General features: G+C 37.1%; 7 protein-coding genes across 7 annotated transcripts in view; 5 read left to right on the forward strand and 2 right to left on the reverse strand.

Moving 5' to 3' along the window:
- Positions 1 to 22,592: 22,592 nt before the first annotated feature.
- On the forward strand, positions 22,593 to 32,661 carry LOC143554764 (protein GIGANTEA-like). The gene is made up of 15 exons (XM_077044452.1): positions 22,593 to 22,762; positions 23,931 to 24,229; positions 24,356 to 24,427; positions 24,991 to 25,045; positions 25,133 to 25,275; positions 25,343 to 25,602; positions 26,259 to 26,314; positions 26,561 to 26,807; positions 26,892 to 27,042; positions 29,849 to 30,037; positions 30,119 to 31,564; positions 31,634 to 31,702; positions 31,790 to 32,008; positions 32,092 to 32,184; positions 32,282 to 32,661. Exons 2-15 carry the CDS (start codon positions 24,143 to 24,145, stop codon positions 32,516 to 32,518), a joined length of 3,324 nt encoding a protein of 1,107 aa, XP_076900567.1. The 5' UTR covers positions 22,593 to 22,762; positions 23,931 to 24,142; the 3' UTR covers positions 32,519 to 32,661.
- A 576-nt stretch (positions 32,662 to 33,237) lies between these two features.
- On the reverse strand, positions 33,238 to 35,091 carry LOC143554739 (UDP-rhamnose/UDP-galactose transporter 6-like). Its single transcript, XM_077044436.1, has 4 exons — positions 34,900 to 35,091; positions 34,539 to 34,723; positions 34,258 to 34,458; positions 33,238 to 33,879 (listed from the first exon to the last, which is right to left on the reverse strand). The coding sequence occupies exons 1-4, from the start codon at positions 35,027 to 35,029 to the stop codon at positions 33,409 to 33,411; spliced, it is 987 nt and encodes a 328-aa protein (XP_076900551.1). The 5' UTR covers positions 35,030 to 35,091; the 3' UTR covers positions 33,238 to 33,408.
- Positions 35,092 to 37,549: 2,458 nt separating this feature from the next.
- LOC143554740 (uncharacterized) lies at positions 37,550 to 40,201 on the forward strand. Its single transcript, XM_077044437.1, has 3 exons — positions 37,550 to 37,961; positions 39,473 to 39,553; positions 39,675 to 40,201. Exons 1-3 carry the CDS (start codon positions 37,803 to 37,805, stop codon positions 39,939 to 39,941), a joined length of 507 nt encoding a protein of 168 aa, XP_076900552.1. The 5' UTR covers positions 37,550 to 37,802; the 3' UTR covers positions 39,942 to 40,201.
- An 856-nt stretch (positions 40,202 to 41,057) lies between these two features.
- On the forward strand, positions 41,058 to 45,653 carry LOC143554741 (light-harvesting complex-like protein OHP2, chloroplastic). Its single transcript, XM_077044438.1, has 2 exons — positions 41,058 to 41,581; positions 45,254 to 45,653. The coding sequence occupies exons 1-2, from the start codon at positions 41,202 to 41,204 to the stop codon at positions 45,366 to 45,368; spliced, it is 495 nt and encodes a 164-aa protein (XP_076900553.1). The 5' UTR covers positions 41,058 to 41,201; the 3' UTR covers positions 45,369 to 45,653.
- Positions 45,654 to 46,210: 557 nt separating this feature from the next.
- LOC143554742 (amino acid permease 4-like) lies at positions 46,211 to 48,153 on the forward strand. The gene is made up of 5 exons (XM_077044439.1): positions 46,211 to 46,427; positions 46,510 to 46,737; positions 46,807 to 46,900; positions 47,006 to 47,220; positions 47,304 to 48,153. The coding sequence occupies exons 1-5, from the start codon at positions 46,310 to 46,312 to the stop codon at positions 48,098 to 48,100; spliced, it is 1,452 nt and encodes a 483-aa protein (XP_076900554.1). The 5' UTR covers positions 46,211 to 46,309; the 3' UTR covers positions 48,101 to 48,153.
- An 89-nt stretch (positions 48,154 to 48,242) lies between these two features.
- LOC143554781 (putative glucan 1,3-beta-glucosidase A) lies at positions 48,243 to 48,944 on the reverse strand (the record flags this gene model as incomplete). The annotated part of the gene is made up of 1 exon (XM_077044468.1): positions 48,243 to 48,944. A coding segment is annotated over one exon (702 nt), but the record flags the coding sequence as incomplete, so codon positions are not given.
- A 21,948-nt stretch (positions 48,945 to 70,892) lies between these two features.
- LOC143554732 (uncharacterized) overlaps positions 70,893 to 71,769 on the forward strand; it is a 1,252-nt gene continuing 375 nt past the window's right edge. Inside the window, exons 1-3 of the mRNA XM_077044432.1 lie at positions 70,893 to 71,039; positions 71,085 to 71,280; positions 71,627 to 71,769. The exon at positions 71,627 to 71,769 is cut by the window's right edge and continues 105 nt beyond it. Coding sequence (XP_076900547.1) covers positions 70,893 to 71,039; positions 71,085 to 71,280; positions 71,627 to 71,769 — 486 coding nt within the window. The remainder of the gene's footprint in view (positions 71,040 to 71,084; positions 71,281 to 71,626) is intronic.

Here is a 71,769-nt window from a genome sequence, read left to right on the forward strand (position 1 = left end):
AACCCATTGGAGGGCAGCTTGAGCTTCGTTTCGGGCGCGTTCGGCTTCGCTCTTGTTGAGGTTGGCAAGTAGCACTTCCTTTGCGGCAGCCTCTTCGACGCCCTTAAGCTTCCGCTCGGTCTGGTCAAGCACCCCCCTCTGGTCCAGGATTTCCTGGAGTTTCTTGGCATCTTCCATTGCCAAGGCATCATGAGCGCGTTGGAGAGCCTCGAATTTGCCTTTCAGCTCCTCATTCTCCAAACGCAGAGGCTCAGCAACAGCTTCAGCCTGGGCAGCCCTCTCGGTTGCGTTTCGCGCAGTTTCCCTAGCCAGCCGAAGCTGTTCATTCACAGCTTGGGCAGCCTTGGAACGGGCCTCGAGCCGCGCCTGAACTTCAACCTCGAGGGCCTTGAAGGCCTTCTCCTTGGTGGCGGCAGCTGCCGCCAGCTGTTGGTTCTCCTCCCGGAGAGCACGCGCTTCAGATACGTCTTTGGCGTGAGCTGCTTTCAACTTGTCGTTTTCACGACAAAGCAGCTCGACGCGCGGCTGCATCCGGGCCTGGAGAACCCGAAGCTCATTGGTTAGCCTACCCTCCTGGTAGCTAGCCATGGCTTCCCCCAACGCACCATGAGGAGCAGCGTGGCGAGCCCAGTCCACGCACTCCACAGGGGTACGAAGGGTTGTTCCTCGGCGTATGTTCCATCGTGGAACATACACTTCATTGGAATCTGACACTGCAAAAGAAACAAAGACAGTAAGGAAAACATGATAAAAAACAAGGGAAAAACAAAGGAACCCTACGCACCTGTAGGGTCAATGACAGGCCGATATCCGCCAAACCCATCACCTGAACCTAAAGGAAATCCATCCAACAGGTCAGGCAGATGGGAAGGTGGCAAAGATCGGCGGGAAGCCCTGCGCGTACCTGATGGTCCGGCTGTCGGTGCCGGTGGCGCGGGCATGGTGGCAGCCGCCGTGGTCGCCGTTGTGGTCTCCGCCGCGGTCGCCGCCTCCTTAAAAGCAGCAGTAACCGCCGGTTCCGTGAAGGATGCTGTAAAAATCGCACTCACGGCCGGCGGTGACGTCATCTCGACCGGAACAGTTGGCTCGAAGGAACGAGCAACTGGACCAGCGGATGCAGGCGCAGGCAGCTGGGTCGATGCCTCAGGAAGGCCGACCGAGCCTACCGTCATTGGCGGGGAGGTACTCCCCTGCGTCTCACCCCGGAATGCGTCAACATCCGCGCCTGCACAAAGAAGAAATTGTTAAGAAAATTATGAAGTGAAATCTACAAAGGTATTATGATTGTACTTACGGGTTTTCTTGACCCTGAACGTACGGACGGGCGGGGAGGAACCCGATGGAGCCGGCCTCTTGGTACCGGTCACCGTCGTCTTCGTTGGTTCTCCGGAGGTAACAGTCGTAGCCTCCGGAGCAGTGGTCTTCTCACCACCGGGCTTCCCCGCCACCTCTTCACTATCTGACTCTGAGTCAGATAGAACCACCGGATCAGCCGTTGAGGCCTTCCCTTCCCCTTCACACCGGCAACAGCTTTCTTCTTCCGTACAAGGGGAGGACCATCTGCGGATTCCTCAGAAGAAGACAGGATGTAAGGATTTCCAACAGCAGGTACAGCATTGAGGGGTTCAGGATAGAATATCTCCTTACCTGGCCGCCGGTGGCTCAGGATCTCTTGGCCCGGCGGATAGACCTCCACAAACCTATCCGCCGTTTGCTCCAGGATGGGCAGCTCATTGTCGTCCAGAGCACGAGTGCCCACCCGCACGGGACTGTCAGCTTCCCGCGGGAACAGGAGCGACTCCAAATTATTCCCCTCTGAGAAAAGAAACAGTTAGAAAATAAACTAATATCAGCAAGAAAGACAAGACGTACCATAAGTAATAGAGTTCAAACCGTATTCGAGAAGGATAGGAAACCGAGACGCATCCTTCCATACCCGGCTCATCCCCAGCAGCACCATCCCGGACTCCGCAAACCGGTAAACCGGAGATTGGACCCGGGATATCTTAGCGAACCATTCCGCCTCCTGGTAACTGGAAGCATGAAGGCTCGGAAGCGCTTGACCCTTCTTGAACTTCATAGCAATGGGGATGGCGCGGGCAGAGATGTAGAAGAACTCCCGCTTCCACGATCGGAGACTGCGCTCGGTCACGCAGATCTTTAAACCCTTGATACGGGTTGTCAGGGTGTACCACCCCTGGACGCACCTCCAAGTATAGAAGGTCATCAGGCGGTCCACGTAGGGCTCAATACCCAGAATCCGGCACACCCACTCGAAGTGCCGGACCTTGGCAATCGCCATCGGATGCACCTCGGTCAGGTGCACCCCGTGCCTCTCCAGGACACGGTACATAAACTTTGTCAATGGGAACCTAAGGTTCCCATAAACAAAGAATGCAGCATATACCCCGATCTTGCCACTGGGGGCATCGTACACAGTCTGGTGGGATTCAGGAAACTCAGGCTCGAGAGACTCGAGCATGAACTTCCTGACGATGTACTGGTACTGATCGACAGGTAGAGCACACTGGCACTCGCCAGCAGTACTCCTATCGTCGGCTACAGCTTCAGCATCATGAGAAGACATTTTTGCAGAAAGAAGAGTGATTTCGGGAAAATGCTTGCCTGAAAAAGGGGAGTATTTGCCGGAAATCACTAAGAAGAAGAAGAGAGGTGAAAGTGTGAATTGCAAATAACCCTCTTCCCCTTTATATATAGTAATCGCAATTAATGCGGTGAATTTAATGCGGAGGAGAGAGAAATCGACAGTGCAATGAAACTATGACACGTGGCAAAAAGCAAGCTGGCAACAGCTGTTGAAAGGACGTGCCAGTAACTTCGCGGCCACGCGCCCGAAAAAACACGCCCACGCGCCTGAAAAAGCGACTGGAATGACCATGTTCTGTCACGTCACCATAACTTCCTGCACGTCCTGACACAGTCAGAAGAAACTGTCGCACGACGTTTCAGATGTTTGGATTGTTCTTATCCTTACCAACCTTTTGAATTTCAAAATTCAAAAAGATTCAAAAGTAAGCGGGAAAACACCCCTTACCTTGGCAACCAAGTAACCATAAGACGGACGCGGGTACAGTGTTAAGGCAAAACCCTTCACATACCTTGCACCCGCAGGGAATTGAAGCCAAGAATACCCCGGCAACAAAGTAACTATAAGACGGGTGCGGGTACAGTGTTAAGGCAAAACCCTTCACATACCTAGCACCCGCAGGGAATTGATGCTAGGGGCACCTTGAAAGTAAAGTAACCGTAAGACGAGCGCGGGTACAGTGTTCAGGCAAAACCCTTCACGTACCTAGCACTCCGCAGGGAATTGAAACCAAGAAGGATCTTCTGGGCAATGCTTGCGGAAACGGAAATAACATCCCCGCATAGCGGGAACGTCGAGAACTACATTGTTTGAGGCTCCAGGATGGAATTGGTGGTTTAAACATGATTGATCACTATGTTCAAAACCTCTAAAACCTCAAGGAGAATCCACACAAGTGAGACTCAACGCTCCTGACTTGCGAGAAGGTTACATACCTACCCGCATCATACCCAAAGATCAAGCAAAAAAATCGGGAATTTTTGCAAGTGACATTAGGAAACCCGCGGGAAGAATCCCCACGGAGAACCTTAAAACTAAAACCCCTTTTCAAAACCCCTTGCTTAAAGTCCAAAAGTTCACCTCACTTTATTAAACATTCATGAGAAGAACATTGGACTGGGGGGACTTGAAGAGGTAGGTCCCAGCAGAGACCAGTTGGTCCCGCAAGACTCACCTTGAACAGGGGCGTCTGCGCAAAGGCCATCTGCTCCCGCAGGACCCACCATGCTCATAGGATCTTACGCGCAGTACACAAGCTGTACACGCAGGGAAAACCTCCCAATGGTGTAGTACCCCGCCTGTCCCCGCAGTTGCGGATACAAGCCATCAGGGAAGGCTACCCGCAGACAGCAGGGTTACACGCACAAGACGCTAGCTACTTCAGTAGTCACATGAAGGAATGAGCAAGGCGGGAACAATCCCGCCTAAATGAGCCAGTCTGATTCTGAAAGATCTTTTGTACCATACCTTCCAAGGTATGGATAGGACAGACGATCTGAACAGAACAGCCCATGAGCCAATCACAGGGTGACAGCTCATCGACAACAGGGCGAGGAGGAGCACCCTCTAGTACTGTTTGTCACTATTAGCCGCTGCCTACTCACCAACCCTTACTGAGGAGCATGCGCGGCCTACAGTTGGTGAAATAGTGTCACTGTTGGCCGTAACCTATTCACCAACCAGCATGGCCTGCGTCCAATCCACAGTAAGTAGGACGTGCATAATCTATAGTTGGTGGAATAGTGCAGCCGACTTTGTTACTGTTGGCCGTAACCTGCCCACCAACCAGTATGGCCTGTGCATAGTCCACTGTTGGTTGAACAGGAATACTATTCAGCCGGCTGTGCCTTCTAGGAAACCTACCTTCGGCTATAAATACTTCAATATCTTGGAATGGTAAGATCATCTGCTATCCAGTTATCTAGCAATCTCTTAATATACACTTATATTCAGAGCAACCTAGTCTGATTCTCACGCCGGAGGGTGGTCACAAGGAGGAACCCCCCCCCCCCCTTCTCAGTGACGAGCTTACGGTGTTTGTTTTGCAGGTCTCCTGAAGAACAGCCTTCTCAGCTAGATCTCATTCGTGGGAAACATTACTTAACCCCCAGATTACCTATAATCTGTACCGGGTCACTTAGTGTTTCTTCAGAATTGAAAACTATAAGTCCGTACATAGCACAACAAAGTTAAGTATTACAGTGATTTCATCGATGAAACTTGAAAATAATACATAGTTGTCGATTTGTCATGTATCACATAGAAGCCGGGAACACTGAACTAGCCGAAGGCCATTGGACTTCATCTCATATGAACCTGCTAAAGTCCCACCGACCTAAATTGTGGCATCAAGACACGTGAATCTAGAAACATAGAGATGCCTGCAAAAAAAACTACGGAAACTGAAGAAATGTTTGAATATTAATTTAATATATTAGTGGGCTATTCCAGTATTCTGCTTGTGAGTGTTACTATGTGTCTGATAAGCAGTATTTATCATATCAAATATTGAAGTAACCAAAACTCTATAATTAAGTGATAAGCGTATAGCACCGATGCACTTTCCAAGCGAAAAACTAAAACACGATTCGAGATCATTCAATAAATATTTAACACATTTAACTGATAAACAATGTAGAATGTCAAACGCTTATTGGTCGAACAAAGCGCACAACGAATTAAAACAAATATTAAAAAATAATTTCTAAATGCAAACAGAAAATTTTGGAAAAAAAATAACCCTATGTTAATCAACTTGGACCTGTTTACCGGGTTAATTAGCTTGGATCAATCCATTATCACTCAACATACATCTTGTGACGGTCCTAAGTAGGACTAAACGAGTTTGAAGTAGGGTTGTTCACGAGCAGAGCCGAACTGAGCGAAGGCTTGCTCGTTGGCCGTTGCTTGGCTCGTTTACAACCGAACCGAACCGAACGGCTGAAATTCGAACCGAGCGAAAACCGAAACGAGCCAAATTCGAATCGAGCATTTTTCGATCGAACATCGAGCGATTTCGAGCATTATTTATTTTATTTTCACTTTAAATTTTTCAATAATAAACAAATTTGAAGGTTGTAAATATTATATTTTATAAATAAGTTAATAGTTTTTAGACAAACGTGTAATAGATTGTAAATTTTTATTAAAAATAAGTTTGAAGTAAGATATAATGACATGTAAACAAACTTCTAGTATTATAAAAACTTGAAGGGAACAAATAAAACTATAAAATTGACGAAATATGAAAATTTTAAAGAGATAAAAATATTTGTAAGCTTATATTTATGTGTTTTGTCTATATGTTTATATATAAAATAAATTAAAAATATTCAAGCCCAACCGAACCGAGCAGACCTTTGCTCGTTGCTTGGCTCGTTTACAAACCGAACCGAGCAGAGCGGCTCGTTTTCAATCGAGCGAAAAAACGAGTGGGCATTTTCTGAGCAAATTCCGAGCTAACGGAGAGCGAGTTCGAGCGACGAGCGATTTAGACGGCCCTAGATTGAAGTATAAATGGATCAAACTGCTTTAGCTTTCTCTAGCTTATAATTTTATTTATTTATTTTTGTTAGTGTTATTAGTTACTAATCTGTTTAATAGATACGTTGAGTTATAGTTCAATAACAGTGTTAGCATTTGTTTATATGTTCATGTTGGTTGGTTGGTTGGTTGTTGATGTAATGCTTGTCTTTTAAATAAAATAAAATATATTTTAAAGTAAAGTTAATTTTAATGTTTTACAATTCGGGGGTAGTGCGATCATGAGAAGCACATGATTCCACTGTATTAGAAATATAATATTCAAATATCTGTCTTCACTAATTTATTGTCATAATTTCTTTAAAGACTTAAGATTATATACCAGATGTAAGATACGGTTCAACTAGTCTTGTTAAAAAGTATGTATTATATTGGTGGGTTTTGTAAGTTTTCCATATGTTACTACCAAAAGAAATTACTTATACATTAACATAAAAGCTTGGTTTGTAAAGTTGTTTTAGTTGTCCGTTAAAATATTTTTTATTAGACAGCAAATCTATAAATTTGATAAAATATTGTTCATATTTTTCATTTTTCATTAATAATAATTCAAAATACACTATTTTATCTTTACTTTTCTAGTAACTTTAACATTCTAAATTTATACGTTTTTTAATCTTAAATTCCATATGTTTCATGAACAATATTTTTGTCGAATTATTAGATTTACCATTTCATTAAAAACAAATCATTTTCCTTTTCATCGGATTTATTCTATAGTTTTTCAAAATTCGTTATCAACATGTAAACATCGTATATATGGAGCTAGCTGAATAAGTACTAAAAGAACAAAAGTGAGGAACCAACCAAGGTTTATAAATAAGGACGTGATTCCAATAATTTGGTAAAAACACGTCAAATTTTGGTAATACTTCATTAAAGTTATTAGTTTCATCTACCATATCAAAAATTTTCTACAACAACAATTGTGATTCCAACCAAAACTTTATATTTTCTCATAAGTTTACGGTCATCAATAAATAAACATTTACATTATTTTAGAAAATTTGGCTTTGCTATTTTTTTTTTCATTAAAATATACACAAACTTTTACGTTGAAATAAGAATCTTGTGGCTCTTGTCCAGCAGGGCTACATTCATTAAAGGATTAACTGGTATTGTTTACATTGAAAGGGAAGAATGGACAAGTTGCGTTGTTATCCTTTTTTAATAACAAAAATAAGTCGTTTAAAAATTAAAATCAAGAATCTTTTGGTATTTATAGCACATTGGACACGACTATACAACTCCACAAGCTCAGGCACAATGAAACCAAAGTATCAAATGTGAAAGGTAAAACACGCGTTGGTTGTCAATATATGTAGTCTCGTTTTTGGTTGTCGTGTATGATTTTTTTATAACTTAAATAACGTTGTACATTTGGATACAGAAACGAACATATGATGCCTGAAAATCCATTTTTTTTTTGCCTAAAATTATACTCGTAACAAATTCATTTATTATTTTAGTTCTAAATATTAAATTATTATAGTTTTTAATTGAAAAATAGTATCTGGAAATTTCAACCTTAAAACCGTCCAAACCTTGTAAACTACGTTCTGATTGGTTTGGGTTCCTTTAAGCAAACATTCGGACCCATACAAGAATTGACCACACCACGTGTACGATTCACAAAAGGCCACGCAGTCTTCACTTAAGATATTAAATTATTACGTAGTTATTGAAACATGTTATTCTAAATCTCTTTTTTTTTTTTGGGATCGGCCATAACGCCGGTACCCCGTACGCGGCTCTCATTGGCTAAAGGTAGCCTGAGCCGGCCACTAGTCCGGACGGACGGAGCCCCTAACGGTCCACCTGTTGAGGGATTCACCGGATAAAACACGACCCCCACGCCCGCCAAACGGCACGACAGCGAGGAGCCGGTAAAACCGGGTGAGATCAGGACTCGAACCCTGACAAATCAATGTCATCCCTCATATCTTCCATATAAGTTGGTGGTAGTGAGATTTGATTCCTCTACCTCTCACTTGTAAAGTGAGTGTTTTACCATTGACCCACAACCAAATTGTTATTCTAAATTTCTAATCACAATTATTAGCTTTAACTTTAATAAATATAGTTTAATATTTGAATTTGGCAGTTGGTACTGACTTTTTTCTCCACCAACAAGGGTGCCTAACCGACTCATGTGTCATGGAGAAAGTAAAGTTAACTTTTTTTTAAGGCAAAATACAATAAAATATGAAAACCTTATATTAAAGGAGTTGGTATTGTGCTTCAATGGTATTAAGATGATGCTTAAGAGTTAAGAATTGAGATTTTAAGGTTTATTTACAGTGGTGAATTTCTTATTTGATGGTGTTTTTAGATGAGTCAGACTGGACATTAAAATTAGTATTTACGGTTGTTATCTCGTCACAAAAAGGCTCGCCAAGAATTTGGGATGATTCCAAAAGTTGTTAAAAAAATCATTAAGAAATTATGAATTTAAGGGTGTATTTGAGCGGCGTGTTTTGTTCACTACAGGCTTAAAATCGTGATTTTATTTTTAAATGTGTTAAAATGTAGAATTTTTAAAACTAAAATCTAGATTTTGTTCTTCATTAGTTTTTTTGTTGGACAAATTAATAGAAATTAGTTACGAAAAAAATAATCATTGCTCATCAAGTATAACAGATGATGAACGGGTAAGATACAACATCACTTTAATATGGTGTATAAGATGGTAATTATACGAAATAGAAGGTTAATGGTTCCATTTTTATAGAGGGTAGAAATTTAGTAGTACAGATTTTTTTTTTGAAAAATTTCTAAAATAAACCATTTATAGAATGTGATTCCAAATTTATCCCTCCTAATTCAAGTTTCCAACTTTGTCTCTTTTGGTATCTCGTCGCCGACGACATGTTAGGAAACACCAACGACGTGTTACTGAGTGGAAGTTGAAAGGTTAAATAACAGAAGATGAGCTTAACGCATCGTCCACACTGTGTTAGCATCGGAAACGCATCGTCTACCCTACGTTAGCATCAGAAACGCATCGTCAACCCTATGTTATGTCAACAAGTCGCCGGCCATGAGATCCGGGAATTCGCCGCCGCGATGTGAACATGGATGTCAGGTATGGCATCCCGGCGTTGACATCATGAACAAGAACTTGTATAACATATCGTCTGCGATGAAATGGGCCGGAGAACACATTGTGGACGACTTATTCCGGCCAAATTACGCCCACGTGTTGTTATCCGGTTTGTTCAATAACATGTCGTCGGTGTTCCCTAACTAAAATATCGCCGGCGAACGAGATACCAAAAAAACAAAGTTAGAAACTTGAATCGGGGGCAAATTTGTAATCGCATGCACTCTATAAATGAGTCATCAATTTTTTTTTTCTTAATGACTAGGCCATGCTTGATGCTAGTTGGGTGCAAGTGGGAAGAGATCAACTTACACTTACACTTGTATTTGACTAGGCTAGCCTATGTGTCAGAACTTAGCCATACACACATTTGCATGTATGTACCTAAAGCTTCACTTTTATCTATACTATATATAGAATGAGTAAATAACTTTTTAAATTTTAAGAGGTACAATCACTTTTGTATAAAATACAATCACTAATGCATACAATTTTTAAAATTTGAGGGCAATATTATATTTTCTTCATTGTGTTACGGTTAAAAATGTCTACTTTAGAAAATAATTACAAAAACAATTCTTCAACTTCAATACAACTTTGTAAAATTTTAAAGTAGTTACACATAAGCCCTCTATCTTTACCCATTTAATTGACAAATTCATTAAAAAAAATTATTTCTTCGCTATCTTTTAATATATTGTGTTTTAAACAAAAACAAACTTATCATTTCAATATGCTTATTTTTGTTGACGTTTCAATGTAAATTTTGTTTTATTTTGAGGTGTTGATTATAATGTACAAGTCAATTAAGCATAAGAGTACAACTCAAATATGCAATTATGAACCTAAAATATAATTACAAATTTAACCCTTCAACTATGTTCAACTGTTATAAATTTAATTAATAACTTCTCTTCCATCCCCTTAAGTTTACCCATATAATCATATATATTCTTTTTCTTTGTTTTTCATTTATATCTTTGAAAATAATTCGTTTTAATAGATTTCAAACATACAACTACAGCGTGTTTATTTTTGTCTACATTCCAATGTAGTATGTTATAAACTTATAACCAAAATGATTTCGTGTCATTTAAAAATATATGTCAATTTTGGTTCAAGTCAAAATGCCATTAAAATGAGTTTTGATCATTTTCTTTAAAATACTTTTATTATTTCGGGTCAACGATTGAGGACTTTGACATGTCTTGCCTTCGAGTTATAACTGGATGTAAGGCAAATAAGTTTAGGTCATTATTAAAAAAAATTTAAAAATATTATTTAGGCCAAAACATGCAATAAATAAAATGAGTATGAGTCATTTAAAAAAAATTGTCAATTTTGGTTTTGGTTAAAACATGTTATAAGCATAATAATGAGTTCGAGTCATCTTTAAAAAAAGTGGTTTTGATTTGCATTAAATCAATTATATGCAAAATGAATCCAGGTCATTTAAAAAAATATCAATTTTGGCTCTAGGTGGACATTAAATCTTTGGTCGTTTATAAAGGTTTCAAAAGACTTCCGAATAACCGTGACTAACATAATAAATATGGTTCAGGTCAAAATGCCCAACAAAATGAGTTCCGATCATTTTTTTAATATTTTTATTTTTTCGGGTTAACGATCGAGATCGAGGACTTTGATATGTTAAAATGTGTCATGTAATTCAACTGCGTTTAGGTCATTGTAAAAAAAATAAAGTTTTGTTCAGATTAAGATGGGTAATAAGTAAAATGAGTACAGGACATTAAAAATAAACTGTCAACTTTGATTATGGTTAAAGCATGTTATAAGCATAATGAGTTCGACTCATCTTTAAAAAAAAATAGGTTTTGGTTTTCGTCATAATAATTATATGCAAAATGAATTTTGGTCATTTAAAGAAAATATCAATTTTGCCTATTGGTGAACATTAAATCTTTGGTCGTGCATGAAAGTTTCAAAAGACACCCTAAATAACCATGACTAACATAATAGATTTTGTTCAGGTCAAAATGCTCAGCAAACTGAGTTTCGATCATATGAAACTTTGTTTTTATGATTCGTATAGTAATTGTAACGTACAAAAAACAACATTCATTTTTTAAATAAAACTGTATCGTGTCATATGTTTAAAAGGTTGTAACTACTAAAAATCTGTTCAAACGTATTGTTGTCACCGCAACATCGCGCGGGTATACTACTAGTTGGACATAACCCGCGAGTGCATTGTCATCTTGGAGCCTTGATTTGCCTAAGCAGACTAATGAAAGTTAAAACAAAATATATTTTAGCATACGCATACCGCAATATCGTTTAATAAAAATGTTATTATTTTCAAAGTGTGAGGGAAAAAAATTGAACTATTAATTAACTGCAATTAATCGTCTAAGATGAATGGAATGGTATCCTGAGGGGCTGGGATGCTTCTCTAGAGTATCCAATAGTATCATAGACCTTCATCAATCTCGTAATGCCATCATATTTTTACCCATTAACTATTTTCGAAACTCATATCTAGTGGCGCACTCGTTTTTCAAATATCTTAAACAATGTTAATATTTTCTCTCTTCTCCCTAGGCACACATGGCTCTCTCTCTCTCTCTTTCTCACACACACACACTCTTTTCATCTGTTAATGGTAACTGATCATGGATGTTTTAGTCCCTACCAAAAATGGTAGGGTTGGTGTAGCCACTAGGTAAACATGAACCGGGTAAGCAAACTCATGTAAGTTTTAACTATAATGGTATGCGGTATGGACACTAATTCACCAATTGGTGTCCTATGTGGTGTATTTGGGAATTTAACAACCATACTTTACATTTTTGAACTACGCGACGACGATGAAAACTGAAATTTATATATTTTTTCAATATTATGCTTATGTATAAGTTATAAATCAATGTTTTCAATTAATCAGGTGGTAATGTTTTATGTAGGATCAGTTTTAGTTATATTCAATATTAATTTTATCTCAGGTGTATTGAAGTATTATTTTATTTGAAAAGGTAAAGAAATGATGAAGTTATGAGTTGGAGAGTATTTCCTTGATATTATGAAAGATGGTGAAATGAAGTGTGTGTGATATGATGCTAACGTAACACTATAAAAACTGATAAATTATGATTCGTACCGGATAGTCTAAAGAGAGACCAGTAGGTAATCATTATTGACCTTTTTTTCTCATGTTTCATCATTTTCAAAACGTAAATAACTTTTTATACATTATTATTATTTTTAATTATTAAATTAGCTTTACAACTTTAATGTAAGACCGGTCATCAGGTGAGGGGCTTCGAAACCCCTCCCCAGTGTCACGTCAGCGTCACGTGTGCACTGGGGGCTTCAAAGTCTCACGTGTGCACTGGGGGCTTCAAAGTCCCACCCCAAAGATGCCCCTCAATGGTGACAGGGCTTCGAAGCCCCTTAATTTTTTTCTTTTTAAATTTAGTAAAACCAACAAACTTAATATAACAAATTAAATAATAAAAATCAAACTTAATTAAACTAAAATACATAAAAAAACATACAAATAGAAAAAAAAATACAACTAATTTTCGGCGTCCGAGTCCTCGTTTGCGTATTTTGCCATTATCCTTTCTTTCTTTTTCTCCAAAAACGTCCGCGTGACCGAATCTAGATGGAGAGATCATTTGCGATGAGCTTGAAGTCCTTCTCTCGTTGTCGTTCCGATTTAGCCTTCTTTCTTTATTCATGCATGGCTTTGTATTCCGCATGCATCGTTTTTCTTTCTTTGTGTATTATCTTGAGTTCCTCTTTCGAGTGTTTTTTTTCCTCGCGAAACTCTTTAAGTATAAGCTCCAAGTTGTCAAACCGCGCGCTCACGTCGGAACTCATCGAGGATGTCGTTCTAGACGAAGACCCCCCACCTCTAGCCGCCGCCTTGGCCCTTTCTCTTCCTACCGGACGTGGCAACTCTTCCGGTTCATCAAATTGAAAATCGGGATCAATCTTGTTTAAGTTAAATTGAGAACGAGCATCCGACGCGGCTTGAGACGGCGATTGATCGGCCGAAGTAGATGTTGTTTTTGACCATTTGGACGGTCGCGGTGAAGATGTCGGGATCGGATGCCACTTTGGCGAGCTCGTGCATTTCTTCCAAATTTCAAACATCCCCATGCCGATTCGTTACCATGAAGGCGATTGTATTGTTTCAACATATCCTTAAGAAGGTCGGCGTCGTTCGTGTCGCTTCCTCTGTTGTTTTTAAGGCGAGTATGAATTGTGGAGAAGTGGTTCATTTTTAAAACCATTGCCTTCCATTTGTTGGAGACGGAATCATCTTCGCGATAGCGACCTTGACCCATTATCTCAAAAAACTTACCACGTATTTCTCTCCAAATATCGCGGTGCGTTTACCGTCACCTAACACCGAGTCTTCGGATGAGTCGATCCACGCTTACGCCAATGCCGCTTCCTTATCGTCTTCCCACTTCTTCCAGTCGTACAATTCGTTGGTGTTTGATCGGCAACGACCTTCTTTTTATGGCTTCGCTTGCGACGAACTTGGGGTTCGTCGAATTGGGTTTGGGGTGTTTGGGTTTGGGGTGGCGGAGGCATAAACGGCATTGGCATTCGATAAAACATATCGTTTAGAGGCATTGCGAGTACATGTTGGTTGGCAAAGTAAGGGTTGGTAGGGTCATTGTTTGCGAGTAAACTAGCCCACCACCTTTGAGACAGATCCCACGGGTTTGGGTTGGTGTTCGGGTTTTGGTTAGGGTTTGAGCTCGAGCTCGTATTCTGGTTTGGGTTTGGGTTTGAGCTCGAGCCGGTGAAATTTGAGAAATGATTCATGGTAGAGAGTTGAGAGTTTTTTGTTTTAAAATTTGATAGTATTTTGTATTTATTTGAGTATGGAATGATAAAATGAGTTAGTATTTATAAATAAAATAATTAGTTTTTTTTTAAAAAAAAACTAGCCGTTCAAAATGAACGTTGGGGAGGACCCACCAAAACACTCCAAGCGCGCCGGCCGTTTGAACGATGGAATTAACGGCGCCCAAGGAACCACCGCGCCCCACTGCGGTGTTCCGCGCCCATCGCCCCACGCCACCTCAGCCAACCCCGCCCCATAGCGTATAGTCTAATTACAGTGTTTTATATTTAGAAAAATGAACCAATATGTATTAATGTGCATTAAAAATTACAGATAGGATATGCATTTACTTTGCTTTATGGAACACTATAGTAGGAACGGGCATGAGCAATTCGGGCACACGATATCCTTCCCATCTAGGCTGCCAGAAGTTCAATTCACATCAACAAAGTACAAATCTGCTACAGAAAACACTCATCGAGTTCAGGGTCGGCTCTGAAAAGACGAAAATTTTTTTTGAAAAAAAGGCGAAAATTTTTTTAGGTTTTAAATAGAAGGGAACATTTTGTTGAGTTTAAACAATTTAATTTTAAGTGGGCTTACTTGGTTATTAATATGAGTTGTGTAAAAAACTTTTATATAAAAATAAACTTAAAAATGTCTCGAATAAGACTAGAACTCACAACCTCTTGGTTAGATGTCATACCTCTTTGTCACAAGACCAAGTTAGTGGTTATGCAATTGTGAAGTAACATTGATTATACATATTTTTTTTCATAAAAAATTAAAAAAAAATCGAGCCTAGCGAGGTGTCGGGCCTGTGGTCGTCGACTACCCGGCCATGCCCTTATGCCGGCCCTGGTCGAGTTGGTCAAAACTTTGTGAAGAGTGAGAGAGGAAATTAGGAATTAAGGAGGATCTCAAGAGAGTGGGAGGAAATGTCGCCCCTCTATTGGGGTAACAGTCTTCTGCCTTGTCTTCATATCGTCCACCCAAACACGCATGTTATTGTTGTACGATATATCATATACGTGTTTAGCATGGATTGTATGTTTCATTAGCTCATGTCAACATAAATAATAATCAACTATAGCACTTTACAATGTGTATGGACAAGTCATGGTTTATCTTAGATGATAAAGCTTGTAATTTTGTGAATAATAATAATAATAATAATAATAATAATAATAATATAATAAAGTAAAATAATTGTAGACACATATCAGTTTGTGGTTAATTCTCACAATTTTTTCCTTCAAAACTAATATATGGCATATATCAATAATTATTCACTTTCCTTTTACACTTAATTTATATTATATTAATTACATGATTAATTTATTCCCTTTTCTTTTAAACTTTATTTATATTATATTTATACACTTTTATAAAAATAAATATTTACATATTACACTACTATACATTGTTAGAATATATTTCACAAACATATTTAGTGAAATCCAAAAATCAATAACGAAATATGTTTATTAAATATTGAAAATAATATAATTTTAAATATTATCATTAACATTTTATGATATATATATTTTTGAAGATTGTACATAAAAAAACAAAAAAACTATAACATGCTTTCAATTTATGAATAATTTTTTTAATTATTAAATTATAAATATATGTTTAAAAGTTGATCCATTATTTTAAAATAAATCTATTTATCTATTGGTTTGTTTGTACATTGTCATATAAATTTATAAATTATAAATATATGATTTAATTATATCTATTTAGTTTATTCGGTTAATTTAGTAAACTATACATATATGTGTTAAATTGTAAGGATAATACATATCAATAACTTTCAAATATAATAAAGTTTATCATATTTAGTTTTTTGGGTTTTTATTAAGGATTGTTTCGGGTTTTTTGTTGGACTTAAATTTGATTGTTACGGGTTAAAAGTTCCCATATAAATCGTTTGGTACAAATTAACTACATTCGGCTCATATTTGTTACGGGTACTAAAGGGTAATCCAAATATTTTTAAAAATTTGATAATGCAAATAGATTTATTATCTTACGGGTTTAAAGTTTTGACTTAAAAATGTAAAACAAATGAAAGTTATAATTTTAAATGTGATTGAGTTTCAAATTTATTTTTAAGGACATTTTTGGAAATAGTCAAAAGATTCAGGATTTTGCACATTGAGTATTTTTTTCCATAACTATTAAAATTTAAGAAAAATGACAAACACTTCTGATATGCCACCTCTAGGCCTATCAATGCTTCTAACTTTTATCAAATTGAAGACATTTTTGTCAGAATTGACTTTTTATTGAATAATGATCAGAATTTTCTATGTGAAACATGTCAAACATAATTATGTTCAAGTGAAGTAAAACATTCACAAAATCGAACGGGTTAACATGTTATTTTTTTGTCAATCGGCAAAGTCGAGAAGCCCCTCAAACTTATCAAAATATTTTTCATTGTGTAGCTCAAAACTATTATTATATAAGAATATAATAATAGATATATATGATACTGAGAATATATTTTCAATAGATTGAGTGTTCTTGGTTATGTTTTTGCACGTGCATTACTATTTTTTTGTTAAGTTCATTTTTTTTGGAAAAAATCGTTTTATGATATAAATAAAATCAATTCATGTATAGTGATACAAGAATATGTGTAATACTTTTTACTATATACGTTATGTATAGCTTTATTTGTAACTTAATTATTTAGATTATTACGTGTGTTACACGAGCTTTAATAATAATAATAATAATAAAAGCTGAACTATCTTTACAACAAAAATTCTTTTTTGGCAACTTTTTGATTGTTAATGTAAAGAGGCATGCAAGTTGAAGTTGGGAGATATTTATTTCGTACCAACCATGCAAGTTGAAGTTCGAAGATATTTATTTCCTACCCGTTGCCCGTCTATTTTCCACCACCAATGTATGGATCTCAATTCTCAACCAAAGGAACCTTGGACGTAGGGGTGTTCTTCGAGTTTGTTTATTGGGTTTCAGGTTTTTAGGTCGGGTTCTTTAGGTTGGGTTAATCGAGTTTCGATTATATTAGAAAAAAAAACTAAAATGCTAAAATTATAACAAAATATTCTTATTCACTCGTAATGTAAATGACCAATATAACCCGATGAAAACAATCCATAACTTGAAAATCATAATCATAAATCGTTAAAGCCATAATAAAATAAATATCTAAACCATAGCTCGATTAAACCCGCTATAGTCAGGTCCTTGCCTGCTATGCTACTACTAGGTCGTTGTCGTGATTAGTTAAAAAACGACTAGAGGCGACTTTTCATTATTTATGGGTGTCCATCAAATTTAGTTAGTAAGGTTTAGCTTATTTGACACATTATTCTAACTTAATGTGTATCATTAATAATATATATCTCCTAATAACTTCTGGTATTTAAATTTTCTATGTTGATACATTATATACCTAAAAATATATTATTTTTGTATTTAAACAAAAAAATTATTTGGGTTTTTTGGGCTGACCAGAAACCTATAAATCGGACCTAAGAACCCGAGTTAATTTGCTTAGGGTTTGGGTTTTTCAGGTCGGGTTAGTTTGGATACGCGTTTTCTTGTATCGGATTTCAGGTTTCGAGTAAATGTGGTAACTCTATTTGTTGGGACGTATCCTCAAAGGTTTAGTTTCCATTTCTCTTCTTTTCTTTTTGAATGACTAAATCTTATGCTTTACATCCAATTATCTCGCCATTCAAACAAAAGTAAATAAATACAAAACAAAAGTTTTCAATCATATGCAATTGGTCTTCTAGTCCAATTGCATGAGATGATGATTAAGGTTTGACATCTCTATAGTCTCATGTTCGAAACTTGACTCAAGTGAGTTTTCATACATTGCAGAGTTTCTTCCTTAATGGTGCATGTTCATGAGTGAATCGGGCTTAAAGCGTAAAAATCAATATGAACAATTGACATCTCGATTTAGAAAAACTCACTTAGGTATAAGGTAATACCAAACACCGATTAAAAAAAGTTTTAAATCACCACTTTAATGTCACACCCCAACCTACGGCGGAAATGTCGGGGCGCGAACTGATTGTCACAGCTCTCAAGGTACTATCATGCAATATTTAAATGACAATATCTATTAATTGAATTCAATTATCAAATAAATCAAAAAATAAACAAATACATAATTTATACAACGATACAAATTTTATACTTCTTGATTAAAATATTCTTCTAACTAAAGTCTTCACTAAGTCTTCACCAACCTGCATATGCGTATAAAATAGAATTTTGTCAACAATACATGTTGAGTGAGCAATACACCAGTTTAGTTATACATATAGTATATATAACAAAATACGTAGCTGCAACAAGTCATATGAGAATAACAAATTAACCAAATGAGAAAGTATAACTGAGATGTCGAGAAGCACAAAGGCTAACGACTGGCGTATGATCATACTAGACTGAGATTATGTTGGACCTCTCCGAATGCGAAAGCATACAAAGCAAATAAGCACATAAACAAGTAAGGTATAAGTTGTTAACACATAAACAAATAAGCATATAATTATTATTAAACAGTATTATATTCTTTTTAATCATACTTAATATAATATTTTATTATATATAAAGTTATTATATGAAGAACTATTAGTTTGCCAAATTATAAACAAAGTATATTGTAATTATTATTTATAAAGGTATTATATAAGTAAAACATATCTTTAATAATATTACTAGTTTATTAATCCGTTAAATAATGCATTATAATATTTTATTATATAAAAATATTATACATCTTTAAAAATATTTATTAATTTGTTAAAATATTCAAAAAGTTTGTCCATTTATATATATATATATATATATATATATATATATATAACGAAAAATATTAGTTTACATGGTATTATATATACGTATATATAGATATATGTATATCTAAATACACATATACATACACGGACAAAGACGCGAGAAAATAAGTATTATAGGCTCGGTTTCTAATAAAATAGTTTTAATTAGTTATTATTAAGAATAATGTATTTATTAAATGCTTTTTAAAAAGAGAAACACAAAAAGACCAAAAAATACGTGGTGGCAAGGGGTCGAACCCGTGACCTCTGCCCTACTAACCAAGAGTATTTACCAGCTGGGCTAACCAGCAATATGCAACAAGAATCCGATTTGATTAATTATAAACAAAAACTCTTTAAACAAAAATCAAGAACAAACCCTAACAATTGCAATTGATTTAATCCGTGAATGTTAATTAAATCAGTGTTAGGGTTATCGATGAGGGATGGACGACGAATGTAACCATCAAACTAATTACCTGTGATGATGACGAATTGAAGGTGAAAGAAGATCTCGACGTCGACGCTTGAACGACGACTGGTAATGCCATTAACAGGTCGTTATAATTCAATTGCTTCTATTCTTAATTAACTTAGTCAGCAAGGACGGTTTAGACAAGAGAATCATAATACATAAATCAATTTCCAAGTTTAAAGCGAAGATTAAGGTGCAAGATACGTAAACGAAGTTTAAAGCGAAGATTAAGGTGCAAGATACGTAAACGGGTAACAGGTTGAGTTTATGGATCGTGGATATGGGTTCGGGCTATTGGGTTAAAAGATTATAATGTTCAACATTTGCTAAAAAGCCCCTAGACTATTGAGGTGGAAACGCTAAAGGGTTAAAGTATAAGTTTAGGTTAATTTTTACCAAATTATGAAAGCTATAAATATGTTTTATATAATTAATTAAATAATAATATAATAATTAAATCTTTTTGATAAACGCTATATAAATAGCCCGAACGTAAGAGTGGGTCGGGTATTTACTAAAAAGTATTAATTCAAGAAACCCGAGTCGTTACATTTAAAATGTACAACGTACATAAAACTTCTTGCTTTCTACAATTATAGGCTAAATGACAAATAAATTTAACATGATACTTGTAACAATAAGAAAATAAATTATAAAGAATATATGAGATGAATTTAGTTAGTAAATACATAACGTTTGCCTTCATTTTTACAATCATTAAAAGGTTTTAAAAGAAACAATGATATAAATATAATAGTTGTGGTTTCTCACCGTCTATTCTAAAATTCAACCAAAAATATTTATGAACAAACTAGTCTTATTCTCAGCGTGTTGCACGGGGCAGGTCGATAAAATCCGAGCGACGGTAAGACCCAAGCATTAATGCGGTAAGTCGACACGAGTTCGGCCGGTTTCGATTACGTGTGTTATTGTACTGGAACTAAGACAATAAATTATAGAAATAGGGGTGGACCAATGACGTGACGTTGGTCGGTAAAACACGCTCATTGGTAAAACCCGACTGTTATCGATCAGGCGATCCCGGATGTTGAAGCGGTGTCTACGCGAATTCGGTCGGTTTTTGTCATGTTCATTATGGTACCGGAAATAAAAAACAACATCAGACAGTACCGGAACTATAAAAACAACATCGGCATTTTGTCAGTTTTTGTTACGGTACTAAAACTAAAACAAAACATGGTGAGTCTACACGAATTCAGTTAGTTTCCATCACGTTCGTCACAGTATCATATCTAAAACAAAATAATAAAAATAGAACAAAAACAAAATAGTCATTCGGTCAGTTTTCGTCACGTTAATTATAGACCGAAACTAAAAAAAAAAGTACCACCAATTCAATGCCGCAAAGTGACCCAATGGGAGCTTTGCGGCACCAAACTTGTAAAATTTTATATAATAATAATAGTAATTAGCTTGACATTTATGTACATAACGTGAACACAAATTGTTAGAACTCAGGCGGTTAAGTTGGTCTTACAAGTAATTCATAGGTGCTTGGACCATGAGTAGTCAAAAAGCCTTACATCCAGGCATTATGTGACACGTGACGCCTAATCAGAATTATGATTTTATACAAAAATAGAGTGTCGTAATAAAGCCTTCATAATGCCTCAAATTCCATTATTATTTTATTATTATTTTTTTGCCTATGAATTGCGTTATGTACAAAACACACAAAATAAAAAAAAAACTATAATGCCGGGGGTGGGGGGGGGGGGGGGGGCGTCTAACACTCCCCTAACTCCTCCCACAATTTGTGAATCTTGAGTAATGTCTCGTGGCAAAATCCTTGTTAGCATATTATACAGACTCGCTGATATACCTTACCTTTGGCTTAACAAAACAAAAAATGTGTTAAATTATAAAAAAAGTAGATTAATAGTACCATACGACAAAATAAATCACATCATAACTTACCCATCTACATATATTATTAGCTTCACTCAAATGTCATAATGCTTAGAAGTTTGCCTTATAGCATTGGGTTCACTATAACCGCTGAAGGGGATTTTGTGATCTAAGACCAACCTCATTATTTCCTAGATTAAAATCTAACACGGTCCGAATCACATTAGTGTACTCAACGACGTGTGGGTAACCACGTATGGTGGAATTGTGGTTGCTCTCTCGACGTACGAGGAAATATTCATAGCACCCGTGCTACCCCTACAATACAACGCACATACAAAACCAAATAATATATTTTGTAACCAAATTCAACGCTGTCTAACCAATCTAACATATACACACATAAAAATCCATAAACATGAATATGCATATAGAATCCATCACAAATACAAAAGGGCTTGACAAACTGATAACGGAGTTTGATTGGTGCAGTGGCTTCTATGTGAACGAAAACGATGACAACTATGGCTGCTATAATGCACAATTGTGGTGGGGGTCGAATTGTTGTGTGCCGAATGAGGGTTGGTTCTGAGGCATCGGTTTGGTTTCGGTTCCTCGGTTCTGACGGTTACGAACCGTTTTTTCTCACCCCTACATACAATTATATCATAAGGCTATGTGTAGTGGAGGGGCTATAAAATGAGGCGTTTTGCGCCATGTGACGTCCAGTCAGCAAAGGACAGTTTTTGTTTTTTGGGTGTAATGGTGTAGGGGCTACAAATAGTAATAATATATATATATGTATATATATATCTCCACACACAACTTATTATAATAATAATAAATTCCAAAACACAACCCTGGACAAGTATTTGTCGCCCAGCCCCACACATTTCGCCCCTTTTGTAGCCCGAGGGGGCGGTGTTCGCGCCCCTTTTCGCCTAGAATTGTAGCCAACTACACATAGTCTAAGTGCAGTTGAACAAGATAATATATAACTAGAAAACATAAATGTGTAAGAAACTAGAAAATGATAATAACATGGAAACCCACTTAACTCCTATGCAATCCGGCCATCGTTTTCACTTTGAGAAAACTCGAATATGCTTTGAAGCGTCGAAGGGACCTTTCCCTCATCGACCCCACATGATAACAAGGACACAAATGGTATTTCAAGTCATCATAATAATATCAAATATCAATCACCCACTCAAACTCCAACTCAACGTGGCCGCCTTAAGGTGAGAGGAAAATATCATTGCCACGTATGCAAGATCTCTCACACACACACAGTTAAAGATCTCCTTCCTTTACTTTCTCTCTCCACTTTCTCTCTCTATAACTAATTTTATAAAACATTTTATTTTCTCTCTCACTCATAATAATAATAATAATATTAATAATCAATCCCTAGCTTTAGCTTTGCTTTCTTCTCCAAACTTTCACAGTCGCTGTAAATCGATAACCAACTCCATTTCGCATCGATTCTTCAAGCTTTCAGGTACATATTCTGTTCAAATTCTCGTCCATCTGTGTTATATTTTCGTTTAATTGCCGTGTAGATTAGCTTAACGCTCGAATTTGTGTACGTGTGGTCCTTTTTTCGGCGTTAATGGTGATGAATTCGAGTTAATTGTTGTTTGTTACTGAAATAGAGGTCGGTGTGATAAGTTTACGCAGAAGATGAGGAATTAGTCTTTGGTTTAGATGAAACTGAATCGAAACTTTAGTTTAACTTTGATGATTAGTAGTAGTATTGTTAATTAAGTTACAGTTATTGTTAGTTTTATTGAATGTTCCAGCTATTGTTGTTGTTTCACTTGGTTATAGGCCGTTATTAGGGTCCGGGGAGGGTGAGATGTAGGCAAACCAGAGGTTGCTTCCAGGGAGACCCCGAACTCCGAAAACCTATACGACATGGATGAAATAAGAGAAACATAGAGTTCTACATACTAACTCAAAACTACATAGAAAGAATAGTAACTTTAGTAATAAACAATTAACAAGTAGTACAAAGAGAGAATTAATATAAAAATATATTGATAGTCTCCAAATAACAAAAGAGGTGAATAGTATGATAGTATAAACAAAACATCGTAGGGAGACTGAAACAATATGAGGTAAAGTTAGCCCAAAACACAAAGTTAGAACCCAAACTAACCCCTTCCCCTAAAGGTTTTTAACCTTAATCCTACGTCTCCAAGAAGTCCTATCATCGACCATGTCCTAAGAGAGGTGCAAGTCTAGCAAATCACACCTAATCATCTCATCCCAAGTCAATTTGGGTTTGCCTCTACCCCTCCTCCCTTCTATACTAAGGGTTTCAACTGATCTAACGGGAGCCGTCGTTTGTCTTCTTTTCACATGCCCAAACCATCTCAATATCCCTCCCTTATTATATTAGATTTTAAGATGTGTTGAACGCCTTGATTTTGAAGGTGGTTTGAGATAAATATTTTTGCACATGTTATACTTATTTTGACTCAAAGATTAAACTTTATTCGGATTTTTGGTTATTATCTATTCGTGGAATAAACGATGATTTGACCTAAAGTTATTATTTATGTTTTTGTTAAAATTTGAGACATTCATTTCCTTATGGTTTATGCAGTTGATTGTATTAACAGCAAATCTTACTTTACCTGATGCTGGTTATTCTATGGTTACAGGCTTTAATGTAGTGTTATTCCAACATTTTTGAGTGGTTCTTGGTTGACTCCAGATTTGCTGTCGTAGATAAACTGTTTTATAGAGACATCGGCTGGTGTATACAAATGTTGAATTACAATCTTCTTATTCTTGATTGGTAGCAGTGAAAGATTTTAAGCTTGCAGCTTTCACCTTTTCTCTGTCACCAGAAAGACAAGGTGAAGCTGTTCATATGGCCGCTGCATCTGAAAAGTGGACCGATAGTCTACAATTCTCTTCACTATTTTGGCCTCCACCACAAGATCTAGAGCAACGAAAGGTATGATTCACACAGTTCATTAAGTTGAGATATTGTATAATATTTGCATTGTACAAGTTGCTTGTAGTCTACACATAAGTATTTGCTTGTTGATTACATAGGGTATTCAATTAATTCTGTATGCAGGCACAAATTATAGCATATGTTGATTACTTTGGCCAATTCACATCAGAGCAATTTCCTGAAGATATAGCCGAGGTAGTTCTTTGGATTAGTTACATATATACCTTACAAAGTTGAAGAATTTCATATATTCCCAACTGAAACTAAAAATATCACATATACCCAACTTTCATGAATTTTTACTTAATGACCAATCTACCCCTTACCATTATATTTTTATTTAAACCGTATTTTTATTTGGATTTTGATCGACATCAACAATAAGCAAGCGGACCGAATCATTGTCTCTCGACGGAAGATAATTGAACAATCAGATGGGTAAATTTTTTTTTAAGCTAAGAATGTGTAAATAAAAAAATTGAAGTTAAAGTTCGGCATATGTGAAATTTTGAAGTTTTAGAAAAACAAGATGTAAAATGGTCATTTATTAGATTGTTTTAATGAATTGGGCATATTTGGTATTTTAACTACTTTGCAAGGGCATATATGATATGTTTACTTTGTACTTCTACCATTAGACCATGTTTTGTCTCTAATGGCCAGTTGAAAACAGACAGGGAAGATTCCTGTGTGTAATACATTCTGCACACTGACAGGATTCTTTTGTTAAATTGCTCACTGATATATTTGTTTTGCAGTTGGTTCGCAATCGTTATCCAACGAAGGAAAAACGTCTCTTTGATGATGTCTTGGGTATTGTGTTCCATGCTTATGAATTTTCAGTTTTTCTTGATTGGATTTTTGTAGCAAACTATTTTTCTAACTAATCTTAACTTCCAGCTATGTTTGTTCTTCATCATCCTGAGCACGGGCATGCTGTTATTCTTCCTATAATTTCATGCATCATTGATGGCACAATGGAGTATGAAAGAAGCATTCCTCCATTTGCTTCTTTCATTTCATTAATCTGCCCAAGTGCTGATGTAAGTCAACTTTATGCTTGATGAGATGTGGTCAATTAAGATTTATAATCTAGTTTCTGAAACGCAGAATGAATATTCTGAACAATGGGCCCTGGCATGTGGAGAGATTCTAAGAGTTTTAACTCACTACAATCGACCGATTTTTAAGTCTGAACACACACATGGCGAAACAGAAAGTAGCCAAGCATCAACAAGCAACTCTACAGATGGTGAATCTTCTTCACAATCCGTGCATCATGAAAAGAAACCACTAAGGCCCTTATCCCCTTGGATCACTGATCTTTTGCTTGCTGCACCTCTCGGTATAAGAAGCGACTACTTTCGTTGGTAAGTGGGAATCTGATCATTGTAAAGTAAACTTTTTATAACTTATCTTCTTTAATGATTCTTGTACGCCGAGGACAGTTTGTGTTGGTCCTATTTTCAAGGAATCTTGAAAATGTTGGGTATTTGTTAGCATTTGCTAGAAGGAATTTTTGTTACAGCCGAAAAATTGATTGTTAAGGTTTTAGACCCTCTCTGAATGCTTCATTACATGGACTTAAAAAGTGTAGTGCGTTGCTTTAGGGCTCGTATTTGTAGCTTCGTTCTTGAAACCACACTGATGTATCATTTGATTGCTTGTTACTACTTCCAAAATCTGGTGGATCGGTTTAATGTTTTTCTGAAAACCGACAATAGCGGGTCAGTTATGGTTACATAGTTTCCATACCCGCCAAAACCGAACCAAACCAATTATATGTATTTCTTTCAATATTACAGATGATATGCATTCACGGGTAACCGACCCGCTATAACCCTCAAACCCGGTTAACCGAAACCGACATCTCGGTTATGGTTTTGGCCCAAAATCGACCCTAACTGACCATGCACACCCTTAATTACTATAATACTATTGCCTCAGCTTTTTCCAACTTATTGTTCTTCTTTTGTATTATATACACTCTATTCCGTGAGCTTATTAAACTTTTTCACATTCATAGGTGTGGAGGTGTCATGGGAAAATATGCTGCAGGGGAACTTAAACCACCTTCTGTCGGTGAGTGTACTGGATTATATGTAACCAGTTTATCTGCTTGCAATTAAGCTAGAATGCTTTTTTAAGTTTTGCATATTACATGTAGGATTGATAATTCATAGTTGTAAAGTTTATTAGTATCAATGTGTGTGTGATCGTCTTACTGGCAAGAGTGTTGGTAGAATTTTATTTATATGGTATTGTGTTGGTAGATATCTTTCAACTTTTATTGTTGACAGAAGAATAACATATATGCTTTATGTTCAGTGATGACTTCTTCTCGTGGATCCGGAAAGCATCCTCAATTAATGCCATCTACTCCTAGATGGGCTGTTGCTAATGGCGCTGGTGTAATTTTAAGTGTATGTGATGAAGAAGTTGCTCGATATGAAACTGCCACTCTAACTGCAGCTGCTGTTCCCGCTCTGTTACTTCCTCCACCGACAACAGCCATGGATGAGCATCTTGTTGCAGGCCTTCCTGCATTAGAGCCTTATGCAAGATTGTTTCACAGGTTATAAAGCAGAATACCTGTTGTTTTTTTACTTAACATCGTGATTTCATGTTTCTAACATCTCTATGTTCCATGATATTTTAGGTATTATGCTATCGCTAGTCCAAGTGCCACACAAAGGCTTCTTCTTGGACTGTTAGAAGCACCGCCGTCGTGGGCCCCGGATGCTCTTGATGCTGCTGTTCAACTTGTAGAGCTGCTTCGAGCCGCAGAAGACTATGCATCTGGGATGAGGGTAAGCATTAGCTAAAGTTGTTCTTTTCACTGGACTATCTCAAAACTGCCAATACCATTGCTAGGTTTCATAAACTGCCAAAAATGACCAAATTGCCCAAATAGTAGAAAGTCAGCCGGTTTGAAATATTAATGGTCCGCTTCACGGTTCAGTTTTAACGGTTTGGAACTTGGAACGGACATGTAAACCAAACCGGCCGTTTAACATCTATCTTTTTTATTCTTTTTTCTTTTTTAATGTGAGGAATATAAATTTATGTTATATATCATATTCATGAACTACCCTTATCATTGTTATAATTTAATGCATAATATGATTTTGAAAATCTTTTTTGCCTAGACCCATCAAATGGTGATTCAGCAGACCCAATCAACCTGGGCGGTTCTGTTGTCTTTCCAAAACATAATTAGTGGTTCGACCCAAAACTTTTGTTGAAACCTGCTAAGCTGGACAGTGAACACCCCTAATCATTGCCATTTGAGTGTTCCTTAAATGATGATAGACCCGCTCATGGGCATTTGCTCATGTGATTTTACCCTACGGCTGAATTTTATTAAGGCAATTTTGTTGTATTAATTGTTAAAAGAATTCTGTAAGTATTAATGGATGTTCAAAATCATGCTAAATTTTGATGAAGTACACTATAATGATGCTGGCATCTGACTGGTCTACGGCCTACCAATGGAAAGTAGGTCGGATCTTTGCTGAATTCACCTTGCTTTGTTTTCCTGATTAAAATTGGCCTGAGTTCTATTAACTTTCTTGTTGCAAAATGGAGGACATTGCTTGATACTCAACAGTCTCTGTCCATAATTAAATAAGATACATGACTAAAGCACCTTTATTAAACTATGTCCTTAGCTATTGCAAAACCAGTGAATCACAATCATCTCTACATGGGTTGTTCTTACATGCGTTTATATCCTCTTTCTTTATCAAAACTGTTCCCATGGACTAGAAAATCACTTGACTAATATGCTAACAGCTGACTGACTCACTAAAACATAATTGGGGAATTATAACATGAATCATGACCATAGGGTTGTCAGTTGTGTGCTTATATGATATAGTTACTCATTGAGAAAATAGTATGGCGTTTGCACATTTAGTTCATTACAGGAAGCCAATAATGTTTATCTATCCAACGGGGTGCAAACACATAATAGGCATACAGAAATTATTGTATGTCAATTACCATTTAAGTGTATTTTCACATGGTATCAGAGCCAAGTTCCTCCTAAACAGAAGTTGCTACCGCCACCACACGTCGCGTCCCCAACATTTATGAGACGCGGCCTGCACTTAATAACCCTATCTGCCAAAGTTCTATCAGAGTTGGCAACCACTTTCCGACATCTCATATCAATTCTGACGGTCATCTTCCACTGGCGTTTATCAATTTCGACAGCCATCCTCTGCCACTACGTATCAATTTCGACAGTCTCCTTCAGGCACCGTGTATCAACTCTGGCAGTCTCGTACCGCTGTGATTCATACTGGCACCGTGTGTCAATTCCAGCAGCCACATTTCGATTCCGTGTGTCACTGTCCAGTGTCCACCGCTGTTTCTGTCTCATATTAACCCGAACAATTTTATTTCAGATCTGTTTTTCTTATTCACAGCGAGTCTTTTTCAATCTCTTCTGGCCTCCTATAATCAGCAGAGCACATTAAAATTTATTATTACTTTGTAAGAGAAAAGCGTTTACATATGAGATTGAATCTAGTTTTCCAACTCTAGTGGTCAACCCGCATAGGTTTTTATCAAGTCTATCATGATCCCTGTGATGAAGATATATGTAATAAGCTTGGAAAGCTTGATGTATACCCTCTATCTTGAAGGGGAGTGCTAGAATATATTAGGGTTTGCCGCATTAAGCCTAGGCTCATTAGCCCATTAGGGTCAGGGTTTAGCATTTAGTCAATTTATACTACAGTTAGACTGTAACAGATTATAAGTATCATTATCAATGATATCTCCTTTACTTTCATACAATTCATAATCGACAAACATAAACAAAGGCTATATATATAGCCTCACATACCAGCTGGCTACTAGGTACTAAAACGGAAATTGCCCACTACTTTACTGATTGACTCAAAGGTATTAACCCTCTAATCCACTAATTGACTAAACAATGAAACACGACATAAAGAAGCTAATGTATGGCACTAACTAAATCGCATGACCCATACAGCCATACTCCCCCCACCTCTGTTTGTTCCCACTGATTCTATGCATGTGATGCATGGATGTGTGTACACATCTCATACTTTTCTAAAGGCCCTTCGCTTCTGATTGTACAAACTGAAATATTAGTTTCAGCTCTTTCATGCAGACATACTTGTTGGAAGGACGATAGACTGTCAATGTCATAGATCCAAAGGTCCCAGGTAGGTAGGAGTCTCTTTCTGCTTCTCATTGGGCCGACTAAATAATAAATGTTTGGAGTTATATTTCAACATAAGCACACAACTGCCGTGGTAAATTTAGTTAAACATTGGTTAATATACATATAAAATCTAATGTATGGAGAATTCAGGAGTTCAAGCTACTAATCATGTCATTCGTAGCTTTGATTTCTTTTTTTAAATATGTTTACTTAATAGCTTTTTATGAAAGATGGGCTTTATTACTTTTTCCTTGAGTGCTATGACTATGAGTAATGTACGTCGTTGAATATGATGTCTAGTTATAGTTTCAGTTATATATATAATTCTCTGTATGTGATGTTAGCAATGATGTTCTCTTCAAACCGCATAAAAGTTATAACTTGTCTTTTTTGTTCTTTTACTGTTTTTGTAGCTTCCGACAAACTGGATGCATTTGCACTTCTTGCGTGCAATTGGAATGGCAATGTCTATGCGAGCTGGCATTGCAGCAGATTCAGCAGCTGCTTTACTTTTCCGGATACTTTCCCAACCTGCTTTGCTTTTTCCTCCACTTAGACCAGTTGAACCTACGGGTGATTACATTTCAAACCATAAAAAACAGGTATGAATTACATACACCCACTCTTTTAATGGTAGTAATTGTTTGTTAAATAAAATTAAAAACTCAAATTATATTTATCAGAGACAAATGCCAGCATCTGAAGCAACGATTGAAGCGACTGCACAAGGAATAGCATCAATGCTACGTGCACATGGGCCCGAGGTCGAATGGAGAATATGCACAATCTGGGAAGCTGCTTATGGCCTAATTCCTTTGAGTTCGTCTGTAATTGATCTTCCTGAGATCATTGTTGCAACCCCTTTACAACCACCCGTGTTATCATGGAACCTATACATTCCTCTCCTTAAAGTTCTTGAATATCTGCCACGTGGCAGCCCATCTGAAGCTTGTCTCATGAAGATATTTGTTGCTACCGTTGAAACAATCCTTCAGAGAACATTTCCAGCAGAATCTTCATTTGAGCACACGACAAAAACCCGATACGTTTTCGGGTCCGCTTCCAAAAACCTGGCTGTGGCCGAGCTTCGAACCATGGTTCACTCGTTGTTTCTAGAATCATGTGCCACGATTGAGCTTTCGTCTAGACTACTTTTTGTTATTTTGACCGTGTGTGTTAGTCATGAAGCTCAGCTTCATGTAGGTAAGAAACCAAAAGGCGAAGAATTGGAGGGAAAACACGGGGGTAAAAGAGTAAATAAACAAGGACCCGTTGCAGCTTTTGATTCTTATGTGCTGGCTGCTGTTTGTGCTCTTGCGTGTGAGCTTCAGCTTTTTCCTTTAATTTCAAGAGCAAATAATAATCATTCAAATGTTGAGAATGCTGAAAATGCTGCAAAAGGTACAACATTGGTTAAATCTTCAAATGGTTTCCAGAATAGTATCAAGTCAGCGGTTAGTCACACTCGTAGGATATTATCAATCTTGGAAGCACTTTTTTCACTAAAACCGTCTTCTGTTGGTACATCTTGGAGTTATAGTTCAAATGAAATAGTAGCTGCTGCTATGGTTGCAGCTCATATTTCTGAGCTCTTTAGACGGTCAAAAGCTTGCATGCACGCACTCTCGGTTTTGATGAGGTGCAAATGGGATAAACAAATTCACTCCACCGCATCTTCACTTTATAATCTAATTGATATTCACGGTAAAGCAGTTGCATCGATTGTCAATAAAGCAGAACCGTTGGATGCACCCGTTCCAAATAATCATCCTCTTGTATCATTAAGCGGTAAAAAACGAACTAACTGTGAAACGGGAGAGTCATCAAGCACACATCAAGCCACTGTAGAAACAAATGACAAAGTTTCTAAGTTATGTGATGACATGGACAGCAGCTCTGAGAAAGGGATAATGAATTTTCCATTTAATGCTTCAGAGTTAGCTAACTTTCTTACGATGGACCGACACATTGGATTTAATGGCAGTGCGCGGGTTCTTTTAAGGTCGGTTTTGACAGAGAAACAAGAATTATGTTTCTCGGTTGTGTCGTTGCTCTGGCATAAGATGATTGCATCACCCGAAATGCAACTTACCGCAGAAAGTACCTCGGCTCAACAAGGATGGAGACAGGTAATCTTTTCAGTTTTTACCATTTTTGATGTGTTTTATGTCAATCTTGATTACTGTTTGTTTACACAGGTGGTTGATGCACTCTGCAATGTGGTATCAGCATCACCAACAACAGCTGCAACTGCAATTGTTCTTCAGGTCCCCATTTTGTTCATCTCTAAATGTTTCTAAGCAATGTTATTTACTGTTTAGTCACTTTTGCGCTTTTATGTATTTGCGTGTCAGGCCGAGAGGGAATTACAGCCATGGATCGCTAAAGACGATGATCTTGGTCAAAAGACATGGAGAATTAACCAAAGGATCGTGAAGTTAATAGTGGAGTTAATGAGAAAACATGACACCCCTGAGTCACTGGTGATATTAACCGCTGCATTAGACCTCCTACTGCGTGCCACTGATGGGATGCTTGTTGATGGAGAAGCATGCACCTTACCACAACTTGAGGTTTTTAAAATTATTATTTTTTGCTAAACAATAACATATAGACGAGTTGTTTAAATATTTAATATAGACATGTTGTGTTTCAGCTTCTGGAAGCAACAGCTAGGGCGGTTCGGCATGTGCTTGAATGGGGAGAATCTGGGCTGGCCGTTGCAGATGGTCTGTGTAATCTTCTCAAGGTAAATAAACATACAAAAACAACCGTTAATGATGATGAATCATGGTTTAGAATTTGAAAAGAAGGATTGATTGTTAATATAATTGTGTTTGTGATAGTGTCGGCTGGCAGCTACAGTACGTTGCCTTTCTCACCCGAGTGCTCACGTGCGGACCTTAAGCATATCGGTTCTTAGAGCCATTTTGCATGTGGGGTCCATAGGCCCGGACTGGGAAGCGGAGCTAGGGAAATGTGTAACCTGGGAAGCTCACAGTCGAGTTGCATCCGGAATGGCGATTGATTATCTGGATATTGCTGCAAAGGAGTTGGGGTGTCCAATATCCGAACAGTATTAATGATGATGGGCTGTATAGTATACATGGTTGATTTATTTTCACAACTTCCAACTTTTATTTATAAATAGAGATGTATTTGAGATGTAATACTTGTGACAAATTGATCTTGGATCGTACTTAAACCTATGTTTGGATAAACTTAATCTCTAATTGTGTTTTCAGTTCAATGTTTCCAAAAGTAAAATATTTTCTTTTTACTGCTTATCTGAAAATAAATTTCTTCTTTTTATAACCATGAAAACCTACAAGAAACTTATGGAGCCGATCAGTATCCTGCTAACCAATAGACCGTGTAATTCGCAGCCTACAAGTAGATAAAGTGGTTTGAATTTTATTTTCTTTTAAGTTTTTTTTGTTGTTTTATTTTACTCTAAATTCTTCTTGAGGAATTTTATTATTTTTTGTAACACTTGTGGCAAGCTTTCTTCTATTTTGTAACATGTGTTGGTGATGAATTTGGAACATTTTTAGCTAAGAATGTGTGAAACTCCAAAGAGCTAAACTTTACATTGGTTATGATTTTTTTACTACTGTCAATGTTTTAGTTATGTTGAAATTGATTTTAAAACAAGAGAATCAATTGTTCAACTTAGAGATGTACAAGTTAAGAATAAACCAAACAGAAAATGAAAATAAAAATATTCAAAACTAGCCTTTTAAGGCATTAAATGTATCATAAGTAGTAATAATACTCAACAAAAAGAATAAATAATGAGGTTTGCATCTTTCCAAAACAGTCTACACTACATAAATATCACTACAGCTTATAACCCATCATAGGCTAAACATCAAGAAAACTAATTCACCAACATTCTCATATCAGAAAACCGATAAAAATAACAATCATGGTAATTTAATCAGAACAAATTTTGCTATCAACTAACTATTCTTTAAACCTTCTCGCCTGCGGTTGAAGTTTGATGACTTGTTTTAGGAAGCAAATGTGCATGACGTTCTTTGCCCCCGGGTTTTGAAGAAGCGTTTCCATACCAAATCATACCCACTATGGCTATAATCATCCCAACCACCACATGAAGGTTTAACCCTTCTCTTCCAAAAAATATGAATCCTAGAATCAAAACCAGTATGGTTTTCATATGCCCAAGTACTTGAAACGAGACAGCTGTGAACCGCCCGATGCAGATGAACTGACTCAAATTCGTGCCTACTGCAATCGTGCAGGATAGCAGTATCAACACCATAGATGGTAGATCATATTTAAACATGTCGACTCTCTTTTCAGTTAACCAGTAATCCAAAAACGGGCCCAATATTAAAAGAGATCCAGCCTGGATAGGTGCGGTATGGCCCAACAGATTGAAGGAACTTAACGCGTATTTCCTTTGAAGATAATGAACATACTGTAGTGTAGTGTACAATTATAATCAGTCAAATTGTTGATCAAGAAATCAAGAAAAGTTTTTGTTTAGAATCAGTGAAAAGCAGTGATCAAGAAATTAAGAAAAAAAGCAAAGTAAAATAATATAACTATATCAGTGAAAATGGTGATCAAGAAATCAAGAAAAGGTGCAAAAGGTACATTTTTTTAGAAAAAACCAGTCAAAACTGGTAATCAAGAAATCAAAAAAAGGTGCAAGTTAATTTCTTTTTCAGAATCAACGAAAATTGGTGATCAAGAAATCAAGAAAAGAGGCAAAGTTTTAACTTTTTTAAAATCAGTCAAAACTCGTAATCAAGAAAAGGTGCAAAGTTCAGTTCATTATTATCTAAATGCTTACATATTGCTGAAGTGATGTACTCCATACTGCAACGAAAGCAGCACCGACACCTTTGGCATTAACGCTCACATCAGTAACTGTGCAGACCGCAACACCGAGAAGAACCACCAAAATACTTAATTTCGTGTCTCGTGAATACCGAATCTTATCAAACGCGACTTCAAACAAGCATGATACAGGGATCATACTCAACTTGGCAATCTGACATTAATATTTAAATATAAATCATTTCAAAATCAGAATGCGAGACCAACAGATCAAAGTCAAAAAGTAAAAATTACCTGGTAGAATCCAACTGAGTTCCACATAAGACTGACATTCATTCCAACAATCGAGAAATTAGCAAACAGGACAAACTTTATAAGTTCTCGAGTGGGAAGATGGGAAGGTTGGATGTAACCGAGCCACCTAAGAACAACGGTCATCAAGGTGGTGGTTACAAAGTGCAATCCGGTTAATGTTGTTGCTGCATATAAACATATTATTAGATGGAATACAAATACACAGTGTCTATCAAATACAAACAGCTTTTAACGTGAAAAGCGTAATACGCATTAGAGTTGTCATGTTAAAAGCTGTTTGTATCAGATCTCACAAATAAGCGTATCCGAAAGTACAAATATGAACAAGTTGAATAATTACCAAAAGTGAAGCCATATGTGGCCATTAAGGCTTTGTTGACAATGATGATCCCAACAGAAGTGAGGATGTTGAACATCCATGCTGCAGCGTCTACGGGTGCCTTCTTATCGGCCTTACTCGATGGAGGCATTTTCGATCAATTCCGCATCAGAATTCTAGTGTTGTCAAAGCTGATTATAGGTTACAAAGTTACTAATACCTATCAAGAAAGAAAGAAATGGTTTAATTAAGTCATGAAATTCAAGTGGATGATCAGATAATAGCAAATACAGAGACTTTAACTTAAAATTATTATTATTTATATTTATGCCCCCAATTGAACAGTAAGAATAAAAAGTATGAACAGTGAATGGGATTTAAAGATAAGTAAATTAGTGATCGTGTACCACCAGATGATTGAAGAAGAAGAATTATATTGAGGTGAGATCCGTAATTAATCAGATTTGAAATGATGAAGATTTAAGCAGTAGAATGAATAAATAATTTAAGATCTAGAAAAGAAAAAGAAAGATGAAGTTGTTGGAGGTGATTGGATGCCGTACCTGAATGATATGAATCGAATCGAATCGAATCGAATTGAAATGAATAGATCTCCAGAATGAAGGAAGGAAGTTCGATTGGTGTGAGTGTGACTGAGGAATTGACTGAATTTTGATGTGATGGAGAGGGACTGCAATGGAATGTTTTACCCTATTTTTATTTTGGGAAATTGATTTTTAGCCTGTCATAACTAATGAATTGGTTACTGACGGTTCCAACTTTTAACGTATTTGTTCATAACGGTCCGCGACTAACAAAATTCTAACGTCGTTAGTTTCAGGTCGCCGGAAAAACGTTTTCCCCGGAAAACACACATTTTTTCCCGAAAACTCAACAATTTTGTCCCAAATATCATGGTAACTTTGTATCGTACCTTTAGGAATCTTTTTTCTAGTAAAAGCCCCAATTATTGAGGTCGCCGGAAACCTAAACCATCGTCGGAATCAGTTGACGGTGCTGGTGGTTGGTTGGCGGTGAGTCAATTGGTGGTGGTGGCGGTGTTCGGGTGGTGTTTTCCCGCAAAAAATTGACTTTCCCGACCAAAAATGTTTTTCCGGCGACCTAAAACTAAATAGTTACATTTTAAACATTGAACTTTAATTGTTTACTTTTTGCAACAATTATTTTATTTAAAGATCTTCAAGACAACCATTCTAAATCCAAGATTTTATTGTCATTTAGGCCTTGCTCGTTAAACTTCATCCATCCGGTTATTCATCTTTTACCGATCAAGTTTTATACTTGAACGTGAGTAACTTCATACCCCGTTTTCTATCTTTTGTTTTGGGGTGACATTTCATACTTATTCAAATCAAATGTTTTATACTTGAGTCTTAAACCACAAACGTTGTTGTATACTTTACTTGAATAATTGCTCGATTTGGTGTTTTATGCTTATATGCCTATGTGTTTATCGCTTTCGGTTGGTGGAATCTATAAATCCTAGACTACTTGGCATCCCCTTGTAGCAAGGTGTCGTTAACGTAATGCAATTAACGATATTCTATTAAATCCTAGACTACTTGGCAATCCCTTGTAGCTAGGTGGCGCTAACGTAATTCTATTAGCGATTGTCAATTTATCCAAGTTTATAGCTATTATTTATGGTTTTGTATACTAGTTTTGTGGTTTTTCATACTATATATCTATTGTTCAAACTTATGAATTGCTCACCAACCTTTGTGTTGACAACTTTATTTTATGAATGTTACAGGTTTGCATCTAGGTTGATTATGGAGTTCGGTGAAGAAAATGACACAAATACCGTTAGGATATTAGCAAAAATGAACAATATTTGATTTGCTATATTTTGTTGTATTTGACTTATGAATATTTGGTTATGTGACATTTTCGATGTTGTGAAATGAAATGAGTTTGTTAAATATTGTCGCTTTAAATAGTGTCATGCGCTTATGGGCAATCGTTACACCTCGGCATGTTCCGCCGCCTTTGGTCGGGGTGTGACAATTACCAATGACATCGACCATCAACTACAATCTACAACTGGACCCATGCTTTGTTTCACTACCTTTTTATCCAACGATTGCTCTATGTCTCCTTGATTTCCAATGTGTTCAAAATTTGGGATTCCGTCTTTGTTCGTTTCAAAGTCGAGAATCTTGTGAGTTCTAAGGTCAGAAATTTATGTGTTTGAAACATTTGTGTCGGATTTGTCCATTAAGTTGAAGCCTTTAGGATTTTGTTTTGTATAATACTTTCAATTGAATTATAAAATTTTGAAAAACGATCATGTTAAAATCGTTTAAGAAAGTTGTCTATAGAGATTGAGAAAGAGAGAAGCCAAATGGTTAAAATCGAAAGAGATATCAATGAAAACTTCAAGTATAATGAAAATGCTGATATGACGATCGATGAACATAATTTTTAGTTTTCTTTTAAAACTCACTTTTAATTGTGAGGATTAAAGAATAGCTAATTATTTAAACCTAAGAAGTTCAATACTTCAATGTTAGTTTATTTAGCAAAAGTAAGAATAAAAAAAATAAAAATAAATAAATAAAATGCTAATAGTTGATTGAAACTCAAAAATCAAAATAATTTATTTACATTTGGCCCTTTCTGTGTAAATCGGGCCTTTGTTTCTTCCTCAGCCAGTTTAGAAAGAAAGAAGCAACGCGTGGGACACACAAACAGGATACGTATAGATGATAGGTTAAGGGGTCTCTCATCCATCATATTCTTCTCTTTCATCATCGATTCGCATAATAATAACTTATTATTCATCCATAAGAAACACAAAATCCACACGAAACTATTTCGAATCCAATCCAATTCATTCAAGTAGGTTAGGGTTTCTAGGTTTTGAAGATACATATACTAATTATTATTATTATTATTATTGAATGGCAAAGAAGCGTAAATCGTTGGCCACCAGCCTTGACGAAGTGGATCGGACGATGCACTCCACCTTCTGCACCGCCGCTAACTCTCTCTCTCAACTCTATTCTCAAGCCATGGCCCACCAGAAGCTTTCCTTTCTCTCTGGTGAACGCCATGGATTGGTACAATTTATTATTATTGTTATTATTAAACCCTAGTTTTTTATAAGTTGTTTTATCATGAAATTAGGGTACCAATGCACTGAATATAGCACATGATTTGCTCTTATATCTTAACTGTGATAATGTAAATGATTAGCTAATATTGATAGGATATTAAACCGACAACATCGAGTTCGATTTGAATTGGTGTAGAAAGTGATTCTTTAGATTATTGTTGACTGCATGTATGAGATAAGGTCATTGGATGGTTCTTAGTTGTATTACTCTTATGTGAGGATTATTAATGAACACTGTTTTACTGATAGAAGACTTGTAAACAAATGTTTGTTGTTTATCGATTTAAAGTATACATATGAGTCGCATGACACCATGCTTAACAGAGTATTGTGGTTGACCTTATATAAGTTCTTGACAGAGTATTTTCTTTTTTGGTTGATTGGTGGCGATCGTGACTCTTGTTTTGACTTTTGAGTGGTGGTTATTTTATTATTATTATTTTTTTGTAAAATTCAGTTTTTAATACCTGAATTAGTAGTTAGTACTAAAATGATTAACATAGTTTTGATTCATAAGTTTTTTTTTGTTTATATAATATTCGTTTTCCCCAAGTTTTTTTACTTGTACGTAGCGTTTGAAATCGTCTCATGTCTAGCGCCTCGGCTTTCAAGACGAGACGTAAACGCTTTAGAGCGTCTGGCACTTTTAAGACCGAAGTTGGTATTGGATATCTGATAACAATGTAACATGGAAGGACCCATTACAGTTGTAACATCATACTTTTCATACCGACCAAGATCGTCTGCTTTGCCAAGGTGCTACAACAGTATAACATTAGTTTATTACTCTCGTAATATGGGTGGTTTGCACAACTAAAATTAATAATTTATTGCTTTAACATTTTGCTATAAAATGTATTCTAAGCATCTTTTTAAGCAGGTGCTTTTGGAAAATGAACAATTAGAATGATAGCATAAGGCTTATAAGTCATAATGTAATTGAGTCAGTGTTGATTGTTGAATTTCATTATGTCAAATTGTCTGAGGGAAAGATTAAATTGGAATTTTGGTTGAGCAATTTTTTTTTCTTTTTGATTATTTCTACTATAGTTTACTTTGCTGTTTGGCTGTCGATTAATAGTTGAATCACAAAAGGTGAGGTTTAATGTTCATTTACCGCTGTGAATTACAGCTACAACACAGCCATATATTTGTTTAATTTGCTATTCAGTATCTATTAATACATTTTATTATGTTCAATGACTAGCTCACCATTTTAGTTTTTTATTTAAAAGTATTTAGTGTATAATTGTCATACTGCTGTGGTTAGTAAATTCATCACAGCTTAGTTTAGTGTATTTTCTCTGTGCCTCTATTTAAAAGTATTTAGTGTATTTTCTCTATTTTGGTATATGATGTGTAACTTATATATTAAATTTGTAATTTGGAAAATGTTTAAACTTTCACCATTTGTATAATTAACTATTAGTTAATATATCATTTGATATTGTGTAGGAAAAGCTGTACCAATGGATATCCAAACAACAAGGGGAAGGTTTGAGAGTGACTTCTGATGACGTACTTGCCTATATTCAGGTTCACATTTCCCCAACAGTTATTAACTGTACATGAATTACTTTATGATATCAACAACTATTTTGGTATAAAATTCAACAACGACGGAACATGGTCAATTATCAAGTGCATTTATATGCAGGGTGAGTTGGAATTGTATGTGGAAGAGCCATCAATGGCTCAAAGAAGTTTACATCAGCAACAACATAGTCAGGCTTCAAACCCAAGCCCGTTTACAAATTCTGGGCCTTCAAATGTTCCAAGTGGCGGTGATCAACAACCAAGGAACTACATTTTCTCAAATGCTTTATCAAGCCCAGTTCGTCGAAGCCTTCAAAACTATCATATATCTCATCAGAATCGAGATTCGGTTGACTCCTCAATGGACATTAATGAATCTACTCATTGAACGTTCATGCATCTGTGATGGCACTGGCAGTGATGATGGTACTGAAAACTGGTTGAAGGGTTTGTCGAAGAAAATTTGGAGCATCGATGAAGGTAAGGTTCGGTTGGGTTGGATCAAAGAAGTAGAAGTAGTTTTTTTTTCTTTTAATTTATTTTCTTATGGTATGCTGTATTCATAGACTTGTGTGGATCTTTTCTGTTTATGTTACATGTAAACTGATTTACCTGTGGTATGAAATGTTTTATGCTTAGATTGTTTTATTTCAGTTATTGTAAAACCAGAAGTTATAGATAGAATATACATATCAGATTAGCTGACACGTCAGATTTTTAAAAAATGGCTATCAGCAAAGTTGCTAGGAACGAAAATAATATAAAGATGAGATGGGAGATTAAAACTGTTACATGAATTCCAATCTAAGTGATAGTCCAATGGCTTGTATTTGTCCGTCAAGCGTTTGTTAGACAAACCTAACAAACAGACGGAATTTCGTGTCTGTGCTCATTCCTTAGGGAAACGGTAGCTAATGCACAGCGGCATAGTAACAGACACTAACGAACACGAATAAACAAAAACAAACACAGACGAACATATAAAATTTGAGAATGATAATTAAATCAACACAAATGCACTCAAATATCCAGAAGTACATTGTAATCATAAATACAATTATATCAAAATATTAATAGTAAAAAAATAAAAAAAAATATAATGAATAAAAATAATAATAGTATCCTAATGAACAAACATATATGTAAAATGAAAACCGGATGGCCATAAATGAACGTAACCTGAAGAATATTAACTATAGAACCTAAACTAACACATTATCGAATGTTCATAAATACATATTTAACGGAATAAATGAACGTAACCTGAAGAATATTAACTATAGAACCTAAACTAACACATTATCGAATGTTCATAAATACATATTTAACGAAAACTTAAGCGTTATGTTCATTCATCTATTAAAGGGAAAACATAAACGAACTTTCCGTCGAACGGTTCACGAATACTTTGGATAAAAAGAATATTATTATTATTATTATTATATTGGTTTGGATAGAGTTTTGACTTAAGGATAAGAGTTTTATCAACAGGAGACCTGTCAATTTGAAAGAAAACTTAGCAACATCTTATCCGCATACACTTTCAGTGATTCTCAAAACAACAACTACACACACCTTCTTCATCTCATATGACCATACACAAAACCCTAACCTTCATCTTATAATACACCACCACTCGCCAGCCAAAATGTCACTGGCTTCAATCCAGTACATCAGAATCCCTAATTCTTCTTCATCAACATCAGCCGGTGGTGGTTTTCGATTCTGTACAACCAAGCCTACCGTAGTTACAATACGCTGCACTCAAGCCGATGGACCTTTACGAAGACCTTCCATTGCTACCCCACCTGTAAGGCCATCCGGTCCACCGTCCTCAACTCCACCACCACCGCCTCCGTCAACTCCGGCGAAGCCAGTGGCGGAAACAGCTCAGAGTTCGGTAACGTTGGAGTATCAGAGGCAGGTGGCGAAAGAGCTTCAGGAGTATTTTAAGCAGAAGAAGCTGGAAGAGGCCAATCAAGGCCCCTTCTTTGGTTTTATTGCCAAAAATGAAATCTCAAATGGCAGGTTGTATTTTTTCTCATTTATTCTTTTTTCTTTCTTTCTTTCTTTTAAGTTAACATTTAGTTAGCATATGATTATACAACACTTTTACCAAAAACCTATTACCAGAGGTGTAATAACCTCACCGGCCAGTCCGACTTGCTAATCCTAAATGTGGTTTAGATCCGAATGATAAATTAAACAGAAATCCAGCAAGCTAGAAGCATCACCTAACCGAGAGTGTATCTATGGGATTGTTATAATGTTGGTGGAGATGAGGAAAAAAAGGAGGAGGAAGAATAAGCTGGTTGCTGCCATCCAAGCTTACACTAACGGTTGTAGTAGTTCATTTTTTGTTGGTGACCATTTGGTTTTAAGGAGCGTGAGTTGCTTTGATACGTTTAAAAGCAAGCGGTTGGTATTAGAAAACTAATAAATTAGTTATAGGTAATGTTTTAACTTGTTAGTTTTTAAACACTAAAAGTTAAATTCAAAACAAGGTTGCAAAAGTCATTAGGCGGACCCTAGGCGGCCGATTGGGGAGTTGCGTGTACTCGGAGTACTCCGACATGGTAAATATAATGATAATTAATTTTTGGATATTATATATATGTTAAATATCATTAGTTTATTAATATTTATAGAAAAATATGTGAATATCAATATAAATAAGAGAAATACATTTTTAAATAATTAATCATTCTAAAAATTGCTAATAATTAAATAAAAAAATGATATTTGTTCTTTAATATATAGACATACGAATTTTGTTTTATTTTTTAAGTCATAGTCGGCACAAGTTCACAGACTAAATGTGATTATGGCTGAGGTTGACCACCTTTGATCGTGATAAGATCCCATATCTTGGTCAAAGATGTTATTGAAAAAGGGGGAAAGTGAGTAAATGAGATGCTGAAGATTAGGGCATGTTATTATACTATTAGCTTAATTTTAGGGTCGGTTATTATTCTGTTGATGCCTATTTATATTATTTGTTCTAGGTTTAGGGAGGTCAATGTTTATTATTATCAAAGTATTAGGTTTTCTTTAACCTTGTATCGGAGACTTCCCATCTCGAATTGGGTAATCGGAGACCTCCCATCTCGAATCGGGTTATTATGTTTCAGTAATTGAATCGTTTGTTTGAGTCCAGATTCTAGACTCTATCATTTGGTTCCATTGCCGGGAATTTCAAAGAGAAAATGATGTTAAACAACAGAGAAGATGCTATCATGGCTCAATTAGTAGCCATTATAGCCAAGTTAGATTCCCTCATAGCCTTGAAGGATGATATTGTCGAGATCAAGAAGGCTTGGATGGGTGACATGGAAATTCAGGATGAATCTGAAGAGCCATTGCCAGATCTGGTCAAGGAGGATGCTCCCGACGACAGCCCTAATGATGACGTTGTCGGATATGAGCATGTTTCGGGTGATGACGTTGTCAAATCTGAGCATGTTTTTGGCGCGGTGAAGTTGGTGCAAGAGCCCTATCTGGAATCTCAAAATCAAAAGGTTTTCGTTGTTCAAGCGGTTGTGAATGTATTGCACTTGAACACGAAGATTGAAGATTTGGATCAAACCCTAGCGTTCACCCGTAATCCCTCAAGGGAAACCATAGAAGTTCATCACTTTAGCCCCCACACCAAACGTCAATTCGTATGGGGAAAGTCACACGGCAAATTTGAAACTCAGATTTGCAAAAGCAAAATTGTAAACGCGGATTTGAAACGCACAAAGGTCAATTATCAACCACAATATGTTTTGGTTCAACGACGGGTCTATGAAGGGGGTCAACCTATAATTGAATGGCTTATTGCTTGGCACAACAATTCCTCTCTTTTCGACTTGAGGACAAGTCGTGTCTCTGGGCCGGAAGTATTGATAAGATCCCCAATCTTAGTCAAAGATGTTATTGAAAAAGGGGAAAAGTGAGTAAATGAGATGCTGAAGATTAGGGCCTCTTATTATTCTATTAGCTTAATTTTAGGGTCGGTTATTATTCTGTTGATGCCTATTTATATTATTTGTTCTAGGTTTAGGGAGGTCAATGTTTATTATTATCAAAGTATTAGGTTTTCTTTAACCTTGTATCGGAGACTTCCCATCTCGAATTGGGTAATCGGAGACCTCCCATCTCGAATCGGGTTATTATGTTTCAGTAATTGAATCATTTGTTTGAGTCCTGATTCTAGACTCTATCAGATCGATTCTTAGTAACTAGGCAGAGTTAAAGAAACTCCCCTCGTCGACATACCTTGTAGGAGTAACAAATACTAGGTACAACATTGATTCAAACAAAAGAAAGTTTACAACATTGATTCAAACAAAAGAAAGAAACAAATACTAGGTACAAATAAGAAATTAAGCTTCTTTCTTCGCAACCAAAGCGCCACAAGGGCCTCTTTCCTCCTACGGACATCCTGTCGCTAGGAGTTAGGAAGTAGTTTCACTGAAATAAAATACCATATTTCACTTTTAAGTATTATTTGGTTAAATATATTTACATAATATATACCTAGTTTAGACGCGTACAGTGAGTCAGCTTAGAGTGACTGGTTCGATCACTCATATGCTAATGATTACTATCATTAACTGTTTTAATTCTGCATGAGCCTGTACTTTGCTCTTTACCCTTTTCCACGGGGCACCTCGATCATCATGCCATCTGTTTGTTTCTCCTCTCTCCTCAATGAAACCTCCCTGATGCACAAACTGCTGAACCTAGTCTTCGTTCAATTCTTGTGGGCTGCTCTCCATTTGATCTCAGCTCATAATAAATACCCAACATACGACTTTGGTTATTATTGCGATGATTAAGCTTATATATCACCTCATATGTTTTTGGTTGCTATTAGATGTCAACAACCCGATCCACGCCTTTGATTTTATTTAGTATCTCCTAACCCATGGGGTAGAGACCAACTGCCCTGTTTGCAACAAGCGTATGAGAAGAAGGGAAATGGCACAACCCCTTGTGACCAGTGGGATCTTGCACGAGAACACACATATGAAAGCATCAATGGATAGCGTATAAACCTGTCTGATGAAAGGTTCGTGTTATGATGTGCCTGAGATCAAAGAAAGCGTTGTGCTAACCCGAGCTCTCGCCACAAGGCTTATGCATGTATTACAGACCCAAGAATTTAATGCTGAGACATAACGATATTGGATGGATGAGGGAGGCTTAATGCCCAAAACGAAGATGCAGTATGCACACATGATGAGGTCATATTTTACAAGGATGTTGATCTGAAAGTCATATAGATTCTTGAGACAAACTTATCATATTTATTTAATTTTTAGAATAAACTAGTTAAATCCCTGCATATTTATAATATTAATTCGAATAATGCTGTATGTTAACTTATATATCAAACCTGATCTGACCCATTTATTTTAAGCCATAACTTATAATATGGTAAACTTGTGCAGTTCATTCTCATATTAAAGAAACTTTGACTAATTATACATGTATTGTACAAACATGTAATGCTTAAAATTTTTTTGACTTCGTATCATATTTTCCTTATAGGACAAGTATGACCAAGTAACATACATAGACTTGTCGTCTTAATCCTCTCTAAACGAAGAATGTTGCTTTCATATGCTTTTGTTCTTGACTTTATAGTAATGCACTAATGATATAAATCTGTAATAATTATGCGATTTGATGATGCTTATATGAATGGTGTAGATGGGCAATGTTCGGGTTTGCTGTAGGAATGTTAACAGAGTATGCAACTGGATCAGACTTCGTTGATCAAGTCAAGATTTTACTGTCCAATTTCGGCATTCTAGATTTGGAATAGTCACTCGTGTTTGTATAATTTCTTGTAAAATCTACATATATGTATGTATTCAAACTTTCATTATTTTCATCTTACACTTAATTGTAATCTATACGTACCATCAATACAAATTTGCTTTGGAATCCTCACCTCTATAGGCAAGCATGTATTATTTATTCATATCTAAGCAGATAAATATATCTGTTGGATCATATGACTGTCTGACTGGACAATGAGATTCCTCTTGCATCATATTCCATCTTTTAACTTGTATTCATCAATACCTTTTCTTGATTCACACGAGTCTTATTCTAAATTCTACTCTTTTCGACTCTCATCTGTATGATTTGAGGGAGGATTACTTTAGAAATTGTTGTTTTTTTTAATTAAAAACCGGGACAATAAAATTTAATCCTAACTTATCGACGTTGTCATCAACTCTGCGGTGATGATAAAGAAAGTCGTCAAGATATAATGTCTGTGGAGCAAGTAAAGATAAGTCGATCGATTTATCAAGTTATTTTCTTGTATTGTGCTATGGTTCAGGAATCCGGATCACAAAGAACAAATATTTGTGCTAGTGTGCTACTTGCTTTATAATATTATAAAGTCCTCCAAAAAAGTATACCTATGTGTATGTATATAATATAAAGTAAAATATAAAGCTATGCAGCCTGGGTTTGTGGTATCTGGTGAAAGTTACAAAAATAAATATAACAATAACAATAATTACAATAGTCTGGTAAATTTGTGAAATTCTGTAAAAAAAACTCATCACTAAACTTCAAAATCTAGTATTTTGGCAAATTTATGCTCCATTTGGCATGTCTCTCACACCTACCTCATATATAAACAGATTCAATTCAAATCCAAAAGTATCAATTTCACACATCCATCAAAAATTCAAATCCTCCACCAAGTTATATATTCTTTTAACAAATTTTATATATTTATAAGAAATTATGAAAATCGATGAAAATCATGCACCAAACTACCAACAAGGCTTTGAAGTTTCAGGGGACTTTTCCTCTCAGGGGTCGTCCAAATTCTTTGACGATGATGGCCGTCTAAAACGAACAGGTAAAACTGTATATCTTCACATGTACTTTCATATTTGTATGATTTATTTTGATATATAACTGTTTCATTTCATTAAAAACAGGGACTCTATGGACGGCTAGCGCACATATTATCACCGCAGTCATAGGCTCGGGCGTGCTGGCATTGGCATGGGCCACTGCTCAGCTCGGTTGGATAGCAGGACCCACTGTTCTGTTTCTTTTTTCTTTTGTAACTTACTACTGTTCTTGCCTTCTTGCCTCATGTTACCGTGATCCTGTTACTGGCAAACGAAACTATACCTACGTGGAAGCCGTTAAATCCAACCTCGGTATGCTAACTCCAGCTTCAAATACAGTTGGTACAAATCAAGTATTAAATCCTTAATATTAATTTTCAGGTGGGTTTAAGTTTAAGATTTGTGGGTTCATTCAGTACTTTAATCTTGTTGGAACCACAATTGGATACACCATTGCTGCCTCCATTAGCATGATGTGAGTGAGAATATATATATATACAATAACCATTGATATGTTGTTATTTAAAATTAATAAAGTTTTTACTTTTTACTAACTGTTTATATTTGTGTAAAAATGAAGAGCTATAAAGAAAGCAAGTTGTTATCATGACAAAGGTCACGATAGTCATTGTGGCGTGTCGGGGACTCCATTTATGGTACTGTTTGGTGTTGTGGAGATCTTCTTTTCTCAAATCCCGGATTTCCATGAGATCTCATGGTTGTCGATGGTGGCTGCTGTCATGTCCTTCACCTACTCCGCCATCGGTCTTGGCCTTGGGATCGCCAAATTTGCTGGTAAATGGTTCATTACAGAACATTAAATTATTGAAAAAACTATGTACATAAAACAGACTAATTTGTTCGTATGTTTTAAACAGATAATGGAGAAATCAAGGGGAGCCTAACCGGCATAAGTGTCGGCGAAGTGACTCAAACGCAAAAAATATGGAGGAGCTTTCAAGCATTCGGCGCCATTGCATTCGCCTATGCGTACTCCAACATCCTAATCGAAATCGAAGACACAATCAAAGCTCCACCACCCGCAACCGAGCAGGAAACAATGAAGAAAGCGACTTTAATAAGCGTGATCACAACCTCTATTTTCTACATGCTTTGTGGATGCTTCGGTTATGCAGCCTTTGGAGATCATGCTCCCGGAAACCTTCTAACCGGGTTTGGGTTCTACGACCCATTTTGGCTAGTTGACATTGCAAACATTGCCATCATTGTCCACCTTGTGGGTGCATACCAAGTATTTGCACAACCCATATACGCATTCGTTGAACGAACTGTCGCAGAATATTATCCAGAAAGTAACTTTATCACTAACGAAATAAGCGTTCCGGTTATGGGATATAATTATAAACTGAATATGTTTAGATTGGTATGGAGAACTATGTTTGTGTGTATGACCACCTTAGTTGCTATGTTGATGCCGTTTTTCGAAGATGTTGTTGGGATCCTTGGAGCCATTGGATTCTGGCCGTTAACGGTTTATTTTCCGGTTGAAATGTATATTGTTCAAAAGAAGATACCCAAGTGGAGTTACAAATGGGTTTGTTTGCAAACATTGAGTGCAGTTTGTCTTGTGATTTCGGTTTGTGCAGCTGCGGGTTCGGTTGCTGGAGTGATTAAAGATCTCGGTGTCTATAAACCGTTCAAGACAATGCACTGATGATGATGGAATGAAGGTTTATTTACAAGACATTGCAGAATTAAGTAAAGCTGGATATTTTGTTGTTTCAGTTGATTTGTTCGTACTTTGTATTCATGAAAATCTTAGCATATTTTGTATTCATGAAAATTTGGTTACATTTCTAAAGGTTTATATAACCATGTTTTAACATCCATTCCATACTCCAATGTTTTTCCGCATTCTTTAGTGCCCAATAAGCCCACCCGAAGCTTGCACGCCCGAATACTTCTTGTTGAGCCTTCGCAAACCTTTGGTAATCTTTTTTAGTAGCTCCTTTTACTTTCCACTCGGCCACCCATTCTCCTACGAAAGTTAGTGGTCCATCTGATGTTGTGACAGCTTGTAGCTCGTTGGAACGGTTCAATTTGATGAAATCGATGTTTTGTTCAACAGTCATATCATCGAAAAAGCTGTCAAATAGATTGTAATAATGAACATCAATAACGACATTCTTCATTCCACTCGCAATAGGAAAGAGTTCTTTAGATTCACTATTGTTAAGTCGGATTGACAGAACCACAAAGACATTGGGAGCATGCTTTCGTACAACTTTATAGCCAGCTTCATAGTATTTGGTCAGCATGCTTAGTGACACCTCTGGTGCAAAAGGCTCGTTCATGAGCTCAACCGCGTATAAGCTTGTATTGTTCGCGTACCTAGCAGTAAAGAACTCAATGACACGAATTGTTTCTTGTATAGTTTCTTCTGTTTGTCCCCACTCAATATAACCGTCCCTAGTACCGCTATGCTCAAAACCATTTTGCGAGCCCGGGACAGCATGTAGATCTAGTATCCCCTTCAAGTTATATTTCCTGTGCACAAAAATGGTCGATTACAAAGTTACATTAATGCTTTCATCAAGAAACAAAGGAACATATGCATACTTTGCCCATAAGAAGGCCTTATCAAGGTATTGCAAAGATCCTCCTACAAAAGGCTTCGGCGGTGTTGGATCACTCGCAGTCCACCATCCTACCGGAATTCTCACGCCATTTAATCCGCTCCTTGCAATGAAGCGGAAATCATTTTCTACTATGAATGTATCCCAGTGATGCTAAATGAAACCACAAAATAAAGAGTGAGGCTATATACATATTACATACCATCTACTCTATCGAGCCAGGGGTCTCACCGGAAGCAGCCTCTCTATCCCTATGGGATAGAGGTAAGGCTTTCTACATCTTACCCTCCTCAGACCCTACCATAGCATTGCTATTGGTGGGATATACTGAGTACGATGATGATGATGATGATGATGATACCATCTACTCTATTAATCAAATTAAGAAGAAAAATCATACTTTCATGACTTTTGTTGCTTTTAAAGGACCGTAACCGTTAGTCACTTGGTAGTCTCCTTGCAATCTTTGGGCGATCGTCATCTCAAAGACCGAAGGATCATCATCACCCCATTGCCCGTCTCCTTTTGAATCGGCAGTCACAAGATCTTCTGTTTTCGTCTATACAACACGAAAACAAGTCTTAATTATAACAATCACTAGTCAAGAAACACAACTTGGTGGCAAACTACGAACCTGCACGAAATACCCGTTTGGGGCTCTAATCCTTACACGATTCAGATCATCTGGTTTTCTAATAATATTGAATATACCAGATGTTTGATAATCATTTGAAATAGCAACCAACTTGATCCCTGTTGAGTCAAGTCCTAGAAACTGTTTGTTAAACACGCGTATGTGAAAGCTGGTCTCATTGATCCTCCACAACTGTACAACACAACACAACACAAATCAAACCAACTATTTAACTTAATGCATTTTTACAACTTCTTTAACTTTGACAACAGCATTACCCGAAACGCTTCCCACCCGGGGGAAGCCGCCGATGAATGATTTGCAACGATGATTGTACCTCCACCATGCTCTGCAGCTAGAAATTTTCCGGTCCTTTTCGATTTAAACTGAAGTCCAGCTCCATCCTAGTCATCATCATCATCAATTTGTTTAAAACATGTCAACCCTGACCCGCACAATTTAAAATCGTGTAATCTGAACATGGGCCCGTTACCCATTTATCTAAATGTCTTAAATAGATTGACGGGTAATAATTAATCTGTAAATGAGTTAATCAGGTTGGTGGGTTGTAAAATACTGGTTTAACAGGTTTGCAGGTCAACTTGTTTAACTAAACAGGTAACACAAGTGGACAACACCCATTTAATTAAACAGTTCAACACAAACACAACCTGTTTTATAAATGAACTAGGCTATATGCCAGTGTGACACAGGTTGAAAAAATAACTTTAAAAAAAAATTTAAAATATAATACATGATTATTCAAATAGTAATATATTAACAATTTTTTAAAGTTGTAAAATGATACTTTAATGTTGTCAACCCATGACATGATTACTTTCATGTCGTGTCAGAAATTGCGGTTACATGTGAAAATATGTTAAACGGACACATAAAAGCCACCGTTTAACATGCTCAGTAAAAAACACACAAGTTGAGTAAAAAACAGACCAAGAAATCCTTTTTGGGGATGTAATCAAAGAGGGAAGGTTTTATCCAGCCTTCAGTGACTAGCCAGCCTCCAAGACTAACGGCTCTGATCTTCTGGTTGTTTGTGTCCAACGTTGTTCTTCCGTTGGATATTATGAACAAAGCAAACACAGAAACAATCCCCAGTAGGTGACATTTTGGGTTTGTTGTAATCATTTTGACTGTTTCTGTTAATGAGTTTGAAGGTTGAATACCTTAAAATCAAAGGGGTGTATATATAGGAACAACATGGTACATTTGTGTTCACAATTGTCATGAGACCATATCAAAACATGTTTTTTCAATTTTAAATAAGAAAATGATATTACATCATATTCATAATATATAAGTTGAGGATAATAATAACTTCTTATTAGGAAAAAAACATAATTATTTATTGGGAAAAGACATATTTATTTATTAATAATGTTTGAATGTTATTAATAGTACATTAATTATGTATTTATTTTATTTTATATGATTTCCTATTTACTTTATTTTGTAATTTTTTATTAACCTTTCAAATCTATATAATACTTCACCAATGTCTATGTTAGTGTTATGTTTTCCGCCGCATCATCTGAGCACCCATCTAGCAAATATACGCATACATCACACATTTCTTAAATTTTAACCATATTTACTCTTTTATTGTTCAAAATTGCTCACTTATAATTATTATATGTTAAAAAATATGTTGTCGTGTTGTTATGAAAGATATTTTATTCTTTAGTTCATAATCATATATCGTTTGTAATAAAATATTTTATCGTGCTTTATGGATGAACCAATCATGTAATTTCTTATAAGTTTTGTACTTTATCATTTATGGGGCATAAAACGGTTGGAACTGATATTACATATATATAATGCAGAATGCACATATAAGACATATTACATGTAGGTTATCTGGCTTATTACATGTACGTAATACGGCATATTGCTTGTATGTAATACGACACATTACATACAAATTATCCATGTAATCTATCATATCTAGCTTCTTGAAGAAAGACGGCGATGAGGTTGAACAGTGAAAACCAAAATGTCCTCTGTGAAATTCATTGAAATAGAGAAAAGTATACTAATGAACAAGAAATCATACAACGATAGGCGAAACGGTGCACACTATCTGTCTTGTTCAAATTGGCTGCATTTTGTTATGGGCAAAGCTGTTTACTTGGATTATGTTAATATGGTCAAGAACCAATTAAAGTTCTGAAAGAGCTTAAAAAAGTATGTTAAGGGTAGTAAATATCATAAAAATTTTAATGAAGCCATCATCTTGATGAAAGTCTATTGAGATCATAAGATGTTTAATGATAAATTGATAATTTAGTTGCAATTCCATTCTATCTTGAATTGCATTTGGGCCTGTGAAAGATGAACGGGCTCGGCCGAAAAGATTTGTTGTATCTTTGTTTGGGCTGAAGGCTATAGTTTGGGCCTTAACTGTATCTGGGCTCAGTGGATCATGCAAATAAATGAATGGTTACTGGCCATAAGTGTTATTGGAGCCTTGGAGGTGGACCACCACAATTGGGCATTTGGACCAATAAAAAGTTATAACCAGAATCACTTATAAAGGAATTGGATATACGGGATCCAAACAAATACTCTCTCAGTCCCATTATAAGTGTCCTGGTTTAATTTTTTAAGTCTTTCTTGTTTAACTTTGACCGGCAATATTTTTGTTTGTGTTATATAATACTTGATGTAAAATATATAAATGGACTGGGTTTTAAATGTATTTTACATATATATAATTTTCATCAAGTATTATATGACACGAACAAAAATATTTACGATCAAAGTTGCAAAAGAAAGACTTGAAAAGTCAAATTATGACACTTATAAAGAGACGGAGGGAGTAATATTTTTTATACTTTTATCATTACATTTTCTCTATTTTTCACTCGCAATCACTTTCAATAAACATTAAAATATTATAGAGGATTTGGCAAATTATATAGATCCAGAAAGAGAAAACGTGTTCATTTACGATTGGACGAAGATAGGGGTGGGTCCCGCGCAACGTGAAGAACAATCAAGGAATATAAAAAAGTGTGGACACACCAGTCCCACCACCTGATGATGACCGGCGTGAACAAATACTCTTCCTTTTCTTTCATTCTTTTTTAATTTTATTACTATTTCGTGCAAACATATATGCCCCTACCATACCAATCACCATTCATAGTTTCTTTTGTGTAACCACTCTCTACAAATGGTTACAAAACTAGTACATCAACCTAACACTAGCTAGCGTGTAAAAGTTAAGTTGAGTTTGTGCTAACAAAAACATAACAAAACAAAAAAAAGAAAGAGATGTATATAAGTGTGTAAAAGCTAGGCACGTAAACAAGTGAGAGAGCTAGCGCTCATGGAAAAGAACAAATCATTTCCGTCTTCATACGCAAATGGTTTCGGCCATAAAGATGATGGATCAAGATCGTACGCGTTCAATGGTCCACTTGCTAGTGATGGAGAGATGAAGAGGAAGAAGAGAATTGCGGAGTATAACACGTTCACCACCGGAACGAAGATGAAATCTGTTGTCAAAGATAGCTTCAAGTGGATCAAGAACAAGTTTACGGATTGAAGTCTTGTTGTACGTGTTTTGGCTTACTTTTATATATATATATATATATATATATATATATATATATATTCATCATGTATTGAATTTCATCAAGACTCAAAACTAATTATTAACTTTATTTATCTTCTAAAAAACATGGTTATTTTGATCAATATCAAGATTCAATTCTGAATATTTATATTGCCATTTTATTCTTCCATAACAAAACAAAACATGGTTATACAAGACTGTATTATAATCAACCGATTATAAAATATATATAAATAACTAGCTTTTAGCCCGCGTGTTACGCGGGTTATTTTAAGGTTTTTTATACAAGTTTCTTGTATAATGTGTTTAGGTGTGTACGTAAACATAAGTTTTGTTTTAAAATCAAAGGTTATGTGAATATAAAAGTATATGTTATGTTTGTAGTTGAATTTTAATTTTAGTTAGTTTGTTTTTTGTACGTTTGTATGGTCTTGTTAGGTTTTTTTGATCACGCAGCGTTAGGAAATTGAGTTTAACGAATCAACTACTTTTTGGTGGATAAAATTATAATTTTGTTTTGTTTTGGATAGTGCATTGGACTATGAATGAATTGAATGATTTGAATCGCTAAAGACTAAGTTTACATTCACATCTTTTTACTTAGTTTGTTTGGTTTTGTTCTCATATATGGTTTAATGTACTAACCTGTCTACTCAAGTGTAAAAAAACTCAGCATTAGTCTCATCACTCCATAAATGCTAGGTAATTCCCAATCGCTTCAGGCAATTTCCTTAAACTATCTAACTTCAAAAGTTAATAAAAATGAGAAAGTAATAAATATGTATAACAAATATCAATACATGATACCTCCTCTACTGAAGTTGCACCATGTCTTTTAGACAGTTTGCTCCGAACATGGGCAAGAATCAATGGTACATCTGCCAAATACCCATTCGCGTATTCTCGTCACATATCACTGGGTCATTTGTACCTTGAATACTCGCTCACACACGATCTTCATATCCTTCCTTCAAGTGAAATCACAATAATCGAAACATTATCATGATAACGCCTTCTATCCCCTTGCGGTATTCGTAACAACTCATGAAAATCCATACCTGTAAAAATATCTGTTCTAGAATAACTTGAGTAAACATCTTAGGCTGTTTTTTGAGTTTTTTAGTATTATCTGTTAGAGATAAAAGATAACTCAGATAAACTCGTAAAGTAAAAAATGGATTGGATTAATGATTACCAGCTTTTCAAGCTGCACGAAACAAAACTTATTTGATTAAATGTTGAGCTGGATCGCCTTATGGGGGCCACTGAATAAAGAGCTTGACTTCATAAATGGCTTCCTCGTTAGTGAAATATTGATAAAGCATGCCTGAATTAGGATACGGTTTATATGATTCCTCATCATGGTTCAAAATGCTTCCATGCCTCCAGTTTGGTTATAACATGTTCTGCAACATAAAGCATCACCACTCTTTTAAGAATCATCACAAATCGAGTACCAATATTATACGATGGTCGGTTGTTTTAGTCTACTTAAATTGTTGTAACAACTAAAATCTAATTGCATTGGATGCATAATTTCGCAATTAAAATATCTAAAATTAATCTCAAAGTTTATTTTCCTTGTTAAACCCTAAATGAAATATGAAGAAAACAATCGGGTTAATTGAACACCCTTGTGGGCTTGGGTGGTGGCATCTAAGAAAATAACTTGTTTTGATACGACTGCATTGAATATTTATAAAAAGGAAAAAAAAAAAGAAATAAAAAGGGGCGAAAAAAGTGTTTGTGTTTCAGCCCATATTGATTGACCCGCTAGATCACACACTAAAATAAGAACCATATAATCATGTAGAGGTGTGCATGAAAGTGAAAAAAATGAAATGACTTAACAAAAACAATAACAGAACGATTTAGATGCAAATTTATTATTTTGGGCGAACTTTTTTTGGGTGCAAAAACTTCAAGCCAAATTGACAAAACTGTATCCAAACCAAAAAAACCAAAAATCTATAGTTTTTAACTCAAGACCAAAGTTTCAGTTTTTGATTCAGTTTTGAGTCCAAAACCAACCCATACGCACCATGAGCTAACTTTATGATTAATCATTTTGACACAATTACTGACAAGATAGTGCAAATTTGATAACATTAAACCTACTAAGACATAAAAACCATAATTATAATAATTATCAAAACTCTGCACCAAGAAGTTTCATTCTGAACACCCATATAAATGGTACATTTCAACCCATTTTTTCTTTTGTAACTTGATATCTTATGCGAGGCAAACAAAAGACATAGAAGGTTGGAAATTAGGACAAATCAAACCACAATGAACAGAAACTCAAATAATGTCTGAACCCCACCTTTACATTGCCATCATCAGAATGTTTGTTGGGTGTCATGATGTACGCACATAAACATCATATAGGCGTATGATAAAAAGTTTGGGTGTTTGTGTTTTCCCAATCTATCAAGCTACAAAACGAACCTATTTCTAAAAAGTATTAATTTTTCGGTAAAACCATTACCTCCGTAATTTTTTGATTGATTAAGGTCAAAATAATGAGATTTTCTTGTTTTTTTGAATGTCATGTGTCTTCATATTTGCAATATAGATTGATTTCGAGATTTTTATAATTTGTTTTTGTTTTTGTTTTGAGGCTTAGTTAAGTTTATTATGATTGTTGTTTAAATAATTTTTTTCAGTAGTAGGTGATAAAATTTAATTTTGTAAAATGACTTTATAAATAGGTTGATTTGGTTCTCGCGTTCGTTTAACTTGTAATCGAACCAGATTGAATTCGGAGCGATTAGCCAGTTTCCAAATTTGGTTAGGTTCAATATTCGATTAGGGGTAAATCAAACAAATCAAATCGAATAAATAGATAACCGAACTGACGATTCTATATCATGATTCGTGTGAACATATTCTACATATCCATTTAATGAAGTTATAACAAAATCATAAATTAAGAGGCAAAATTGTAACAACTAATCACATTTATGAGCATATTACAGTATGGAAAGGGTGGAACACCTTCGATCCGACAGTGACATTGGTGACCGGTGAGGTCTGATTTCAATTGGAGAGCGAGTGTGTAACCTCTTCCAATCGAATTCAACTACTGCAATCGAAGAAGATCAGAAGATTAAAGAGAAGCTGGGGATGCTGAGTAAAGAAAGGTGAGATTGGTAGTGATAGCTTTGAGAAAATATCTCGACGGAGATGGCTATGGAGAGGGTATGGCTTTCACACAAATGGGTTACATAATATTTGATTTGAGATATCCGGGTAAAAATCGATGCCCATGCCCGCGAATTTTAAAGAAACGGGTTAAATCAATAAGAGGCCACAATTTGAAAATCAAGCAATCTAGTGGATTCCAAAAAAGAGTGGAAGCGATCGCATTGCGACACGTAAGATTTTTGTGTTTTCGTTTATATATATTATTATAGATAAAATAACTTTAGATATGTGAAAGTTTCGGTGACTCTTTGATATTTCGAATGACTAGACGATTTCCTTTTTTGCTAATGAGGTAATCAAACTGACCCGGATGGTTGAAAAAGACTAGTTTTATTTTGTGAGAAATCTTAAATATATATAAACCAAACCTCCATATATTTTCTCAAGTTATCAGATTGCTTTATTTGTAAATGAAGGTTTCTCATGCTTTTGACCCGACTTCACGGGTATGGGTCTCACTAAACCCAGATAGTCCTTAAATGAGTTATAACATCTCATTAAATTAACAATTAATCTCATTAAATATTTGATATGAAAATCCTATAAGATAGGAATATATTAAAAATTAATGTCTGATTTTATATAAACATATATATTATTTATAATTAAGAAACAATTTTATAGTAGAAAGAATAAGCAGGTCATGAGTCACACAAAACCCAGGGAGCTTTTAAACCGAGTTATAACATCTCATTTATTTATGAAACGCTTTCATCATCAAACTCTAAGTATATTATTAACTTATTTACAATAAATAAAATTAAAATCCAAAAAAATATATAAATATTAGAAACGAATAATATAAAATAACACCGTAAAACGGGGGATAAAAACTAGTTAACAATATACTTATGGTATGTTTGGTTGGAAGTAATGGAATGAAGAAGGAATGGAATGAGAGAAGGAATGGAATGAACAATGTAATGAAATGGATCATTACCATTCCATTGTCTTGTTTGGTTAACTAATGGGAATGAAATGAATAATTACCTCATGTTGTTTGGTATCCAAAAAAAATAGTAGGAATAAAATAGAAATAATAAAAATATTCCTATCCGAAAATAAATTTCTTTTTTTCAAAAAAAAAAAAAACTTGAAATGGCGACGGTGGTGGTAGCTCCGACGACGAAAATAGTGGCGGTGGCGGTTAGCCGGATGGTTGTGGTGGTGGGGGTGGCGGTAGTAGCATTGGCAGTGATGGCGATGGTAGGGTGGTGGTCAGGCAACGACAGTAGTGGTGGAGGTTATGGTCAGGTGGCGGTGGTAGTGCTGGTGGTGGTGGTGGTGACGACGGTGACAGTGACGGTCAGGTGGTGGTGGTTGTTGTTAGGTGGTGGTGGTGTTGAGAAAATAGGGTAAGGAAGGAATGAAATGAAAAAAAAGAAGGGGGGGGGGGTGGGAATCAATGGTTTTGATGGAATGAAATTCCATGTGTAATGGATGATTCCATTCCATCGAGTAACCAAACACCACGTTCTTCATTCTCACGTAGTGAATCATTCCATTCCCCCTGTCATTCCTACATACCAAACGCTACCTTAGAGTTTTAAAATCTATACTGATCAATGACGATTTACAATCAAACGATATAGTGTAGGTCCCCCCGGGGGCGTCGCCGATCGATACGAGATCCGCACGAGGTCTAGGAGTGCGGAATCCTCCTAGACTCATTTATTGGTGTAAAGATGAAGAACACAAACACGTACACGAACAAATACACGAACAAATACAAGAACGGGATAAACAAATCTGCAGATTCTTTATAATAATCAAAACACGTTACATACCGTAACCAAACAGAAAACACGACTGACCCGAGGTGAGCTCTACCTCGGGTCGTCTCACACGACTCTCCTTGTCTCTTACTCTCTCTAAACAAACAAACTGCTCAAAACACACACTAATTTCTGGATACTTAAAACTAAACAAGACACACGTATATATATAAAACATTCTCGGGCCTGGGCTTCAGTAGGCGAAGTTGTTCATAACTTCGCCTATGGCGAAGTTGTGATAACTTCGCCAAAGGTGAAGTTGTCCTAACTTCGCCGTTGGCGAAGTTGTTCTAACTTCGCCTAAGGCGAAGTTGTGCTAACTTCGCCTGTGGCGTTCCGCTGATCAGAATTGCATAGCGACGGTCACAAAATGCACCAACAGTCTCCCCTTTGACCGTTGCTCTCAATTCTAACAAACACAAAAGATCATCTGTTACAAAACATGCACCAACAGACTCCCTCTTAACTGATGATCTTCTGTTTGCTCATCAACTAGCCGTGTCTGAAACTGTCCTGTAGCTTCACAAATCTACCAATCACCCAGCGTCTTCCATATCAGATCTCCCCTTCAGTGTAAGCTTCTCCGACTATAATGATTGAGGTCTTTGAAATGCATGCATCCTCGTGCCAATAGATCATCTCAACCAATCTCGTGAGTCCATCTGACTTCACCAACACGTGAAGTTGGGCGTCCTCCACAAATTCACCAACTCGTCGGCATACGATAAGGTTTAATCTTCAACTACTCAACATCAAGTGATCAATTTCATCACAAAACCACCTTGACAGAATCTAACACATGACCATTAATTAATCTGAAGCATCTTCAATCACCGGGGATAACGATCAAGAACATAAACACTTTAATTCCCGATTAAATCCAACTTGTTCCAGAATTTTCACTCTAATAAATGAGCATCACGTTTCAGGATCCAATTCTCGAACGCCTTGAGAATAACATAAATAATATGCTCTGACCGCAATCCAGTAATGACGAAAACCTTCAGTTCAATTTGACTTTCTTCAGTTGGTCAACCTCGAACAACAACAATTTCATTGCCCACAAACACCCAAATATGTATCAATATCCAGTTTCAATCAATATCCCATTCTCAAACTCAACTCCATATCCAGAGTTGACACGTATTTGTTCACACGTAAGACCCCGAGAGAACAAGTTTCACTCGTTGACGGAACAACATCTCCGGTCTCACAATAATCGTGTACACCTGGCCATACAGACGAAAACTCCAAATACTTTTTTTTTGTTTTAACTTCGCCGAGAAGTCAACTTCGCTTAAAGTCAACTTCGCCTGTTCATAACTTCGCCTGGCTATAACTTCGCCTGTCCATAATGTGACATCTGCCCAATCCGACCCGACCCAGGTACCCGTTTTCGAATCCGATTCTTTTTATGATTTAAAATTTGATTATTAATCTTTGTAAATTTAACATTAAATAAATTATATATATATATATATATATATATATATATTTTTATATTACTTACTAATAATAATAATTTCTTGTCGCCGTCCCGCCTCTTCCTCTTTTTTGTCGCCGTCCCGCCTTTTTCTCTCTTGTCGCCGTCCCGCCCCTCTGCTTAACCCTTGAGCCTTGAACTCCTTTTTCTCTTAACTCTTTGCTTGTCCTTTGGTTATTCCCGCCTAAGGATGTCTGTGCAGCTCCACGCGCCAGACTCCTTACAGGGAAGCCTGCGTGAAGACCAGCTGTTCCTGCGATACGCGAGGCGAACTGTTCCCGCAGCGCGCTAAGAATGGTAGTTCTTCCCGCGGCGCGCTAAGGATTATAGTTCTTCCCGCGACGCGCTAAGGATTGTAGTTCTTCCCGCGGCGCGCTAAGAATTGTAATTCTTCCCGCGACGCGCTAAGGATTATAGTTCTTCTCGCGGCGCGCTAAGGATTGTTCTCTGTCTGCCTTCGCCCTCGCGCGCAGCGCTCGAGTCTTCTCGCGCTAGACCTTAAGTCTTTTCTTCAGTTTAAGTCAGCCTGTATGCTTTTGAAATATCTTATCTTTTGTATGAGCACTGTAGGTCAGTTCCGACATCTGTCCGAAAAGCCACTTTCGGCGCAGCATGCGCACCAATCCTATTGGTTGACAGAAAAAGTGACTGACATAATCTTTTGAAATCTTCTTTTGCATGTCTTGAACAGTGCTTTATCTGACACCTCCCATGCTTTGATCTGTAACCTGTCAGCTTTTCCCCATCCCCTGCAGCTGCCGGCATATCTTTTGATATCTTTTGCTTTTGTTTTCTTGTGCTTTTTAATATCTTTTGCTTGATTTGATAAGATCTTTTCCCCTTTTCAAGGGATTGTGTTCCCTTGGGTTTTCCTATAAATTAAGCTAATTTCTTGTTTATTAACACTACACACACTACACTTAAACACTCCCCAAATCTTTCTCTTTTGCTCTCTGCCGTAGTTCCTCAGCAACGCCACTCCTCTCTTTGCCTCCGTCTTCTCTTCTTTTCTGCCCAGAAATCTCGGTAAATAATTAATATATATTTTTCCTTTTAAATAATTTGTTTAAGTGACTTACATATATTCAAGACATAAAAACCAATCGTTAAACCAATAACCTCTTATTTATAGGTTAACTTTCGCTTGTTTAAAAGTTGGTTCTTGCATTATCTTTCAACGCACCGTTTACAAGTGAGTAATCTCGTACTTAATCCCCTTTTATTTTTAACGTTTTGGGATGTTCATGTGTTCGTACAACTTGAGTCTTAAACTTGTTTATGAAATTTATGTGCGCAAAATCCCATGTGTTATGGACGTTTACTTGGCTGTTTATTTGTATGTGTGAATCATTAACCGCTTTGTTCGGCCTATTCTGAAGTTTTCATGGATCCATTAGATGAACACGGGAGACCTATCGTTTACGGTTTTCTTGTTTTGTTTACACATGCACGTATGATTATTTGTTTTTGTGCTCGATTGGGATCACGGATTGAACTATGAGCTATGATCTATTTAGGCTTGATCACAATCTGATTACACCCTATGTTAAACCCCAGTTAAGCACATGTTGCGCGCAGTGTTTGTTATTATCTATTTATATCTATTAAACTTGATTTCTCACCGACACGCAAGTGTTGACGTTTTATTTTAACACATGTTCAGGTTTGCTGTAGCTGCTTTTGGGAATCTCAAGGACACGTAGGATGTTTTCTTTTTCTTTGAACCTAGATTAAAATGTAACAAGACAAATTATGTTATTTGAATATTTTAAGTTATGATATGATTTATGTTACTTTACGATTTGTGTTCTGCGCGTGCGCAATGAAAATGTATTTATTAAATATTGACACCCAAATAGTGTCACGAGTAATGAAACAATACGTGGCGCCCCGATGTATAATCCGCCATCGGTCGGGGTGTTACAGATTGGTATCAGAGCTCCGTGACTTTAGGATAGGTGGTTAGACGTAACGACCTAGAATACCTAAGAGTCCCTTTTCGCGCATGAGAAATATCTCAAGTTTGCGCGCTAATTGTTAATTACTCGATATTTATAAAATATGCTTGCGCATACGCAGCACATGATTTCGTGTTTTATCCACGATCTTTCGATTTTTATTGTTAAATTTCAATTTATTTCTTTACTTACATATTCGTTTGTTGTTGGGATTTAGCATTGAAAATCCGAAAAGTCATGGTGATACATGAATAGTTGATTTTCAATCCCCGTTAACTTTATGTTTTAAATTGAAGATTTGAAAAGTCATGGTGATACATGAATTGTCAATCTCCAATATTCATTTACTCGATATTTTAAATTGAGAATTCGGAAAGTCATGGTGATGCATGAATTGTCGATTTTCAATTCGAATTCATTATCTGTATTAAGTTTGCATTTAAATTCATATTTGACTTCAAAATTTGATAGCATTTAACTCCGCGAAACAAGCTTTACGACGATATACTTTGCGCTAAAACGATTTCCCATACCAAGACATTAACAAAAATTAAAAACTTTTATAGAATGCCTCCGCTATCTGCTCGCCGTCATCAGAGGAGAGAAGCCGCGCGCAGACGTAGGCAGCAACGTTCCCAGGAAATGGCCGCCGCAATAGCCCAAGCCTTAAACCAAAATAATACCAACCCCTCCGGATACAATATTAAATCCTTTAATGCGGGTAACCCTCCGAAATTCACAGGGCTTGAAGGAGCCACCGTAATGCTCCAATGGCTCGAGAAAATTGAGAACACCTTCCTCCATACCCAATGCCCTTCAGACCGACGAACCTTATACGCCTCAAGTGTCCTAGAATCAAGGGCGCTTACATGGTGGAACGGAGTAGCTCAGGCGCGTGGCGCATAGGCTGCTTCTAGCATGCTCTGGGAGGAATTCAAGGAACTTTTGACTAGAGAATTCTGCCCTCCCAACGAAATAAAGCGCCTTGAGGAGGAATTTTGGAACTTGAAGCAGTACAGTGGCGAAGCGCGTGAGTACGCTACGCGCTTCCACGAACTAAGTTTGCTTGTCCCGCGCCTAGTTACCCCTTCCCGCAGAGCCATCGAAAAGTTTCTTGGGGGTCTCCCACTGGAAATTCAAGATTCTGTATGGGCCAGGAACCCAGTAACCCTCTCTGACGCCATCGAGTTGGCCGCTGTGCTCAGCGACAACCATGTCAGGGCAGGAACCCTGTTCCTGCGGGGAGCCGAGAAGACCAAACTCACCAAGACTGTCCCAGAACCAACAGAAACCAAGCCAGAACCCTCAAACCGTAACAACCTCAAGCGAAGGCGCAGACCCAATCATCAAACCTACGCGCTTACCAACCCGCTCGTTGTCCAGCAACCCGCCTACCAACCTCCAGTATACACTCCTAACCCACTGTCAACCTACCCAACACCCCCTGTAGTCCATAACTATGCCTTAACCAATCCCGCACTCCCTGCCCCGTCAACTAAGAAACCTTACACAGGAAACCAACCCTTTTGCCCAACCTGTAGACTTCACCATCCAACTCAAGTCCCGTGCCGACAATGTAACCGATGTGGCCGTACTGGTCACACTGCTGAGAACTGTAGAGTCCTTCCCGCCAACCCAATCGCGCAAACACCACCAACTTACCCGCTAAACCCACAACCAACATACCCTAATCCACGACCCAGGTCGTGCTATAACTGCGGTGACCCCAGTCATTTCCGGAACGCGTGCCCGAGACTGCAAGTACAAATTACGCAAGCTAATCCGGTTAACCAAATTTCAAACCAAGTGACGCGCGGACGAGCTTTTAATATAACCGCGCACCAAGCGCAAGCGAATAATGACGTGGTTAATGGTACATTTTTACTTAACGGACAATATGCATCTATACTTTTTGATACTGGCGCCGATAGAAGTTTTATTTCTCGCGCATTTGAACAAAAACTTGCGCGACCACGAGTAAACTTAAACGAAAACTTTTCAGTTGAATTGGCTAATGGTGAAACTATTTTAATAAACTCCGTGATCAAAGATTGCACGCTTAACCTTAATGAACATGATTTTCTAATCGACCTCATTCCCATGCCTCTTGGAAGTTTTGATGTTATTATTGGAATGGACTGGCTCTCGCAAAATCGCGCCGAAGTAATCTGCGCCAAGAAGTTGATTCGCATTCCTCGAGAAAATGGTCAAGATCTTCATATCTACGGCGAGAAACCATCTAACGGTCTTAAACTTATGTCATGCTCTGAAGCCCGAAGACTTTTGCGGAAGAAATGTGTCACGTTCTTAGCTCATGTGGTCAAACCCGATGAAGGAAAGAAGAAACTTCATGAAATCCCCATCGTGCGTGACTTTCCTGAAGTCTTTCCCGATGATCTTTCTGGTTTACCTCCCGCTCGGGAAGTCAAGTTTCGTGTTGATCTTGTCCCTGGTGCATCCCCCGTAGCCAAATCTCTTTATCGACTTGCACCCGCTGAAATGCAAGAATTAGCAAGTCAACTTCAAGAGTTGACCGATAAAGGATTCATTCGCCCTAGCTCTTCACCGTGAGGTGCTCCGGTGTTGTTCGTTAAAAAGAAAGACGGTTCGTTTCGCATGTGTATCGATTACCGCGAGCTGAACAAGCTCACTATTAAGAACCGGTATCCCTTACCGCGTATTGACGACCTCTTTGACCAACTCCAAGGTGCCTCTTGTTTCTCCAAAATCGATCTCCGTTCTGGCTATCACCAGTTGCGTATCCGCGAAGAGGATATTCCCAAAACTGCCTTTCGAACCCGCTACGGCCATTTTGAATTCTTGGTCATGCCCTTCAGTTTAACCAACGCACCAGCTGTTTTCATGGATCTAATGAACCGGGTGTGTAGGCCTTTCTTGGACCAATTCGTGATCGTGTTTATCGATGACGTTCTGGTATATTCCAAAACCAAGGCCGAGCATGAACAACATCTTCTGTTGGTGTTGCAAAAGCTTCGAACCGAACAACTCTATGCCAAACTCTCCAAGTGTGAGTTTTGGTCGGAAGAAGTACAGTTTCTTGGTCATGTTGTAACAAGATGGGTATTCATGTCGACCCATCCAAAATTGAAGCAATCAAGAACTGGATTCCACCGACCACTCCTACCGAAATCCGTTCCTTTTTGGGCTTAGCTGGTTACTACCGGCGATTCATTTCGAACTTCTCAAAAATCGCCTTGCCTTTAACAGCATTAACGCACAAAGGCAAACCGTATATTTGGGGCTCGAAGCAAGAAGAAGCCTTTCAAACGCTCAAGCGAATGTTGTGCGAAGCTCCTGTTCTAACGTTACCAGAAGGTACTGACGACCTTGTCGTTTATTGTGATGCCTCCAACCAAGGTCTCGGTTGTGTACTTATGCAACGAGGCAAGGTTATCGCTTACGCGTCAAGGCAACTCAAAATTCATGAAAAGAATTATACGACTCACGACCTCGAACTTGGTGCAGTTGTATTTGCCTTAAAAATCTGGAGACACTACCTCTATGGGACTAAGTGTATCATTTACACAGACCATAAAAGCCTTCAGCACATTTTTGATCAAAAGGAACTTAACATGAGACAACGCCGATGGAACGAACTCATCAGCGATTACGATTGTGAGATCCGATATCACCCTGGAAAGACTAATGTGGTAGCCGATGCGCTCAGCCGCAAACCCAGTCAACTCAACTGTATCTTGCCGCGCACGCAGCTTCACTTCGCGCCGATCCAAAACGATCTTGAATCGCGCATTCGCGACGCGCAGCGCGCATCGATCAGCAAAGGCAACCTACGCGCCGAGTTAGCGTGTGGTGCAGAAGCGCATCTAGTCCCTAACCTGAATGGAATCCTCTGTTATCTCAATCGCATCTGGATCCCCAATGATGAGAATCTTCGCTCTGTCATACTGAGTGAAGCACACAAAACTCGGTATTCCGTCATCCTGGTGCTGACAAAATGTACAAAGATTTGCGCCTTTCTTATTGGTGGCCCGGTATGAAAAAGGATATTGCTGTGTTCGTAGCTAAATGCCTAACTTGTTCTAAGGTAAAAGCTGAACATCAACGCCCATCTGGTTTGCTCGAACAACCTGAAATTCCTACGTGGAAATGGGAAAGTATAGCAATGGACTTTATCACCAAGTTACCCTTGACCGCAAGCAAACATGATAGCATTTGGGTAATAGTGGATCGATTGACCAAGTCTGCCCACTTTCTGCCCATTCGTGAAACCTACCGTGTTGAACAACTTGCGCATCTATATGTCAAAGAAATTGTCTGCCGTCATGGTACTCCCTTGAGCATCATATCCGATCGCGATGGCCGTTTTATATCTCGCTTTTGGAAATCTCTCAAATCTGCGTTAGGAACTCGTTTGGACATGAGTACTGCATATCATCCTCAGACTGACGGACAGTCTGAGCGAACCATCCAAACCCTTGAGGATATGCTTCGATCTTGTGTTCTTGATTTTGGAGGTAATTGGGATTCACACCTACCTCTGATCGAGTTCTCTTATAATAACAGCTATCATTCCAGCATCGGTATGGCCCCATTTGAAGCACTTTACGGTCGAAAGTGCCGCTCACCGATCTGTTGGAACGAAGTGGGTGAAGTTCAAATCACAGGACCCGAACTAGTTCAAGAGACAACCGATAAAATCGCCAAGATCCGTGATCATCTGCTGACTGCCAGAAGCCGACAGAAGAGTTACGCAGATCGCAGGCGGAAGCCTCTCGAATTTCTAGTTGGTGATCTTGTTCTCCTCAAAGTGTCGCCCTGGAAGGGTGTTGTCCGCTTTGGGAAGAAAGGTAAGCTTGCACCTCGTTATGTTGGTCCGTTCAAGATTCTTGCGAGGGTGGGAAAAGTTGCCTACAAACTGGACCTGCCGCCCGCGCTCAGCAATGTGCATCCAACTTTCAATGTATCCAATCTCAAGAAATGTTTAGCTGACGAGAACCTCCACATACCACTTGATGAAGTTCACGTTGATGAGTCTATGCATTTCGTTGAGAAGCCTGTTGAGATTATGGATCGCGAGGTAAAGCAAACCAAGCGCAGTCGCATCCCCATTGTCAAAGTTCGTTGGCAGTCCAAGCGCGGAGCCGAGTTCACTTGGGAAAGGGAATATCAAATGAAGATCAAGTACCCGCACCTTTTCTCTGCGCATCCTACTTCGAGATAAATTTCGGGACGAAATTTCTTAAAGTAGGGGAGACTGTGACATCTGCCCAATCCGACCCGACCCAGGTACCCGTTTTCGAATCCGATTCTTTTTATGATTTAAAATTTGATTATTAATCTTTGTAAATTTAACATTAAATAAATTATATATATATATTTTTATATTACTTACTAATAATAATAATTTCTTGTCGCCGTCCCGCCTCTTCCTCTTTCTTGTCGCCGTCCCGCCTTTTTCTCTCTTGTCGCCGTCCCGCCCCTCTGCTTAACCCTTGAGCCTTGAACTCCTTTTTCTCTTAACTCTTTGCTTGTCCTTTGGTTCTTCCCGCCTAAGGATGTCTGCGCAGCTCCACGCGCCAGACTCCTTACAGGGAAGCCTGCGTGAAGACCAGCTGTTCCTGCGATACGCGAGGCGAACTGTTCCCGCAGCGCGCTAAGAATGGTAGTTCTTCCCTCGGCGCGCTAAGGATTATAGTTCTTCCCGCGACGCGCTAAGGATTGTAGTTCTTCCCGTGGCGCGCTAAGAATTGTAGTTCTTCCCGCGACGCGCTAAGGATTATAGTTCTTCCCGCGGCGCGCTAAGGATTGTTCTCTGTCTGCCTTCGCCCTCGCGCGCGCGCTCGAGTCTTCTCGCGCTAGACCTTAAGTCTTTTCTTCAGTTTAAGTCAGCCTGTATGCTTTTGAAATATCTTATCTTTTGTATGAGCATTGTAGGTCAGTTCCGACATCTGTCCGAAAAGCCACTTTCGGCGCAGCATGCGCACCAATCCTATTGGTTGACAGAAAAAGTGACTGACATAATCTTTTGAAATATTCTTTTGCATGTCTTGAACAGTGCTTTATCTGACACCTCCCATGCTTTGATCTGTAACCTGTCAGCTTTTCCCCATCCCCTGCAGCTGCCGGCATATCTTTTGATATCTTTTGCTTTTGTTTTCTTGTGCTTTTTAATATCTTTTGCTTGATTTGATAAGATCTTTTCCCCTTTTCAAGGGATTGTGTTCCCTTGGGTTTTCCTATAAATTAAGCTAATTTCTTGTTTATTAACACTACACACACTACACTTAAACACTCCCCAAATCTTTCTCCTTTGCTCTCTGCCGTAGTTCCTCAGCAACGCCACTCCTCTCTTTGCCTCCGTCTTCTCTTCTTTTCTGCCCAGAAATCTCGGTAAATAATTAATATATATTTTTCCTTTTAAATAATTTGTTTAAGTGACTTACATATATTCAAGACATAAAAACCAATCGTTAAACCAATAACCTCTTATTTATAGGTTAACTTTCGCTTGTTTAAAAGTTGGTTCTTGCATTATCTTTCAACGCACCGTTTACAAGTGAGTAATCTCGTACTTAATCCCCTTTTATTTTTAACGTTTTGGGATGTTCATGTGTTCGTACAACTTGAGTCTTAAACTTGTTTATGAAATTTATGTGCGCAAAATCCCATGTGTTATGGACGTTTACTTGGCTGTTTATTTGTATGTGTGAATCATTAACCGTTTTGTTCGGCCTATTCCGAAGTTTTCATGGATCCATTAGATGAGCACGGGAGACCTATCGTTTACGGTTTTCTTGTTTTGTTTACACATGCACGTATGATTATTTGTTTTTGTGCTCGATTGGGAGCACGGATTGAACTATGAGCTATGATCTATTTAGGCTTGATCACAATCTGATTACACCCTATGTTAAACCCCAGTTAAGCACATGTTGCGCGCAGTGTTTGTTATTATCTATTTATATCTATTAAACTTGATTTCTCACCGACACGCAAGTGTTGACGTTTTATTTTAACACATGTTCAGGTTTGCTGTAGCTGCTTTTGGGAATCTCAAGGACACGTAGGATGTTTTCTTTTTCTTTGGACCTAGATTAAAATGTAACAAGACAAATTATGTTATTTGAATATTTTAAGTTATGATATGATTTATGTTACTTTACGATTTGTGTTCTGCGCGTGCGCAATGAAAATGTATTTATTAAATATTGACACCCAAATAGTGTCACGAGTAATGAAACAATACGTGGCGCCCCGATGTATAATCCGCCATCGGTCGGGGGTGTTACACATAACTTCGCCAGACCTTATATCTTCGCTGAAACCCTACGAACAGTGACGGCAACTTCGGGTCGTCTCACACGACTCTCCTTGTCTCTTACTCTCTCTAAACAAACAAACTGCTCAAAACACACACTAATTTCTGGATACTTAAAACTAAACAAGACACACGTATATATATAAAACATTCTCGGGCCTGGGCTTCAGTAGGCGAAGTTGTTCATAACTCTCCTATGGCGAAGTTGTGATAACTTCGCCAAAGGTGAAGTTGTCCTAACTTCGCCGTTGGCGAAGTTGTTCTAACTTCGCCTAAGGCGAAGTTGTGCTAACTTCGCCTGTGGCGTTCCGCTGATCAGAATTGCATAGCGACGGTCACAAAATGCACCAACATATAGGCAATCAGTGGCGGGCATAAGGTTTGGGCAGGGGTAACTCGGGTTACCCCTCAACTTCCATTCCGTAGTGTAAAAAAATTTTATTTTCGTCGTTTTATATATCGGGTTACCCCTAAACGAAAACTGGGTTACCCCTCAAAGATTTTGATAAGCCCACACATTAATTAAAAGCCCACACATTAGATAAAAGCTCACACAACTTAAATAAAATAAAACCAAAAAAATAATATAATAAATTTATAAAACTCTGCGATCTGCTCCCAGCCTCCCACCATATCCAGCGACGACCAGACCAAACAATTACCAGCCACCACCGTCGGCCCTTTCTTCAGCCACCACCACTGTCCTCCGGCCCTTTCTACAGTCACCACAGATGTTCGCCACTTCGCCGACCCCTTTTTCAAAGGTATTGTTCTTGTTTGTTTTCTATTTTATTTTAGGGTTTATATAGTTATATTTAAAGAGATGAAATTGGACTTTAGATTAGGGTTTGGTTGTTAGTTTTAGTAATTGTCTTTGTTTATAATTAAGATTTTAACTCTTACTTTCTTATATAATTACTTAATTAGGCCATTAGGGTATTTGGAACTTTGAAGATGAAACCACATCCTAAGCAAGCTCTTATTGGCAAATTTTTTAAAAGAAAATTTGATGACGTTGATGGAAGTCCAAATATTGGTAATGATGTGCAAGAACAAGATGATGATGATAATATTGGTCTAAACATTCCTTCGACTTCAAGTCCTTCAATTCCACATACAATTGATTTGAATGATCTTCATTTGAATCCCTTTGATAGGCCACCTATTGCTAGTTATCACCCTAATCAAAGAGATGACATAAGACGACATTATCTTGTTAAAAAGGCTTTTCAACCACGAAATCATAACTTTCCATTCAAAGCCTATAATGGTAAGCCGAGACGTTTTAATGTAGAATGGTTTGATAAATATCCGTGGTTAGAGTATAACATAAAAGTAGACAAAGCATATTGCTTATGTTGCTACTTGTTTGAAGAAACTTTTGGTAATCAAGGTGGAAGAGATACTTTTTCAACTGAAGGCTTTTGTAATTGGAGTAAACCAGGTGCTTTAAAAGAACATGTTGGGAAGGTTGACAGCTATCATAATAAGGCGATGCAAAAATCTGACAAGCTCTTGAACAAAAAACAATCCATTAATGAGAATTTCAACAAGCAAAGTAAAGAAGAAAGGATTGGAAATCGGTTTCGATTAATGGGTTCGGTTCGTAGTACCAGATTCTTGTTAGAAAATTCTTTATCATTCCGTGGTCATGATGAATCGGAGGACTCTTTTTCTAAAGGTCTTTTTCTTGCAGTTTTAAAGTTGATTAGTTAAAATAACCCGGATATTGGTAAGTACACATTAGGGAATGCAAAAAAGAATAACAAGTTGACATCTCCATCGATACAAAAAGAGATTATCGAATGCTTTGCAAAAGAAGTAACCAAGATGATTTGTGAAGAAATTAAAGGCAATGTTTTTGGGTTATTAGTAGATGAGTCTAGTGACGTTATCTTTAAAGGAACAAATGGCTGTAGTCGTGAGGTATGTTGATAAACTTGGAGTTGTTAAAGAGAGTTATATTGGAGTTGCTCAGGTGAAAGACACATGTTCCTCAACTCTTAAACAAGCCATTGTTTCTTTATTAGCAAGTAACCAATTGAGCATGGATCAAGTAAGTAATAAGTTTCATACTTTAATTACAAAAACTTTAACAAAGATTATTCAAAAATGTGAAATTAAAACCGGAAAAGGATTAAACCAAGAGGTTTCCCTTGTACGAGCTGGAGATACACGATGGGGTTCTCATCATAGAACAATCATAAGTTTGCTTAGATTATTTCCGGAAGTTGTTGACGTGCTTCGTTATATTCAAAAAGAAGGAGATGCCACTGAACAACGAACCCATGCAAAAGGTATTTTATCATATTTCAAAAAACTTGACTTTGTTTTTTATGCGCACTTGATGGAATATGTTTTAGGCCACACAAATGTACTTTCAAAACATCTTCAAAAAAAGTCAAAATTTATTAGAAGCGGCTAAGTTGATAAATGGAACAAAACGAGCATTGAATGATTTAAGGCAAAACGGGTTTGCTTCAATGTTGGAAAAAGTAACATCTTTTTGTGTAAAAAACAACATCAAGATGTTAGATATGACGGAAACGTATGGTAAGGCTAGAAACCAAAAGAATGTCATTACTAATCGACATCATTTTGAAGTTGACATTTTTAATACGGTTTTGGATATGCAAATCCAAGAATTTGGAAATCGATTCAATGAGGTAACAACTACTTTGCTAGAAAACATGCCAGGTTTAAATCCTTGTGACCGGTTTTCTAAGTTTGACACGTCTAAGATAATTGCATTTTCTGAGATGTATGAGAAAGATTTTACTACAAAA

Source organism: Bidens hawaiensis, unplaced genomic scaffold, assembly GCF_021521415.1.
Source record: "Bidens hawaiensis isolate Kalapana, Puna unplaced genomic scaffold, B.hawaiensis_p1.1 tig00017853_1, whole genome shotgun sequence".
Classification (NCBI taxonomy): domain Eukaryota; kingdom Viridiplantae; phylum Streptophyta; class Magnoliopsida; order Asterales; family Asteraceae; genus Bidens; species Bidens hawaiensis.

What these genes read in the sequence shown, in the direction of transcription:
- LOC143554764 (XM_077044452.1), top strand. Translation starts at nt 24,143, where the DNA reads ATGGCCGCTGCATCTGAAAAGTGGACCGATAGTCTACAATTCTCTTCA. An exon ending in AAGATCTAGAGCAACGAAAG is followed by an intron (nt 24,230 to 24,355) that starts GTATGATTCACA and finishes TTCTGTATGCAG; the next exon opens with GCACAAATTATAGCATATGT. An exon ending in CTCAACAAGGATGGAGACAG is followed by an intron (nt 31,565 to 31,633) that starts GTAATCTTTTCA and finishes TTGTTTACACAG; the next exon opens with GTGGTTGATGCACTCTGCAA.
- LOC143554739 (XM_077044436.1), bottom strand. Translation starts at nt 35,029, where the DNA reads ATGCCTCCATCGAGTAAGGCCGATAAGAAGGCACCCGTAGACGCTGCA. An exon ending in ACTCAGTTGGATTCTACCAG is followed by an intron (nt 34,459 to 34,538) that starts GTAATTTTTACT and finishes TATTAATGTCAG; the next exon opens with ATTGCCAAGTTGAGTATGAT. An exon ending in GTACATCACTTCAGCAATAT is followed by an intron (nt 33,880 to 34,257) that starts GTAAGCATTTAG and finishes ACTACACTACAG; the next exon opens with TATGTTCATTATCTTCAAAG.
- LOC143554740 (XM_077044437.1), top strand. Translation starts at nt 37,803, where the DNA reads ATGGCAAAGAAGCGTAAATCGTTGGCCACCAGCCTTGACGAAGTGGAT. An exon ending in CTGGTGAACGCCATGGATTG is followed by an intron (nt 37,962 to 39,472) that starts GTACAATTTATT and finishes GATATTGTGTAG; the next exon opens with GAAAAGCTGTACCAATGGAT. An exon ending in ACGTACTTGCCTATATTCAG is followed by an intron (nt 39,554 to 39,674) that starts GTTCACATTTCC and finishes ATTTATATGCAG; the next exon opens with GGTGAGTTGGAATTGTATGT.
- LOC143554741 (XM_077044438.1), top strand. Translation starts at nt 41,202, where the DNA reads ATGTCACTGGCTTCAATCCAGTACATCAGAATCCCTAATTCTTCTTCA. An exon ending in AATGAAATCTCAAATGGCAG is followed by an intron (nt 41,582 to 45,253) that starts GTTGTATTTTTT and finishes TGAATGGTGTAG; the next exon opens with ATGGGCAATGTTCGGGTTTG.
- LOC143554742 (XM_077044439.1), top strand. Translation starts at nt 46,310, where the DNA reads ATGAAAATCGATGAAAATCATGCACCAAACTACCAACAAGGCTTTGAA. An exon ending in TGGCCGTCTAAAACGAACAG is followed by an intron (nt 46,428 to 46,509) that starts GTAAAACTGTAT and finishes CATTAAAAACAG; the next exon opens with GGACTCTATGGACGGCTAGC. An exon ending in GCTGCCTCCATTAGCATGAT is followed by an intron (nt 46,901 to 47,005) that starts GTGAGTGAGAAT and finishes GTAAAAATGAAG; the next exon opens with AGCTATAAAGAAAGCAAGTT.